This window comes from Amphiura filiformis, chromosome 1 (genome assembly GCF_039555335.1).
Source record: "Amphiura filiformis chromosome 1, Afil_fr2py, whole genome shotgun sequence".
In the NCBI taxonomy this organism is placed as follows: domain Eukaryota; kingdom Metazoa; phylum Echinodermata; class Ophiuroidea; order Amphilepidida; family Amphiuridae; genus Amphiura; species Amphiura filiformis.
Window position 1 is genome coordinate 11,866,902 of NC_092628.1, and position 72,089 is coordinate 11,938,990.

General features: G+C 38.5%; 2 protein-coding genes and 1 pseudogene across 2 annotated transcripts in view; all 3 read right to left on the reverse strand.

Annotated features, from left to right (window-relative positions):
- Positions 1 to 36,006: 36,006 nt before the first annotated feature.
- On the reverse strand, positions 36,007 to 50,169 carry LOC140154120 (prefoldin subunit 5-like). The gene is made up of 6 exons (XM_072176760.1): positions 50,038 to 50,169; positions 41,518 to 41,620; positions 39,263 to 39,294; positions 38,438 to 38,512; positions 37,162 to 37,267; positions 36,007 to 36,424 (listed from the first exon to the last, which is right to left on the reverse strand). The coding sequence occupies exons 1-6, from the start codon at positions 50,167 to 50,169 to the stop codon at positions 36,348 to 36,350; spliced, it is 525 nt and encodes a 174-aa protein (XP_072032861.1). The 3' UTR covers positions 36,007 to 36,347.
- A 14,518-nt stretch (positions 50,170 to 64,687) lies between these two features.
- LOC140154212 (uncharacterized) overlaps positions 64,688 to 72,089 on the reverse strand; it is a 17,425-nt gene continuing 10,023 nt past the window's right edge. Inside the window, exon 2 of the mRNA XM_072176840.1 lies at positions 64,688 to 66,708. Coding sequence (XP_072032941.1) covers positions 64,766 to 66,574 — 1,809 coding nt within the window. The 5' untranslated portion in view covers positions 66,575 to 66,708 and the 3' untranslated portion in view covers positions 64,688 to 64,765. The remainder of the gene's footprint in view (positions 66,709 to 72,089) is intronic.
- LOC140169927 (5S ribosomal RNA) lies at positions 69,402 to 69,525 on the reverse strand (annotated as a pseudogene).

Genomic DNA, 72,089 nt, shown 5'->3' on the forward strand with positions numbered 1-72,089 from the left:
ACCCATATACTGATATACCAGGCACTGAATAAAAATTCCCTTTAAAAGGGAAGGCCAGCCTCAATGCAGAAGAGGTCTTGTAAATAGTTTGGGTCACTGTGAAAGGCATTTTTAGGATCACGCTTACATCCATGTTACATGACAGTTCACCAAACCATCAATGGTGAGAACATGCACACTGAAACAACTAGAAAACATTAACTCCTATAACTCCTGTCAACTCTTTAATTCATTACTCCAAATTGTTCTGTATTTTTGTCTTTACTGCTTTTTACCCATGCTTATTATTATAATCAAGAAATACACTGCAGTTGTTAGTTAATTTGCTATGTTAACTCAACTTACATGCACATTTTATTTTAAAATAATTTTATATTATTTCGCAATGTATAGTTTACTATAAAGTAGATAGTGGCAAGCACATGATAAAGGACTGATCATTCACTACAATCTTCACTTTTAAACTGTATTTTTTGAATGTGTTGATTGTAATGTTAGTCCGAAACTCCTGCAAAGCTATGGACATGGCATCTAACCTACTCCATTCTGTAATAGTCTGCATTGTGTGTTTTCTCAGTCTTCAATCATTTTGTTGAATGTAATTTTATGAATCAAATAAAAAGATAGAAATTGGCCTCACTTTAGTTATGTGTCATTTTACAGTATTTATAATTTATAAAGTAAGACAATAATTTATTTATTTCTATAAGTGCATGTCAAAATATGGGATATATTGTTCAATATTATAGCTAGCCCCTAAAAACTTTATTTTCAATCGGATTTTTCCCGTTGAAAAGACAAAACACTAATGTTAAAGATAGCAATAATATCATCAATAACATTTTAAGTCAATTTTATCCATAAAACGCTACAGGATAGGATAGATAATTACTTTGACTTCAATGTGGTCCATATAATGAAGATTTTGATACTACAACATTATTAGATCTGTTATCAACATATCAATTATGCACTACCAAACATCATGCTATGCTCAGTAGTCCACTGATATGACCTCGTGATCATTCCCCCGCTTTGACCACAGATTATAGAAGGAGTGCTTTGACCATGTCATTTTTTTTTGATATGCTGATTGCTGAACAAGTTTATGTTTATATGTGTAGGCCTAACCTATGATAACTTTTTAAGTCATAATTAATTCAAACATAACTTTGGCAATACTCAATCGTTTTCGTTCGTTGAAACGGCAAAACATACTTTCTTTTCCTTGCAAATCGAATTAGCAGACATCAAAAACATTTCCACCACAGGTTAAAAAAATAATTCATACCAATAGAAGAAGGCTATAATCTTAGCTAATCTTTAGTGTACACAGACCCCATCTCAGAAACAGGTACCAGCCCTATGGGCTGGCGAAAAGTGCTACTCACCTTGAGTAAATGTTTACATAACTAATTGGGTTTAGTGACTGGGTAGATGTGTGATAAATGAGTGAGATGTTTGTTCATAATCAGGGTTGCCAACCAACAATTTGGTAGCCCAAATTGGGAGAATTTGAGACACTATTTGCTCATGGCTCGTGCACAAAAGTAAGGGCCTACAGCACAAGCCCAATTGGTGCTTTATCTATTGACTTGCAGAATGTAAGGCACAGCAACACTGAAAAGCAAACATTGTAGCCGCACTGAAACAGTAAAGTTCAACATCTCTTTTACAAATTCGCATACGATCAAGGAGTTTGTACAGTGTTTGTAATATGAAAAGCACCACAAACAGTCTGCATAGGAGACTATTCCATGAAATTTGGTAAAACTTTTCGTAAGAAAATGCTCCAAAAATGATACTTTCTGTCCGAATTTTCTTAGCTAAATAAGTAACAATCATGAACGATCATGCAAAGATCGCCGCCTCAAATTACCAGATCCATTGCTCAAACGATGTAGCAAGAGAAAGAAAAAAACATACAGAAATCTGGACATGCCTAGAGTTCATTGCGTTACGCAATGAGCTAAAAATAAATAATATTTTCAGCTTGTGATAATAATACAACATCATACGCACACGCACGCCAGGACAGTACATCGCTAAAATTACAGAGTTCTGTGACTTCCACATATCTCTATTTACAAAAGAACTTGAAACTTTGTATTCTGTCATTTTTGTGAATGCAACTGCTGAAGGAAATTTCCACTCCAAAACATTGCCCAAGGGGTATTTTTTATTTTGGAAGACGTTTTTGTGTTTTTATATTCAAATCTTGTAATATTTGAACGCGTACATTTTCAAGATTTTGTACGCGTTAGGGATCCGCAAAGTGTGTGAACGCGTAAATATGTGTGTTTTGTGCGTTAAAGAAAACCCTGGACGCAGTTAATCTGTCAGAGACCAGAATACGACGAGGTGCATGTATGCATGCACACTACTGCCACTAGGTATGCGATAAATTTGTGTGGAGACTTCACAAAGGTCATGGAATATCCAGGCGGCGAGTGGCATGATAGAGCCGGCAACTTGTGAAACCGCCCGGCCGTATGGCATTTTCCATACACTTGGTTAGTTTTGTGAGGTTCATTATCCAACCCCAACGGTTTTTTTTTTTTTTTTTTGTTTTTCCATTTTTATTCCCTGTACTTGGGACTGGTGGGTGGAGAAAAGTTACAGAAAACCACCAGCCCCCTTCTTCATGTCAGCCATACAATATTATAAACAAATATGCAATTATTCCTTTAAGCCCAAATTAAAGTTTGATATGCAGTTACACTTGTAATTATTGACACCCACCACTCACAAGTGCTGTGATGTATACACCACACAAGCTGAAGCCAGGACATAAGAAAAAGAATAGTAAAAAAGCAGAAGCTGAACCAGGCCTGACAAACACACAAAACGAAGACCATCCCAGCACTGTCATAAGCGGTGAGTGTCAATTGAAATATAAATGAGACATCACATTCAAGAGAGAATCAAATTCAAGGCATCATAATCATATGGTTGAACAAACACTCTATCAAATCTACATACCCAGGGTTTTTAACAAAAAACAACAACAACAGACCCATCCCCAGACAAGAACCCTCCCACAATCCCCACACCACACCACATTCACACAAAAACAGAACAAAACAGAGAGACAAACAAGAATGGTAACTGTTCCCTTTCAAAAAATAGACAAAGATTCTGTAGAAATATCTACGGCTGATGCAAAAAAACAACAAAAAAATAAAAAAATAAAAACATTTGAATACTTATGCAAAGAAAAGCAGGAGATTAAATTCCTCTTAAGAACTCGGATCAAAAGAAAATTTCTTAAAGTGTTTGGACAATTTGCCTCTGTTTTCAGCAATTTTTTCTCTGTATTAAATTTAATCTTAACCAAATTCTTATAGGCTTGAAAATTAGGAGCAACTTTCTGGAACTTACATCTATGAATATAAAATTTCATACAAAGGATAAGAAAATTAATAGTATTTTTATGATCAGAATCTTCAATGTAACCCCAACGGTTTTAGCTTGTACAGTGGCAACTCGTTAACACGAACCCTCTTAACATGAAATTCCTGATGACAAGAAGTATGTTTTACATAACATTCCCAAGCATATATTTCACATGTTATTAGAACTGGATAACATGAACTTCTGATAACAAGAAGTAAAATTTGAATTCCGCACAACTTTGTGTCAATGAGTTTCCACTGTATTTATATTATTTATTAACACTAGCGGGATACCCGCGCTTCGCGCGGGTCCCCGCTAGATGAGTAAATGGTAGCGTTCACTATAACAGGAATAATTACTGAACAGGAAGAATCATTAAAAAGGTACATTTTTATTTATCTAAATCTGTCTCCTCTTACATTTTCTTTTTTAGTTTCTTCTGCTTAGCTTGTGATTTTCCGTTTCCATGTTATTTTTTTTATTTAACCCCGTTCCGTTATTTTCTAAATCTGTTCTTTCTTACATTTCCCTTTTGGCTTCTTTTTATTTGCTGCTTGTGATTTGAGTTTCGATGTTTTTCTCATTTCCATGTGATTTCCCGTTTCCATCTATTTCCCGTATTTATTACGTGTTCACTCGTTATCATAATCCTGTGACCCGTACCTTTTTGACCTTTATTTTTCATTCTTTCCGTATCATGTCCTGGTCTCTGGCTCGCAAGTCGTGTGGCTCTGCGCCGTTTATGCGCGCATTGGCGTAATGCGCATGGCGCGACGCGCTGTCGGCCAGCTGCAGTGACGCGTAGGCTGGTAACCGATTTTCATAACAAAAACCCAATTTTTACCCATATTTTCACTGTTTTTGCAGCCAATTCTTGATCGTTTTCAACCAAATTTTCGTATTACCGTCTCGGTATATGCCTCGATGTCCCGTATGAATTTGGCGACATTTGGATCGAAACTGACGGAGCCTTTAACTTTCATACCCGCACACACCCCCACAACATTAGCCTATTTATAGTAAGATAGGCCTATTTGTTTGTGATATTTCAAGCATTTTAAAATGTCAAAATAATCCCATTCAATTACACGGTTGATGATGAAAATTTACTGAATTTAGTGAATGCACTGCGACCATCACCTGGCAATATCAGCTGGGGTTTCCCCATCAACATCATGTCGCAATGCATACGAAACTACAAGTTTTCGGGGCTGTGATTGCTTGCATAAAACAATAATATAAACAAGAGCACCAATGGTGCTGTAGCTCATTTTCCCTAATTAAATATGCAAATTAGTTAATTAATATGCTTAACATTTGAGTATTTTTGTTTATATCAATTACTTTGTACCAAGTTTTAAATTTCTATGATCTTCACACAAAAACCGATTACACCTGTCTCACCTTAATATAAAGCAGGGCCAAATTTTTACGAGCTGCATAGTCAATAAGATAACAATAATGTTAATTGGACCACTATTAAAGTACTTATCTTGGAGACAAACAACTGGGTGAGAAGAAAAACAAGAAACAATTATATTGAGGGTTTAGGACCATACACTGCAAACCCAAAGTGCCTATATTTCAGCAGATCCTCTAAAATTGGTTTGGCAGTAACAATGAGGGATTAATTACTAAATATAGGCACAAATTTAGACCACTATTTGGGGAGTATACAATCCAGAAGATCAGACCTCAAATGTAGTCTGATAAATAGACTCAAAATTAGACACTATAAGCCCAAAACAGCATAGGGTGCATTTTACATATGGGTGGTTCTGGAATAAGAAGCAAACATGGGTAACATTATGGGCTCTTATAAATCATTGCAAAGGAGCAATTTCCAGTTCAGTGAATTGCTAGCAAACAATAAGCATGGATTTCAATGGTGATGTTATTAATAGTATTATTTGAGCAGTAATTTTACATATAGTTGTACAACAATCAGGGTTCCCGTTAAGGTTTTAAAAATGTGCGTCCGTAATGACGCAAGTTTGCTGACGAGGTTGCAAAAACTTGCGTCCAGACAGATTTTTGTGCGTCCATCTTAAATTCACGATTATGACGATACACACGTACCCCGGGTCTACACCTCATCAAATGTTGATTGTTAAAAAAAAAAAAGTGCATTTTCGACGTGATATTCCATCTCCATTCGCTATGATAATTTTTCTCATTTCTGTGTCAGTTTTGGTCCGAAACATGGTCAAAAACAGGTGCAAAAACATGAGCAAAGTCTGTCAATCTTGAGCAATTTTCGTTCGTACTTTCACTTCCGCATTTGTATTTTTAAATTAATGTGTTGTTGATGCTACAAAAACTAAAACACGCGCTGCCACAAATAATACGAAAAAGGGTTATCATTTAGATTTTGTCTTTAAAATTGCTTTTATTCATCGTAACAATAATACTAATAAAGGAAACCTAGATTATTTATGAGAAAATAAACTTACAATAATTAAAATTGAATATTGTCAAGTTATGATAAATAATTAAATAAACATTAACCGCATCAAATCAATCGGGACTTCCCCAGGCCATCAAACAGCTGTACAGCGATCGTTCGGAAAGCATGCAAAAAGTGCACGATTTCCTGACGTTGCATTTACAAATATTGCAGAATTTACTTCAATTCTCAGCAGGTGGGTCAAAATTTTGGGGCTTTTATTATCTTAATTCTTAAAAATATAAAAGAATAAAAATTTCTTATTTTTATCATCAATTAATGATAAAATTTCGAAGTTTTGTCTGCGTCCACACTCCACATGCATGTGACATGGACGCAAAATACTTGATTAGCCATGTGAACTTGCGTCCAAATTTGTAAAATACGCGTCTGGACGCAATGACGCACACTAATGGCAAGCCTGACTACAATCAACATTGAATAATAGTTAGTGATCTTCAGAAAAAGTGTATAACAAAGCAATTGGGAGGGAGCTAGCAGACCATGAATGTGTCTATAATAATTGTTTCCATAAGTAATTTTGTCCAGTATCAGTTTAACAAAGGCTAATACTCTAGATTCATATCTAATCTCCAATACTAGAAGTTTTGCTGAATTTAGACGTTCTGGGTTTGCAGTGATAGCTGCTCCATAGACATTTGGGTAATTTCTGCATTCTATATTGTACACATTTTACACCTGACAGCTATTACAGATAGGGTTTTCTTGCCCTAAACCCCTAATGTGTACTTTATCTCTTATATACAAAATTGTAAAAACACATCTAGGTAGGGTTTATGCAATAGCTGTCAAGTGCTTTATTTTTAAGATTATGTATAGGGTAGCTATTGCAGATACGACCTTCTCGATATAATTACTTTCACAACATGTTTGCCTGATCTAATTAAGTGTATTTAATTAGCTCTCAGTTTATTTGCTCAGTATTTTACGACTGCTAAGCCTTTATAGTTGTTTACTGGTCCCCCCAAAACCTCCCAATTGGAAAAATTACACATTATTAGCACATAGCAACACCATTGAGTTATTAGTTAGCCTTGGTGCAATATCTATGGACTTCCAAAATGTATGGCAAGCAACACTGAAAAGCAAACATTGAACCCGCACTGAAGCAATTAAAATTCAACATCTCAACAAAATCGCCAGATCAAGGAGTTTGAACAGTGTTTGTAATATGATCAGCACCACAAACAGTCTGTAAAGGAGACTATTCTATGAAATTTGGTAAAAATTTTCGTAAGAAAATGCAAAAAAAATCACACTTTCCGTCCGAATTTTCCTAGCTAATTAAGTAACAATCATGTACGATCATGCAAAGATTGCTCCCTCAAATTAGCAGCTCCATTGGTCAAACGATGTAGCAAGAGAAAGTAAAAAACATACAGAAATATGGACTACACCTATAGCTACATTTGCGAGCAAATGAGCTAATGAGAAATTGATCATCATATAGCCACCATCTTTTGTCGCCTGTGTAAAGATTATGTAATGTAATTAAAATATAGAAATTGTGTGTAGATTTTTGGTTGTCAACCGGACAACCGGCGACCTCATTTAGGTTGTCCGACGCTTGTTTTGGTTAATTTGGACAACCGGATAACCACTATTTCGAACGCTGCCAGCGTTCGAATTAAGAAAAAAAAGTGGTTGTCCGCCGGACAACCAGGTAACAGTTTTATGTTGTCCGCCAAATATTTCAGTTGTCTGTGATCTTTCAAACAAATTACGGGGTTACTTTCACTTTACCGTACCTTCGCTAAAAATGGACGTCATATAAAACCTTTTCTGACAGTTACTTCTAATATTATTTCAGCATTATCTCCTTTTAAGGGCATTTCGTGATCCACAGCCTCATCCCCCCACTTTTCTCAAAAAAAGTTGAGATTTGTATACCACTGCAAACCTCTGGCTACATAATGTTTATGTACCAAAAATTTCTTGCAGATTAAATTGTTTAGCAAAATTACAACAGTGGCCTAAGGAGCAGTGCAATACACATAATGTAATCGTGCATAACTCGCAAACGCAAAATCGTAAATTTTGGGAATAAGCTTTTTGCGTGGATACCTTCTGAAAAATGTCATAAAAAGAGGATGCTACTAAGGCCAAGGAAAGTCGATTTGAGTTTCCCGTCACCCTCCCTCACTTCATTTTCTGACCCTCACTTAAATTCATTATTGTGATTTTCCCAAAAATACCGATAAAAACTGGTTATATTTGCAAAAAAAATTATGAATTTCCCTTTATTTTTTGTGGAAAATCAAAATCAAAACATATATTTTGTTGTCAACCTTGCAGACTCTTTTTAATATACTTTTGAATCTCATTTTGGGCTAAACATCCATCTTCAAGTGAGTGAGCGCTCGGCAAATAATAACACATTTTACATGCGTGTTGGTCAGATAATGAAAGGCAGAAAAATAATGAATAATGAAAAAGTTGTTTTCAGAAATTATGTGACAGGAAACTCAAAATTGACTGTTAGGGGCCTAATGCTAGGATAACAAAATCCTCCTTTAAGAATAAGAGTGAAAAGCTAACACAAGCCACGAACAAAAAGCACAAGAACACCATCAATATTGTCAAAATGGTTCACTTTTAATAGACACTTCAGACCTTTGTAATATAAGAGCCCAATCAAATCATACACACATATTATGCTTTTTACGCATTATTATTCACAATATACACAATCTAGGATCATAGGATGTCTTAGGTAACACAGCAAAATACTGAAAATCCAGGGGGACCACTCAAGTATGATAGTGTAGGCATGTGTGACCAAATTTTTTTAAACACCCCTTAGCTAAACGAGTTTAGGCCCTTTTAAGGTACCGGGTACCTGTAATTTAATATAAAATTTACCCCCTAGTGAGTTTTTTTGGCTAGTAAAAATGAAAAAAATGTACCCTTTTTGGACTCGTAATTGACCAAAAATTTGAAAAGGTACCATAAACAAGTTGTTCAGTTTCAGAAAACCACCCTTATTCTTGAAAATCAGTGTTTTATAGTGGTGGTTTTTTTAATTTCCGAAATTTTTCGAAAATTTGGGGGTGGGACTTTACTCGAAGGTGGGACTATACTCGCGTCATTATCTCTAATTCTTGTCAAAATGGGAGCATTTTTATATTTTTGATTCCCATAGAGCCAAGATTTGACCATCGACCTTTGGAAAGAAAGATAGCCTTGACATATCAAATGTTAACATCTGGAAATGTAGCATGTTTTAAGTCCATTTAATCCAATAACATTATTTTTATGAGGGCAGATTAGTGACATACAAGACAGGGATTTTATTGCACCATATCCCACAATGCAAATTAATTCAGGTGACCTTCAGCAGGTGGTGTAAACTTAAAAGTGTAAAGTCCTACTGTACAGTTTGTCTACTTTGAAGTACGAGGTAACGTACGCAGTAAATTACGCAGTTTCGGGGCGCCGTAATGTCAAAAGGAATTAACATGCTGGTAGCCGCGCACAAATGCATGAGCGTCTTAATACGCGACGCACAATACGCTTACACAAAATGTGTGTACCTTACTTCATACTTCAAACTCAAAGTGGACAAACTGTTACAGTAGTGCATGTATGATGGGATAATATCTGAGATTGAGCCTTCTTGCTATGTAGCAGCTCCAACTCCAAAACATACAGGGTGTCCCAGAATGATTTGTACCGTGTTTGCAAAAATAACTAAAAATAGAAGACGGGCAGTGTATCTATTTTTGATACCAGCATTATAATGTTGGATATGTCTCCTACTTATTCTGTTAATTTCAGCACGCTACCTTTATTTGTTTTGGCGTGGCATGCAATAATGTAAAATCGATGAAAAACGACTCGGATACCTTTGAAAAATGGCACGATACGATTAAATGAAGAACGTGGGATGTTTGGCACAGCATTTCGACGACAACTACTGTTGGGGTTGCGCCTTAAAGCCCGCCTTAAAGCTTGCCGGACAGCTGCAATGTTCGCTCTAGTTCTTGCAGTCTTACGAGCACCTGAAGCTTCACTCTGCCGATTCCTGACAGTTCCGTGCTCGTCAAACTTCTTTACGTTATACACTATCGTCTAATGAATCTTCTTTGCGTCTCAACATAGCTGCCGGTTTGCCAGTAAGTTTTTGAAAGAAATCCACGCTGCTGTACAGTAAATTAGTCCCAAACAAAAATGTTTGGTAGACTCATAACCGGTGCGATCTTACCTTTCCGATGTTGATTAAGATACTTCTTGCATCGATCCGGAAAAAACCAATAGTCATTTTGTCCCACATAAATGAATAAATAACAAAAACCCCCCGATCCCCCGAGTGGACTCACCCATTCGGTGACGCCACACACGATAATCATCCCTTATCCGACTTGGGCAGCCCCTACTCGGCCAAACTTGTAGGGGCGGCCGGGTCCGGATAATCAACATCGGAAAGGTAAGATCGCGACCGGTTATGAGTCTACCAAACATTTTTGTTTGGGACTAGACTCAGTACACCGGTCGATCTTACCGCTTCGATGTTGATTAAGATACTTCTTGCATCAACATCTGAAAGATCGATCTAGCAAGTAACCGACGGATGGAGGTACAAGATTGGCCAGCATCTGATAAGGATCGGGAGAGTGGGTAGCATGGTAATCGCGAGGTCAAACTATTTCCCCCCTCACGGCCGGAAACAGAAAGACTACGTGAACAGACAAAAACCCCTGAACTGAAAGTGCAGTGGTTAAGAATCGAACCACTGGTTCTTACCATGTTGGAATTCTGATTGTCCATAAAACACCTGATACCCAACCACCATGTTATCTCCCCAGAACAGCCCTGGTGAACTTATCGCCTGGTCGTTGGTTTACGCTTTTGTAGTAAACCGTGGAAAAGGACGACGGGTTCTTCCAGGACACAGCCTGACAAATCTCTTCAATGGGGACCCCCTATGGTAGGCCCACGAAGATGAGATAGATCTGGTTGAGTGGGCCTTGGGGCGAAGCGTCTTTTGTCGCCTCGAGTCCACCAACACCTGGACCAGCCACCGTGCCAGAGTCTGTTTAGCGGCTGGACCGTGCGGTTCTCGTGGGTGATAAATAAGCGGTCATGAGCCCTCTTAAGGTTTGTGTTCGGCCAAGGTAGTGCTGTAAGCGCCTCACCGGGCACCACAACCTGTCTTCGGCTATTGATTTAACCCTGCCCAATACTGGGTAGGAAGAGGGCGAGTGTCGGAATGTACTTCGCTCATTTTTGCAAGGAAATCCGGGCGAAGAAACAGCGTCGCTCCGTTGTTAGTAAACACGGAGGCTGACTTCGAGACTGCGTGCAACTCCGAGCAGCGCCGTCCGAAGCCAACGCCAGAAGAAAGGCCGCTTAAGAGTGACGTATTTAAGGGTCGCTTTGACAGGGGCTCAAAAGGGGACCCTTAATATACTCCAAGACTGTGTTGAGGTCCCATGGAGGGACCACCTTCCTTTCGGCGGGCGCCGTTGAACATACCGTCGAGAAGAAGACTTAGGGACCCATCTGAATTGATAGTCGACCCGTCTTCGAATCCTCGATGAATCGAGAGAATGGCTGACTTGTAGTTGGCTATCGTTGCCTGCTGAAGTCCTGACCTGAACTTTTCTGTCAGAAAATCTGCCACTAGAGGCACAGGGGCTCTAGTGGGAGATGTATTTCTCTCATCGCACCATGCGTAGTAGGGAGCCAAACGCTGACTATACGTGACGGAGGGTAGACTCGCTCTACCCCTGGCGATGAGAGAAGCAGCTTCTGATGAAAAGCCTCCCTCCGCCGACGCTCCCTGATAAGGGCCATGCAGCTAACTGCAGGTGCTCTAGTGGTAGACTTGGTACCTCTCCTCCGGCATCCGGAGTAGATCTGGTAACTCGGGGGAGTACTCGCGGCTGTGCCGCTAGTAGATCCACCATCGGTCGAAACCACAGGTGTTTCGCCAGAACGGTGCTATCAGAATGACGTTGCAATCCTCCCTCCCGATCTTGGTCACCACCCTTGCGAGCAGTGAGATCGGGGAAAGCGTAAGCAGTCATTCCTCCCAGTCTACGGACAGAGCGCCCACGGCGAATGCCTGTGGGTCTGCGACCCTCGAGCAGTACACCGGCAGCTGATGATTTCGATGAGATGCGAACAAATCTATCGAGGGTGGTACATCACCTCGAAGATCGCTCTGGGCGACCTGCGGAGCAAGGGACCATTCTGTAGGTCCCGACACCTTTCCTCGTGACAGATCGTCCGCGAGGATGTTGGTGACTCCCGCTATGTGCATCGCTCTCAACGTAATCTGCCTGGCCTTGCACCACCCTATCAGGCGTAGTGCGTGCAGGCACAACCGTGGTGACCTGGTGCCCCCTTGTCTGTTGAGGTAGGCCACCACGGTTGTGTTGTCCGCTTGGACAACGATATGAGATCCACGATCACCTTCTCGAAGTGCTGGAGAGTTCTCTCCACTGCCCAAAGTTCGAGAAGGTTGATATGGAACTCCGCCTCCGTGGCCGACCATAGGCCCGAGACTGAGTCCTCGTGGATGTGCCCCCCAGCCCAGCTTTGACGCGTCGGTCGTCACTGCGTGACGCACCGCTGGTGCAGGGAGCCTGGCACCTTGAGTCAAATTGGGCTGATGGGTCCACCACCAGAGTTCCTCTCGCGCGATCTCCGACATCGGAACCGCGAGGGATATTGGGTGACGACTGGGCCTGTAAAAGGCTAGAAGGTGTAGTTGTATAGGCCTCATGTGAAAGCGGCAGCACGGCACGAGGTCTACCATACTGGCCATAAGGCCCAAAACCTTCATCCATGCCACAGCGGGTGCCCCTCTGACTCGCCAAGAGTCGGGCACACCTCGCCATGTTAAATCACCCTCTCGGGTGAGGGCGCCGCGATCCCTCCTTGAGGTTGATCTGGGCCCCTAAGAATAGTGGGGTCTGCGTCGGGACCAAGTTGGATTGCTTGTCGTTGATCAGAAATCCCAGGTCCCGCACCGCACGGACTACTAACTCCACGAGACACTGTGTCTCCAGTGCGGTGCATCCGTAAATGAACCAATCGTCCAGGTAGCAACACATGTTGACTCCCCTGCGCTTCAGGTACGCTGCCACCGCCCTGACCAGGAGTGTAAACACTCTGGGGGAGGTGGACATTGGACAAGCCGAATGGCAGGCATCGAAACTGGTAAGTTTGACCCTGTACCTTGAAGCGTAGAAACCTCTGATCTTGAGGTGCGATCGGAACATGCAGATATGCGTCCGAGAGATCTAGCGATGCCGCCCACATACCCTTGATGGGGCAGGCTAGCACCGGCGAGAGTCTCCATTCTGAACCTCTTGGGCCTGATGAACTCGCTCAACGGCTTGAGGTTCAGAATGGCCTCCAGTCGCCGGTCTTCTTTGGAGCCAGAAAAAGTGCTCCAAAACCCCTTGGTGAAAGGGGGTAGACCAGGACAATCGCTTGCTTCGTGAGAAGCTGAGTGACCTCTGACAGTAGTGCCCGACGCTGGGGGCCGTCTGGCGGCACTACCGTGGACCTCTGAATCGTGCAGGCGCATCAGGGGCGGCCGGTAAATTCCAGCCTGTAACCCCCACTGACCACTGACAATACCCAGGCGCCCGGTGAGATGGCATGCCATCTCTGGGCGTGTAATGCACAGCGCCCACAGGGGAATCCCTGTGGAAGTCCAAGGCCTGCCGGCATGGACTGTCGACCGCCGTGCCCTCAGGACCGATCTGGTTTGCCACCCTTAGAAGAACGGCTCTTCTTAGGGGCTTGCCATACGATCCAGCACTACTCTTGCGCTTCCCAGATTTTTTGGGAGGTGCTGGAGTAGCCTCGGCTCGGGTGTAGTCTGTGGTGCTGGCCCTGCTGAAGCCGGAGCTGGCGCTGAAAGAACGCTTAGAAGACTTCTTCTTCTTGTGCTTCTTCTTTCGCCTTTACTGCCCTTCCCTTGGTCAGGGCAGCCTCTGACTTCTTCAGAGTGCTCTCATTGGTGGCCTCCTTTGCCCGGTCCTCCACCGTAGCGCTAAAGGCCTTTCCAAAGAGTAGCCCCTGTCCCACCGAGTCTGACTTCTTCATTGCTTCAGCAAAGTCGGAGCCGTAAGTTGACTGGAGGGACAGACAGGCATTCTCCGGCGGCGAGATGACATCCTATGGGCTAGGCCCATAGAACTCTCGTTGAGGTTAGCTGTTAGCACCGCTAACAGATTAACCTCATGGAAGAGTTCGACGTTGCCCGTGGTCGTTCGCTACCTTCCTACCGAGGTGCTCGGCAAGCGTGGTAGCGACGCTAGAGACTCTGATAAGCGAAGCGTGCTCGCTTATCGATGAGCTTTAGCTCCTCCTCCCACTGGGGAGAACGACCCGTGCGCCTTGGCCGCCAGCGGTAGGCGCTGGCAACGCTCTGGATCCATGTCAGGGACCCTGAGGTAGGTTTCAGTAGTCCTCCTGCGAAACACGCAGTGGAAGCGTGCAAGCACGCGGGCGTCGAAGCTCCAGCGAGCCTGACAGCCCTACTGAAACCTACCCTTGAGGTCCGCCGGGAATGCAAGTGCAGGCGACCCTTGTGTGGACGCGCTAGCTGGGCATCCTACTGAAAAGATGCCCTGGTCCTCCTGAACGGACTCCTCCTGAGAGAAAGCCAGGCCCAAACCTTGGGCCACACGGCTCATCACCTCAGCGGTGTCCGCAGGCAGACCATTGCTAGCGAAGTTCCTCACGGGAAGCGGGGAAGGATACCTGAAGCTAGCTGCACAGCCTCATCAGACTGTGAGTCGCTACTGGTTTCATCTTCCGACTCCTTTCCCTCGCCTTCAGACTCTGACTCACTCTCTGATGAGGAAGAGATCTGACGACGGGCATCTGAAGGTGGACAGGGAGGTGTCGCCACCGTGTGGCTAGCCAACTGAACACCAGCAGAAGAGGGAGTACTCCCGCTAGACCCCGAGATGCTAGCTATAGCACCCGGGATCCGTGACGCTCTCGCTGTTGTCGCCTAGCCATAGCAGCGTGCGGCCTACCCTGAGCTGTATCAGGGTTAGCCACTCGCCGCCCAGGCTGGGTAACAACTGGTGGTACTGCTTGCCCAAAGCTAGGCGGCACTTGCCACGGTGCTAGACCGTGGAAGAAACCACCCTGCGGCGGATACCACGGGGCATACCCTGTCGGTAGCTGACCCTGAAAGGATCCGCCACCAGGGAAACCCCATGGAACAGCAGTACCAGTACCGCTTCCCCCTGTTGCCACAGAGACTGTGGTAACCAGGACGCAGTACTGCGGTACCTGCGTGGTTGTAGCGTAGGTGCCCGGTAGGGCTCCGCCGCGCACCACTGTACCCATGCCTCACAGCGTTCCCGCTAGAGGATCAAGTTGCGTGTGTATGGGTACCCGCTATACTGGCTGTCCCTTGGCTAAAAGGAGCTTGCCTAGTATCACGGGTAGCTGGCGTGTATACCCTCGATCAGTCACCTCGCTACCTGAATAGGCAGTATCAATCAATGGAGCCATGCTCCGCTGAATAGATAGTGATCGATCATAAGAGGGTAATTGACCCATTGACTGTAATGGATCACCCACGCTCTGCTGGCTCTCGAGGACATAAGTGGGTTGTTGATCAGCCAGGCTGTTCAAACTACCTACCCTAACCTCTTGAGCCTCGCCAAAGGTCGCTGTGTGTGGCGGACCACCACGGCAGCTATGGGCGTGTGCATAGTGGCTACCACTGAAGTCGAGCCGTAGCTCGTCTCGGTAGCTGCCACCGTTTGCACTTGGGTCGCTGTCCCGTGAGAGACTGCGAGCCCAACCCCGGTATAACCGCTAGCCAGTCCCGGAGGACAGCCGGCAGCCATTCCAAGGCCCAGGGCATCACTCGGCGGTCCCGCCATGGAACGCTGCCGTGTGACAACCCCAGTTGGTTCTGCTAAGACTACACCCAAGCGTTAGCCCCGGTATCGTCTCTGCTAAACCCATGCACGTTTTCATTCGACCCTTGCGGGAACGAAAGGCGTGCTGCGTGCGTGGATCAACCCAGGCAAGCCCGGGTTCCACTGGCACGCTGCGTTACAGACCGGCCGAGGCAAGCCCGAGGTCCGTTTGCACGCTGTATGCTAGGATTCAACCCAGGCAAGCCCGGGTACCCTTTGGCATACTGTCCGTCGCCGGCTACTTCAGCGGGTGCTAGACCCGCCGTTCGCCAGCAATAGACGGGTGTCCACCTGCAAGAAACTCGCTAGAGATCTCACTGGTAGACTGGTACTCGCCTGTTAGGGCAAGTACCGCCCTGCTGCCTGCTACTAGCTTAGACGTTAAGTCAGTGCTTTCGCTGGCTGCTAGGCCTTCGGGCTCGCTAGCAGTCCCCGGAGGGTCCGCCTGCTTGCCCGGGACCGGAGCCCCAGAGGTTACCTTAGCGTGGCCCTTGCCGGCCGCGCTCGTACCTACCATATCAATCTTACCTGTAGGCTTCTGTTTCTTAGTCTTCGTCTTCTGTCTGTGTCGAAGACCCAAACGAGCGCTACTTTCTAATCCTCGAAGTGGATGTCCGATAAGCCTATGCAAAAGGAAGCACACTTATTTGATTTAGAGCAATCCCTGTGGGTGTAGCAGAGTGGATGCGGGTCCCACTCTGCCACAAGGGAAGGGCATGATTGACAAGGCCTGGACATTGTAGTAATCGGGAGCGTACAGCACTACCCCCAACACAAGCTCAAGCCCAATAAACAGACCCACACGCACAGTGGCTGTCGCTGATGTAGTGGTATGATATAAAAATATATGTACAAAGGGATGAAAAACTGAAAACCTTTTGGTATAGATTTGTCAGGCTGGTCCCTTCGGAAACCCACCGAACTCTTAGCAGTAACTCGTCATCAGACGCGTACTGAAAGATATAACGATAGAGCACACCATAAACATAGCGATAATCACTCACCATACATGTATACACAGTACTGTACAAACATCTATTGTAACTTACTAGTCTGCTATAGTTGTTTTACGTGAGAACAAAAATAAAATGGCGCCCTAAGGGCGGCCATTTTGAAAACGTGTGTCCCGTATACTGAACGGAAACACTCATACAAGCTAAGTTTTTGGATCGCTTTTTGTCACTTTTCTAGTCGAAAAATGTCGTCAAAACTATCTCCCTAGCGTACTATACTGGTTGGTTTTTACCTCAGGTGTAACAAACAAACTGTATATCTAAATCCTTTGGTTCGTAATGATACTTAGCGTTGGAAAAAAAAAATCCACACGTCTATCTCATCTAGAAACCAAGGAGGATAAGGGATGATTATCGTGTGTGACGTCACCGAATGGGTGAGTCCACTCGGGGATCGGGGTTTTGTTATTTATTCATTTATGTGGGACAAAATGACTATTGGTTTTTTCGCATCTCGGGATCGATGCAAGAAGTATCTTAATCAACATCGGAAGCGGTAAGATCGACCGGTGTACTGAGTCTGAGGAGCCGACTTTTCTGTACCACAACCAGTTCGATCTCTGCAAGCATTTCAAATGACATGGACCTCACACCACAATAACTATATTTAAAACTACCGCCAAAGAGAGAATGGGATTAGGCCACAAATCCTTAATTCCATTATAATGATTGCTTCGTAACGTCATAAATAATAGATAGATATCGGCTATTTAGTGGAAATATGAACAGGGCACAACTAAAATACCTGCATAACTTTTTCCAAATAACTTTGTGCTGAACGGTTAGTAATGTTACGGATTTTCAAAATAGGTTGCGTTGTCAAAACTTAGAATTCACCATTTTTACGCAATCTTCTATAACTTCTAATAGAAACGTCCAATTTTTAAAAACTAAAAAATCTGAGAAAGCTAACTATATGTAGAACTTAAAATGCAAAACAATATGACCATTCAACATGCCCTTCATACCTAAAAAATTCCATCTTTCTCGGTACAGATCATTCTGGGACACCCTGTATAAAACACAGTTTCTTCACTAGGACCATACAAGAATGGGATGCGCTCCCCCAAGCCATCAACAAACTGCCCACCATAGAGCAGTTCAAGGGAGCCATCAGCAGAGAGTAGACATGTGAATGAGAGTTTTACTTGCACCAAAACAGCACCTGTAAATTTGGAGAGCACTTTTGCACAGACAGAGTCCACTGTTAATAATGTTGGAGGCACAGCACCGAAGTCCTCATCCAGATGCTGAACAGGCTTTGATATGATGAGTAAAATACTACAACTTTACCACCTGTCCAAAGTTGGACTGGCTAATGTTAGACCTTAGACCACAGTGGTTAGGGATGCATCATTAGATTCTCAGGGGGGGTAGGAAGTTGGGGTCGGGAAGTTTTTTTTTTATTTCATGCATTTATATGTTTGGGGAATTTTTTTTTTAGTGTTGGTGGGGAATTTTTTTTTTGCTCATGTAGTGGGTGAAGGTTTTTTTTTTCAAAAACTTCCTACCCACCACCTGAGAATCTACTGGTACATCCATTAGACCTTTTAAGAAATCTACTCTCACATCCCTGGTTACAGTTAGGCCAAGTAAAAAAAGAAACAAGTTTCTCGTCCGGACTTTTTCAAAAAAGGAGGAGGCAGGGCATTACTATTTACTATTTTTCAATTTTTTGCTATTTTTTCCAAGATGGCTGCCATGCTAAATATGGCTGTTCAATGTAGGCCTATATTTATTTAATCACCGATAGTGCTATTTGAGTATACTGATGCAATGTATGACAAAACAAATGATTTGTATCATTTTTAGTCCACTTGCTAAGCATGTTTCAAAATTCAGAACCAGTGAAAATGTACATTTGTTCAGCTTGACAATAGGCATATATATATTCGATATACCGAATTTCCTGGTTTATATAATCGGTTTGAAATCAATACCGAAACCAATACCGAACTTTTTTTTTAATTAAAAATTTTTTAACAAAAATGCTTTTCCTACCCTCACACAAACTCTAACCCACCCACAAGCCCAACTAACCTTTAACCTAATCCAAAACCCTTGCCCTTACCCCCAAAAGGGAATTGGGGGAGAAATTGATTTCACCTGAAAATCGGACAGCTATATTTAATGTTTTAAAATCCATGAATGTGTTAACGTTTTAATTACTTTATTTTGCCTCATTTCATCAAAATTTTTATTTTTATCGCTAACAAAATAAAAGAGAAACCTTTGAAATAATTTTGTAAATTTAAAATTTGTTCTAAAATTCTAAAAATACCAAAAAAATACATTCGAGTGCAAAAGCTTTTTTCTTCTGGGTAAGAATTTTTTCTTACATGCAACAGCTTTTTTATTGCAGGTTAGAAATTTGATAAATAGGTCATCATAATACAAAATGCATGCATGGGCCTATTTTATTTTTTAATTTCCAAAAAGAAGTAAAAGATTTCTCCTTCCTATAATTAGCCATAAAAAGTGCCATTTTGATGAGGTGAGGCAAAATAAAGTAATTGAAACTTTATTAATATATTCATGCATTTACTTGAGTTTAAAAGCTAAATATAGGTCCGATTTTGGGGTGAAATCAATTTCACCCCTAATTCCCTTTTGGAGGTTGAGGCAAGGGTGTTTCAATGCTAGTTGGGCTTGGGTGGGTTTGTATACATGTAGTAAGGTTTGTGGGTGGGTTAGAGTTTGTGCAAGGGTAGGAAAAACAGTTAAAAACTTTTCAAAAAATTTTTTTCGTTTTTTTTTTTTTTTTTTTTAAATAGTAAATAGTAAATAAAAGGAGGCGGCGGCCAAAAAGGAGGCGGGCGGGGACAAGAAACTTGTATTTTATTTTACTTGGCCTTACACACTTTTCCATGGATATTGTTCATTATTACATAATAAAGATGGCTTTAATACTGGTCCTGGCAAACTTTATCAGTTTTCACAATACAAAATCTTTGTGGTTTTAACTCTGTATTGATTTACAGATTTATTGGCAACAATCAGCTGACAATGGGAAAGTACACTTTAATAGGATGACATAGTTTATTTATTCAATAAAATGACACCCTAATCTGTCATAAAGGCGCAGGATTGGTCATTGCACAAATAGCCTTCAATTGCAAGAAAGTGTGCAATTTGTATAAATAGCACAAATTGCACAAATAGCCAGTTGCTTAAGCAATTTTCACAAATTGCATAAATAGCCACAGGTGTTGCAATTTGTGGAATTTATGTCAGTAAATTGCACGAATAGCCTACAGTTGCAGGAAAGTGTGCAATTTGTACAAATAGCACAAATAGCAACGTATGTAAGCAATTTTTACAAATTGCATAAATAGCCACAGGTGTTGCAATTTGTGCCATTTATGTCAGTCAATTGCACAAATTGCCTACAGTTGCAAGAAAGTGTGCAATTTGTACAAATAGCCATGCACGTAAGCAATTTTTACAAATTGTAGAAATAGCCACAGGTGTTGCAATTTATGCAATTTATAAAAGCAATGAGGACAATATCTGAGTTGCTTCCAGTAAGTGCTATTTGTGCAATTTGTGCAATTGGTGGAAAGAAAATTTAAGACTCAACTTTTCCGGCTCATGGCGCCATTTCTTTCGAGAACCGCTTTCATATCCTCCTCCTCCTCCTCCTCCTCCTCCTCCTCCTCCTCCTCCTCCTCTTCATCATCATCATCATCATCATCATCATCATCCTCATCATCATCATCATCATCATCATCATCATCGGAGTCATCATCATCATCGGAGTCATCATCATCATCATCATCGGAGTCATCATCATCATCATCATCGGAGTCATCATCATCCTAGGTATCATATCGGAGTCATCATCATCCTAGGCATCATCATTATAGTCAAAAGCTGCGTCGGCAGTGTGATGATATTATATACGGTACAATTCATCATCCTGAATCTGAGGCATCGACGCAGCTCTGTCCCATTGCTTTCGAGAACCGCCTTTTTACAAACCGAGAAAATTTAAGGAAGAATGATACGCACGAGGATGTTTAGAAAGAAAAACAAGTCCGAAAACCGCCCTAACACTAACACTAAACTTTTCGGGGCTGCCTTAATCATCATCATCATCATCATCATCATCATTATCATCATCATCGTCGTCAACATCATCATCATCATCATCATATTCATCATATTCATCATTATCTGAGTCATCATCATCCTAGGCATCTTATCGGAGTCATCATCATTATAGTCAAAAGCTGCGTCGGCAATGTGATGATATTATAGTCAAAAGCTGCGTCGGCAGTGTGATGATATTATATACGGTACAATTCATCATCCTGAATCTGAGGCATCGACGCAGCTCTGTCCCATTGCTTTCGAGAACCGCCTTTTTACAAACCGAGAAAATTTAAGGAAGAATGATACGTACGAGGATGTTTAGAAAGAAAAAACAAGTCCGAAAACCGCCTAACACTAACACTAAACTTTTCGGGCTGCCTTAATCATCATCATCATCATCATCATCATCATCATCATCATCATCATTATCATCATCATCGTCAACATCATCATCATCATCATCATCATATTCATCATATTCATCATTATCGGAGTCATCATCATCCTAGGCATCTTATCGGAGTCATCATCATCCTAGGCATCATCATTATAGTCAAAAGCTGCGTCGGCAGTGTGATGATATTATGTACTGAATCTGAGGCATCGCCGTCTTATCATCATCATGGTCATCATGATAATCCAAGTCTATATCATGCGATGCATCGTCATCAACAAATTTCACGGTTGATTTAGCCCTTATTCCTGGGTAATTAGACTCCCAAAATAGCGCTGTCCCATTGCTTTCGAGAACCGCCTTATTACAAACCGAGAAAATTTATGGAAGAATGATACGGACGAGGATGTTTAGAAAGAAAAAACAAGTCCGAAAACCGCAGTAACTACGGTAACACTCAACTTTTGGGGCTCCCCTAATTTCAATATCGCTAATAAAATGACACCTTCATTCATTTTGTCATTATGCTTAGGCTTGGTTGGGGGAATGCTAATACACAAAATATCCCGGTTGATTTAGCCCTTATTCCAGCTAATAGCGTAATCATCGGAGTCATCATCATCTATGCATCATATCGGAGTCATCATCATCCTAGGCATCATCATTATATCCAATCATCCGAGTCATACTTAATTTGAGGCATCGGCATCTTGTCATCCTCATCATCATCATCCTAAGCATCATACGGCAAGTCCCGCCGGCGAGAAGTTCAAAATTGCATAAATCGCACAAATTGCTGACGGCTAGAAGGGACTTGGCGATCAATGTCATAATTGCTTATATAGTCGGCACGTTAAAGCCCTTTCCACCAATTGCACAAATTGCACAAATAGCGATCATTGGAAGCAACTAGGATATGAGAAAAATAATCTAAGTTCAAAATTGCATAAATTGCACAAATTGCTGACGGCTAGAAGGGACTTGGCGATCAATGTCATAATTGCTTATATAGTCGGCACGTTAAAGCCCTTTCCACCAATTGCACAAATTGCACAAATAGCGATCATTGGAAGCAACTAGGATATGAGAAAAATAATCTAAGTTCAAAATTGCATAAATTGCACAAATTGCTGGCGGCTAGAAGGGACTTGGCGATCAATGTCATAATTGCTTATATAGTCGGCACGTTAAAGCCCTTTCCACCAATTGCACAAATTGCACAAATAGCGATCATTGGAAGCAACTAGGATATGAGAAAAATAATCTAAGTTCAAAATTGCATAAATTGCACAAATTGCTGACGGCTAGAAGGGACTTGGCGATCAATGTCATAATTGCTTATATAGTCGGCACGTTAAAGCCCTTTCCACCAATTGCACAAATTGCACAAATAGCGATCATTGGAAGCAACTAGGATATGAGAAAAATAATCTAAGTTCAAAATTGCATAAATTGCACAAATTGCTGACGGCTAGAAGGGACTTGGCGATCAATGTCATAATTGCTTATATAGTCGGACGCGTTAAAGCCCTTTCCACCAATTGCACAAATTGCACAAATAGCGATCATTGGAAGCAACTAGGATATGAGAAAAATAATCTAAGTTCAAAATTGCATAAATTGCACAAATTGCTGACGGCTAGAAGGGACTTGGCGATCAATGTCATAATTGCTTATATAGTCGGCACGTTAAAGCCCTTTCCACCAATTGCACAAATTGCACAAATAGCGATCATTGGAAGCAACTAGGATATGAGAAAAATAATCTAAGTTCAAAATTGCATAAATTGCACAAATTGCTGACGGCTAGAAGGGACTTGGCGATCAATGTCATAATTGCTTATATAGTCGGCACGTTAAAGCCCTTTCCACCAATTGCACAAATTGCACAAATAGCGATCATTGGAAGCAACTAGGATATGAGAAAAATAATCTAAGTTCAAAATTGCATAAATTGCACAAATTGCTGACGGCTAGAAGGGACTTGGCGATCAATGTCATAATTGCTAAATATAGTCGGCACGTTAAAGCCCTTTCCACCAATTGCACAAATTGCACAAATAGCGATCATTGGAAGCAACTAGGATATGAGAAAAATAATCTAAGTTCAAAATTGCTTATATGGCCAGTACGTTAAAGCCCTTTGAACCCTTGTCTTTTGCATTTACTTCTAGCTATTTGTGCTATTTGTACAATTTATATATGTGGCGAAATGTAAAATTTCCCTATACCTTAAGTATAGGAAATTTACTAAAACAACCAATCCTGCGCCTTTCTCTAATCTGTTTGATTGCGAATTAAAAATACACACACTTCAGAGCTAACAATGGCATACTTTACACTCTGTGTAAGCACTAAGCAGTGAACTGTAAATTGCAAATGTGTAAGAAGGAAAATTACCAAATGAGTAAAGTTTTTCTTTAAGCTCACACCATGGAACTTGGAAGAATTTAGATTTCTTGCAAACTGATTATAATCTTTAATAATCTATAATAAATTACTGAGTTTGGCGAATTGGTAAGGCTAAAAACTTCTACGCTTTTACGTTATTTCGAAAACAGATTTTTTGCGTTATGTAGTGTAAAGTTGTCCGCACCCCAATAAAACGTCCAATTTTGTTTTTGTTTACGTTAAGGGTGTCAAATTATGTTAATTAATTTCAAAGGCACTACCAGAGCACCTGCATGCTAAACTTTTCACGCCAACACAATACACTAATATTGACATAGCCTGAATTAGGCCTTCTATCCTGTCATCGGTGTGAGGATATTATGCCTGTAGTCTCAACTATTACATGACACAGTAGAAGTATGCCTGTAGTCTCAACTATTACATGACACAGTAGAAACTCAATTAACATCTATTGTTTATTCAACTAATTTATCAACATTAGCATGTATTCTGTGTTTTTATGGAGAACCTATAGTCAACAGTAGAGTGTTTGTTTATTGAATTAGTTTGTAAGTGAAACTTTTGAAGGACAAATTAATCAGGGTTGCCAAACCTGTTGGTAACCCAAATGGGTGACTTTTGAACAATTTCACTGAGACTTCCCATATGAACAGATCATGGTTAAGAAAAACACAGATGCACAGTGGTGTAGCCAGGACTTTTTCAGAGAGAGAGAGAGAGAGAGAGAGAGGGGGGGCAAGGCAAATTTGTGGGATTGGCACAAATGGGCTAAAGAGTACGACAAATTTATCCAAAATGGGCTAACAAATAAAAAGTACAACAAATGCATAGAAATCTAAAATATCAGATCACCCAGCAGGCCACAGGGGCCAAGAGGGATGTGAATAAAATTGTGTTCATCTGCTCAGTGATGTAGCCAGGACTTTTGCAGGAGGCGGGGCAGCAAGGTACATTTCAAGGTGGGGGACAAACTTGGATGAAAATGATAAAAAATGAGCTAAAAGGTACAACAAATTTGTCCAAAATGGGCTCAAAAGTACTGTAGAAACAAATGCATAAAAATCTTAAATATCAGAGCCGCCAGCATCCCACAGGGCAAGACTTCTCACAGTGGATATGATATGGTGGCAAGAAGACTTGCTTCGATCATGATCTAATTGCAATTTCAAGCCATTGATTTATATGGAAAAGATACTAAATATTATACTTCTAAGTTCTAATAGATAATCTCCTCTCATACCTTTATGCAGGCGTCACTCTGCAGCCTGGACCCACCCTCCTCAGGTCATCACCTTTCTTCACCTGAGCCAATTATTTGCAACGTCAGGATTTCACCATCACTTCACATACTTTACAAAAAGCAAAGGCAGAGCATCACTCTTATCAGCAAATGTGTTAGTCCAGGCTTCACCCTTTGAAATATTTCCATAGGTGAGGCTTCACTTTTGTGAAACAACTATCATTGGGGATTTATAGGAAGCATGGCGACAGGTAGTGGATACGATGTCACATCACCAGAAAACACAAATTACTAGTCAAAGCTTCACACCTTTCATGATTTGTAATAGGTGAAGCTTCACCCAATGAAGAAAAAAAAAACGTCAGGACTTCACTACAACAACAAATAGGTCAGGGTCAGGCTTAGGCGTCTAATAGACGTCTATATTTGGTGACCTCTGAGGAGGGTGGGTCCAGGATGCAGAGTGATGCTTGCATTAGTCACATTAAATAAAACATTTACATGTACACAAAATATACAAAATTTACCAACCGCGAAAGACGGGTGACCGCTAGTAGCTTAGAAAGCAAAAAAAAACCTGAACTTTGATACCATAGCACTATAGTTTATTTGGCTCAACCAGATTTGCCAAACTGGAAACCTACTGTACAGGTGATCTTTCTACTTTTGTCCCTTTTCCCATCTTTTGGCCAGAATTTTTTTTTAGCCCATTTTCACAGAAATTCACAGAAAGTAATATAGGCCTAGTATAATTAGTAGTAGTACCATTGGATGAATTTGTCTCAACAATCAACATGCCTACCAAAATTGATGTTTGAAAAGTTAAATTTTGAGAATATAGGCTGAGAATTTTTGGCAACCCCATGAACTGCTCAAACTGTTTTGGTTTTAAAAGTGCTAAATATTTATTACTTTCTTTCTTTTCAGATTGATTCAGATTTCAAGCAACTATTTAAAGGAGTATTTCGTGATCCTAGCATCCTCTTTTTATGACATTTTTCAGTACATATCCACGGAAAAAGCATATTCCCAAAATTTCAGTTGATTCCGATATTGCGTTTATGAGTTATGCATGATTATGTGTATTACACTGCTCCATAGACAATACGTTGTAATTTCGTTCTGGTGCACCAGAAGCGAAATTCAAATTTCACGATATCTTGGCTAAACGAATTAATCTGCAAGAGATATTTTGTACATAAACATTATGTAGCCAGAGGTTTCCAGTGATATAAAAATCTCAACTTTTTTTGAGAAAAGTGGGGGGATGAGGCTGTGGATCACGAAATGCCCCTTTAAGCTCTGTGAGCAAGATAAATTCAACACAATAATTTTGTTCCAAAGTGACTTAACAATCCTGTTGGCCATTAGGTCATTGAACCAGAGATAAAAATCAGTATTTGACATGAATGCTTGTGGCGTTCTTTATAAATACACGTTCAGGTGTTTTTTGTACATGTTGTAAGTTTGCCTATAAACCTAAAGATAGAATCCAAAACACTGCAGCCTCACTCTAAAATCTACTGAAGTTTTGACATCTCCTTTCATACTTTACAACATACACTACAGTATGGTATGATCAATCATTTTATCAATGCAATGAAAATGGGAAACCAAAAACTCAATTGCCCATGGCCGGGCATGTCTTTTGGTATTTTTATAAAACAAACATTGACACCATTGAAATAAAATTAACAATCAAGCAAACACACACATGCACAGACTGGTCTTCTTACCTGATTTTCATCCTTGCCTAGCTAGCGCATAGTGTCACCACTTTTTTTACAGATTTGAAATGTGAACATAGTCATGTACTGATGTAGTTGAAGAGATCAATAATCCCAGCATATGAACAGTGAGGTGGGCTCACAAGGTCAAAAAGCATTCATGAAAGAAATTTAAAGCTCCAGGATGAAGAAGTTGGAACTCCCCACTGCATGCGTGCAGATCAACATCATGAACAAGAAATGTCTTTAAAAAAGACAATGCCTCAAGAGATTCCAGCGGGCACCATCTGTTATTTGCCATAAGAGATAGGCCTACTTGAAATGCTAGCTTTAAGCCTAGTACAAGGAACTTATACGATGTCCTCATATTCACAAACTGATACTATCTGTCCATCGTATAAGACTATTACCGTAAGGCAGCGTATTGAATGAATATTAAACAGTCAAGAATAAGCTCCGCCACCCGCTGTTTCGGATCCCTCACTGTCTCCCAAAACATCAAAAGCGTTGCGCGTATATACTTAAGACTGTCCTTTTTCACACAACGCAGACAAAGTAAGGCCAACTTGCCTACAAATGGTCAAATTTTGGCAAGAAATATCTCTGTGTAATCCTATGCAAGTCCCACATCACATCCATCACATCGATATCGGCGATCGTATTTTTTTTTACTGAAGTTAGGCTAGGCTGGTTACCACCAGCGTCATGCGCGTGACGTGACACAGCTAAAATAATCAACCGAAATCGGGGATCATTAAAACGTCAACAATTTCAAAATACGCAATGACAGTAAACTTAATGGCGAAAGCGGTCCCAATTTTGAGCCATACAAGTTTACGTGGTGAACTAGCTTTATTTAAGCCATCTTGCAATGGTAATAATTCTGATGTATTTAATGCAGGAATATACACACCCAGTTTTTGCCCACTTTGTACATAAATTTTAAATTTACACCCCAGTTTTTAAATTTACACACCCAAACCTTCTGATCCTGCCTAAGACCCTGCCTAGCATGGAGGACAGGCCTAGGCAAAATAAAAGCTTTTTTTCTAATAATTTCACCGCAAGCGTCATTTATGTCAACAAATTGTTCGCAAATCCACAGCAGGGTTGCAAATATACCATATGTCACTCGGAGTGCGACAATTTGTACAGATAAATTTATCACAGGTATTTTTCTATTAATTTGGCCATTCGTCTGCATATTACCAAAAATAATGCATTTTGGGCGACCGTTTCTCCACGACGTTATTTATGTCGACAAATTGTTCGCAAATCCACCACAGGGTTGCAAATATACCATATGTCACTCGGAGTGCGACAATGTGTACAGATAAATTTATCACAGGTATTTTCTATTAATTTGACCATTCGTGTGCATATTACCAAATAATTTTTTTATAACCCATTTTGGCCCACCGTTTCACATGAACGTCATTTATTTGCGACAAATTGTTCGCAAATCCACCGGTTAGTTTTAAGAATATAATACATGGCATAAAATGTGACAATTTATCAAAATAAATTGATAATGAACGCTTTTGTGGATATTTGCCAATACAATTATACATCTGACATGTATATGAATTATGATTATGTCTTCAGGCTGTCTTCAGTCAGTAGGAATTCAGATGAGTACATGCAGCTGAGACTAGTCAATGCTAGTCTCAGGTTGTAGTAAGCTACAAATTTCAAATGTAGGATTTGTTCTCATTGCTTACCTGTGTTTCACATCATATTTTGTGGTCAAAATGATTACAAATGTGTAATTTGCAGTCATTTCCGACGGCTAGTAAGGATTTGAATGCACACTAAACCCCGGGCCGTGACACTCGTATTCAATCCCTGTATAAAAGTGAACGGCAGTTGACACATCGTAAGTTTGAGTGACAGTTGCTAGGCATTTTAAATACAAGATGGCGGATGTCGATCGAGTACGTGCTATTTTATCAGCAAAAATACAGCTGATTTAGCCAAATTCAACATGGGGTCATCGGTTATAATATTTTCCTAGCATATTGAGCTAACACCACAGCTACATGGTTTTTCACAATATACTAGTAATAAAATAAAGAAAATCAGTAAGCTTAAGACGAATATTACCAGGGAAGTGCAACCCTGATATTACCTAGGGAGATCGGGGAAAGTGGAACATATTTTTGTCCAGCCCAAACAGGATTACGAGCAAGCAAGGCAAAACGTAAGGTTTACAAGATACATATTTGGTGCATACGCACCAATATGAACCTCGCGCCAATCAACCTTTTTGTTCCTTATGACCGGAGGAAAAGTTCGACATATCGCACGACTCTTTAGGATATTTGATTAAAAAGATACAGAGTTAAGTGCACAAAGTACAATAAGTGACTATATCTCATTAACCAATGATCGTACAGATACGCGACCACTGAATTTTTTGTTCCTTATGACCAGACGAAAAGTTTGACATATCGCACGACTCTCTAGAATATTTGGTTAAAAAGATAGAGGGTTAAATGCACAAAATTGGAAAAGTGTAACAGCTCTATCTCATTAACCAATGATCCTACAGATATGCCACCGCTGACTTATTTGTTCCTTATGGCCAGAGGAAAAGTTTGACATATCGCACGACTCTGTGGGATATTTGGTTAAAAAGATAGAGGGTTAAGTACACAAAGTAGAAAAAAGTGACTATATCTCATTAACCAATGATCCTACAGAGATGTGACCACTGACTTTTTTGTTCCTTATGACCAGAGGAAAAGTTTGACATATCGCACGACTCTGTGGGATATTTGGTTAAAAAGATAGAGGGTTAAGTACACAAAGTACAAAAAAGTGACTATATCTCATTAACCAATGATCCTACAGAGATGTGACCACTGACTTTTTTGTTCCTTATGACCAGAGGAAAAGTTTGACATATCGCACCGACTCTGTGGGATCGCACGACTCTGTGGGATATTTGGTTAAAAGATAGAGGGCTAAATGCACAAAGTAGAAAAAAGTGACTATATCTCATAAACCAATGATCCTACAGAAATGCGACCACTGACTTTTTTGTTCCTTATGACCAGAGGAAAAGTTTGACATATCGCTCGACTCTGTGGTATATTTGGTTAAAAAGATAGAGGGTTAAATGCACAAAGTAGAAAAAGTGACTATATCTCGTTAACCAATGATCCTACAGATATGCGACCACTGACTTTTTTGTTCCTTATGACCAGAGGAAAAGTATGACATATCGCACGACTCTGTGGTATATTTGGTTAAAAAGATAGAGGGCTAAATGCACAAAGTAGAAAAAAGTGACTATATCTCATAAACCAATGATCCTACAGAAATGCGACCACTGACTTTTTGTTCCTTATGACCAGAGGAAAAGTTTGACATATCGCATGACTCTGTGGTATATTTGGTTAAAAAGATAGAGGGTTAAATGCACAAAGTAGAAAAAGTGACTATATCTCGTTAACCAATGATCCTACAGATATGCGACCACTGACTTTTTTGTTCCTTATGACCAGAGGAAAAGTATGACATATCGCACGACTCTGTGGTATATTTGGTTAAAAAGATAGAGGGCTAAATGCACAAAGTAGAAAAAAGTGACTATATCTCATAAACCAATGATCCTACAGAAATGCGACCACTGACTTTTTTGTTCCTTATGACCAGAGGAAAAGTTTGACATATCGCACGACTCTGTGGTATATTTGGTTAAAAAGATAGAGGGTTAAATGCACAAAGTAGAAAAAGTGACTATATCTCGTTAACCAATGATCCTACAGATATGCGACCACTGACTTTTTTGTTCCTTATGACCAGAGGAAAAGTATGACATATCGCACGACTCTGTGGTATATTTGGTTAACAAGATAGAGGGTTAAATGCACAAAGTAGAAAAAAGTAACTATATCTCATCAACCAATGATCCTACAGAGATGTGACCACTGACTTTTTTGTTCTTTATGACCAGAGGAAAAGTTTGACATATCGCACGACTCTGTGGGATATTTGGTTAAAAAGATAGAGGGTTAAGTACACAAAGTACAAAAAGGATGCAGCCAAAGATAGAGCTTGTAGTCACCTGCTCCGCAGCCGACTGATGATTCCGCTTTGCCCCGTGTTCCACTTTGCCCCGATCTCCCTAAATATTCGTCTCAGGCTGAACTATTTAGCTACCGTTCACAAAAAAATTCGACATTTTTGTAAGCCGGGGGTGCAGGCCCTTTAAATATCCCTAAAATCCTTCACAGATACCTTATTTCAGATTAACTTCTTTAAAACAATAAAAACTTTACACATTCAAAGCTTTATATTCTTTTCAAAGTCCAGAATCAAGTCAAACATTTTTATAATCACTCTTCAAGGCAAACATTTTACTACAACCCCGTATAAAGAATTTATGACCGTCCCTTTCTTTTTATTTTCTAATGCATAATTCATTAGCCCGAAATGCAGACTCATTGAGCATTTTGTACTGTAAGAACTTCGTGGCAACATGGAAAACGTAGCCCAAATGTACTTGACAGAATGATTTGTCATGGCAATCCGGCCATTATTTCGCCCAATAGTCGTGTTTCATGTTCCAATTCGAATACATACTGCTTTCGGCAGAAAAAATTATGTATCACTATCATCAATGTCGTTCTATCATGGATTGTATCTCTGCTCTGATTGTAGGTGGTCAGTCCATGCAGACAGGTGGTCTCCGATTTATGCAAGGAACTGGGATGGTTTGTTGTTTACAATGGAAAGTGCAGTAATTGCAAAAGCAATCGAGCAGTGCACAGCGCTACTAGCTGAGACTATTCTCAGCTACTAGTCTTCTGTTCTTTGACTTTTCCGAAGCAGTCACTGTTGCCTGGATAAAACCGGAACACAAAATTCCAACAGGGCAAACCAGCCCTGTAATTTCGAGTCCCAAAGTCAATTATTCCAGTAAATTTTAATCAAGTTTATCTGCTCCCATTTTATCACAAACTCAACAATCCCGGCAGATCGATCCACATGTCAAAAGGTGGGCGAGATGCGATACCAGCTATCGAATGACGATTGTTGAAACTTCGTCGTGCTGCGCGGTATAGCTTAAGTACTGGATTACTGGCGGCGCTCACATCAAAAATTTGTGGTGGGGAAATTTAAAGGGGCATTTCGTGATCCACAGCCTCATCCCCACAATTTTCTCAAAAAGTTGAGATTTTTATATCACTGGAAACCTCTGGCTACATAATGTTTATGTACAAAAAATTTCTTGCAGATTAATTCGTTTAGCAAAGATATCGTGAAATTTGAATTTCGTTCTGGTGCACCAGAAAGAAATTACCACGCCTCATGGAGCAGTGTAATACACATAATCATGCATAACTCGCGAACGCAAAATCGGAATCAACTGAAATTTTGGGAATAGGTTTTTTTTCGTGGATAGTCTAATGAAAAATGACATAGATAGAGGATGCTAGGATCACGAAATACTCCTTTAAGGTGGTAGGTCTTTGGGAGCTAAAATATACCGGTAAAATAAATAAGGGTCTTTTGGAGCTACAAACAAGTATAAACAAGTCAAAATCAAGGTCTAAATCTCCAGAAATGTGAGTGAGCAATTTTACAGGCCAGTTTGGGGAAATGGGAGGTGTGGTTACCCCACAGAGGTCCACTATACACCTTTGGGTTACCCCCAGGGGCGTAGCAAGAGCATCAGGGGCCCATGGACAAGGAGCAGTATGGGCCCTTTTAAAGTCATAATGTACAATCTTATACTATGAATTTGGTTAATTTTTTTCAAACCTGATTTTTTGGCATATTTGTAATGTTTACACATGTCACAACTTGCACCTAAATGGAATCAGCCAAATTTGTTGTGTTTGTAGGTAAACAGAGCAAAGTTCGACATAAAGTCATGATTCAAAGAATTATGACTTTATGTCCTCCTATATATCATATAGTCTTCCTATAGCCATCATAGGCTTTAAAATGGTATATTTGACTTCAAACAATATCCAGATTCCAGAAGCGGGGTTATGGTCTCATATGTCCTCCTATAGCCATCATAGGCTTTAAAATGGTATATTATTTGACTTCAAACAATATCCAGATTCCAGAAGCGGGGTTATGTTTTTTTGAACTTTGCTCCTTCAACAAAATGGTAGCTTTTTTCGTTTCTACATGTGTCTCTTTTTCCACATTGCTGGCAATAAATATCAAACAGTCATAATTGGCGGTCCTTTCAATTTTCAAATCATCCCTAAGTCAACGAGGTACAAGAAAGTTCTCTCATTGTTAATTGTTGGTTGTATGATACCTATACAAAATACAATGTTTGGTAACCACCACTTGAACTTTAGCCAAAGCAAACGAAGACCAGAGCTATTAAAAATTCTATAGCCATCTAAGGTAGAAGCTTATAATCCTCTTCAACAACAGGATTATTGATTGGTGTTTGACTATCAAAATGAGATAGATGTCGTGCCAGCTAGAGGTACTGATGAATACGACCTTCATGCACATTTTACACTGTAACTCAGGATACAATTTAGGGAATTTACGGCTCATTCGTGCTATAAGGTCAAATATTGATTGATCCATATGAATAATTTGAGACACATTTTGGGGCATTTGGAAAATTTGACTGATATAGGGATATTCCACTTGATATCCATACACCCCCTATGAAAGACAACAAGACGTGACTTTAATCTTTCACACAGGGAGTGTAGATTTCAAATGGAGTCACCCATTCATGTAACCCAATTTGAAATTCACTCTCTTGTCATGTCTTCCATGGGGATATATGGATTTCAACTGGAATTGCCCATTAACTTTATATTGAAGTCCAAAACTAAATACTTCATTCAACACGTCATATTATAACGCATATTTATGTAAAAGTATCAAAAACAGGCTGAAATTAAATAAAGTTGCGGAAATTTTGAATTAAAAAAAATGAATTCAGTTTTAAAACTGAAAATTCCAATTACTATGTTATGAATGTATTTTTATACAAAAAAGGTCAAGTACTTATGGCTCCAAGAGCTGTAGACACATGGCTTGGTAATGGTGGACTGATCAAACCAAGTAAATAATAATGGAAATAGGTCCACCAGGTATCCCTTATCATAATACTAATCATGGCGTGTCCGTCCCTCTGTCCGGGCGCTATCGCGTGCGCGTGGCTCGCTAAACGCGGTGCGTATCGCGTAGTGCGCGGAGTATACCAACGGGCGCAATGCGAGCATCGGAAAGCATTACAGTGTGGTTAATTGTGCAGGTGCATCTCATCGGATTCCAAAACGGCCCACGTGCAGAGGCCTATTAGTAGTTTAGGTCAGGGCAAATAGGCCTATATGGGTAACGGGTGTTGGGTAATTAGAGATAGTCACAAGAACCACCCAACCCGAGAACTGCGAAATCTATAAGTTATAATAATGTAAGACAAACTACATCATGCAAATGAAACACTTATTATTACGCAAAATATGTCATTGATCCATTTTTTATTCCTTCCACACCAAATTGAGAGTAACAGTATTTCATGTCAACAATATGAACCGCACTAGTTTAGTTTCTGCTATCCACTATCATCTCATAACAGATAGCCAGGACCAATGGCCATGGCCCATAGCCAGGGGAGGGGGTGTATTCCAGCCCCAAAGTGACAAAAGAGTCCACTTTTCTGGTTGAAATACAAGGAGGGGAGGTCCACATTATAAAGAACAAACAACAAAGGAACCACTTATTCATGTTAAACAATTCAAATTAGCATGAATATTTTAGAGGGTTACGTTCACTTTTGGAAATTCCACCCCCCCCCCCCCCCAAAAAAAATCCAAAACATCCTAGCTATGGGCCTGCCAATGGCATACTTCATGATTAACATCAGACTTGCTTTGAGATAATTTGCTAGGATGGTGGTTAGCCAAACACATCTGTTTTCCTTATTCTTAATGATTTTTATATTTTAACCACTAGTTTTATTTAGGACATTTTCAGGACCTGACATGAAAGTCCACTTGCATTCATTTAATATGAACTTTTGCTACCAAGCCAATATATTTGTTCACTGCATTGTTTACTGCATGCCGATTACAAAAGATTCATTTTGAATTGCTCAATGGTTTGTTTACAAACTGATTTCTCGGGTAATAAATAATAATACCAGTAGCTTTTTAATAGAATGGAATTTGAGTAACGTAATAAGTTAAGAAATGTATCAAACTTGATTGACTCATTCAAGCTCATTCTGATACAATACACGCAGCAAGACAACAACAACAACTCAAGATCTGTACAGAGTGTACTTGCACAACAGCTGATATGTCTACCCCATCATGCTTTGCATTTACCACAATGAACGTACCATAGAAAATGTACATAAAATCCCTCACTTCAACTTTCAATTGCTTGCTCAAATTAGCGGTGCTTGGACTTTTGCTTTCAAAATAAGGTATTGTATAACCTGAGACCATATACTCGGGTAAAACTGTACATTTGCTTTCAATTTTTATGCGGATTTCTTATTTTTTGGATGTACTTGCTATGGACCAAGCAGATAGACTGTAATGCATGATGGGATACGCTCTTCAGCTGCTGTGGTGCACTTGTCAACAAGAGCTGTGTAAAGACAGCCCGGAACCATTCATATATAGTTATTACAATATGCCATGCCCGCTGGCAGAACAGAATGCATTTACATGTATTCTCCCTCTTCTACTTTTACATCTCAATCATAAGTGATTACTCCCAGAACAATAATTTTCCTTTAAATCAAAATACCTTTCACCTCAAACAGTAATTGGGCAATTCCAGTTGAAATCCATACACCCTCTATGGAATACATGACCTCACGGGGAGTGTGAATTTAAAAATGAATGAGTCCATTTGAAATCTACATTTCCTGTGTGGAAGATAACGGTCACATCTTCTATGTGGAGGGGTGTATGAATTTCATTTAGATTAGCCCATTTTGGCGACTTATCCACCTCCATTAAGATTATCTTAAATAAGGTTTTGGAAGTCCAATTCTGATTGAAACAACTTGGACCAATTTTACTTATTTTATGACACAACAAGTATTTCCCTTCAGGTGTCGAGAATAATTTACGATGGAGTATGTCCTATTTCAAATAGCGATCACAAGAGCATCACAGAGGCTTGTCACTTCGCCGCACTTGCTGTTAAGTGCTCTACTTGCTGTAACCGCCTGAAGACAGGTGAGGCACCATCAAGCTCTTCAGTGGCGTGCGCAGCACATTGAAAGTGGGGGGCAGGTTGTTCGGTTCCCCCAAATGGAGTCTGATTAGGAGTGTAAGGTGCGGCGAAATCAGTCATTTCGGGGAAATGACTGATTTTCCCCAAATGACCAACAAAAGTGCCCCCCCCCTTTGCGCACGCCACTGAAGCTCATGCAGAATTACCAAACCCGCACTTTGGTGGCCAATACTACTGATGACATTCATTGAGCCTTTTACCCAAGTTCCCGTCCCATAGAAACCAATGGTTAAGAACCAGATTGGGTGACTTTTCGGAGATTTGACCTGTCATTTAGGCTTAAAATTGCAGCTACCAACCATGAGCTCATGATGTACACTTTGCCAATCACATTCAGGTATTGGCGTTGCCAAGGCTCACACTTTAATAACAGCAAAATAATAATATAATAAAGTTATAAGGTACAAAAAGCACTACTAGCTAGCTATGTGACTATAAAATGTTCATGATTTTGCTGCTTGTGCTTGTTGTCTTGAAGACATCTCGGCTTGAATTTTGATGTTCATAACTTCTCCAACAACTGTGAAAGAAATGAGAAAATAAATAAATGTGTTACTAAAAGCATTTAGCATGCAACACCCTCATATAAAGAGCAAAACTATGTTATCCTTGATGAGCTTTTTATTCTAAGATTTTCCCAAAATTTGATGAAAACCCATGCTCATGCTAGTCCACAAAATGCATTGTGTTCACATAATTATCTGTGACATACCGTATATCGTTGAATAGTCACCCCGGGGGTGTTGCATTTTCTAAAAGGGAGCAGTTTATTAGAGATCATTTTTAGAACGATAATTCCCCTTGAAATCATTAGGTAAGCTTATGAAATGACAAACTATGAACTTAGGAACGATGACTTCCAGTTCACTTCCGGGTTTCGTTCAGACTTCAGCAGTTGTGTGTGCACCTTGGTAAGCTTACACTACAAGTCTACACAAGATAACATGGAAATATCAGCATTTTTGAAACATCTTGGTTGAAAAAATGGTGGGGGCATTTAATTGAAGGGAGCGACTATTTGAGGATATACTGTAAGCACTGAAGTAAGATGATCATTTTTAGAATGACCTCTTTAGTTGATTCATTTCATGAGCTAAAATCTAAATGGATTGACACCTTTCATACAGCTTAAGAAATTATAATTTTAATCCCCAAAATGTCACACTGGGTCAGTTAGGACCTTAGAACACGGTTGTGTTTTTTATCACCTTGTATGGTGTTATTTCTACATGACAATGATGTTTAACAATGACTCACTTTGTCTCATCTTGGATTTCTCTATTAGGATAGGTTGCACTTTCTCCATCTGTTTTGTCACAAATTCTATTTTTCTCTTCATGTAATCTTTGGCCTGCGGTAAAGTCTGCAAAATGGTACATAGATCACAGTTAAGCATGATACATACTTGTGTATGGATAGTGATCTACATGTACTTTGTTATGGTTGGAACAAAGTAACATAAATTTGCTTCACATCCGGAGTTTCTGTTTGCATGTGGGTGAACTGGTTTACTTGTTTCTTTGTTAGATAGCATTGTGGAAGGGCACTCAGGTTTCAGGTTTACATTTGTTATAATTTAGAAATGGGCCGCAAGTTCATCCAGCCATGACATTTGGAGAGAATTTTTTTTAAATATGATATACATTTAGAGCAATGTGTGGTATGGTGATTTTGCCTAACTTTACACACTGTTTTCTGCTGCAGTGAGAAAGTTAGGCAAATCAAACAGGCTGAAAGTTAGGCAAATTAAACATGCAGAAAGCTATCCCAACAATGCTCTACTGTGAAGCTTCTTCATTAAAACCCACTCAAACTCTGAGGCAGCTACTTGTCTCGCCTCAAGATAAAACTGAGAAGAAAGATATTACCGGACCAATATATTATTATTACATCCTCTGTCAGGGGAAAACCCTGAAGGCCAGTGTTCAGAATCCTACATTGGTGAGACTGATAGATCATTGAAAACCAGATTCTCAGAACACCGTTGTCCTAGTACTACCTTGTTGGAAGTCTCCCAGCACATCCACATTGAATCCCCCGGCCACCAAGTTGATCATGTTGATTTGGATGAGGTCAACATCCTTGACCGGGACGCTAGATACTTTGAAAGGGGTGTGAAGGAGTCAATTTACATCAGAGTCAACCAACCATCTCTCAACCGCAACAGGGGCTGATACAAGTTACCAAGAGTGTGCTTCCGGGTTTTGGGGTCAAGTGTCCAAAATGTCACTGATCCCAAACTTGCCAGTCTCCAGATGAAGGTCAAAGTTGTGACCGAAAATTTGAGGTACGTCTTAATTTTGTGTTGAGATCATAAGTTTAAATTTCTAATTATGAAGTTTACCAACACAGATGAACTTTCATGCAAGTTTTAAGGGGAAAAGGTATCTACTGTGAAGATTTTGAAATTTGATTCACACAAAATTCATAGATCCAAGCCAAAACATATTTGAATAGTCTACCTACAAGATTGATATTAATGTTTTTATATATTTTTACATATTTATTCTCTTCAAAAATGTTGTCATCATACCTTTTCTACATAGTAGCCAGTTCCAATGTCTATTAACACACTATTGACATCACTCAGGTTCCCTGGTACATAGAGCTAAAATATGTCAAAGTTAAGGAAATCTTAAAGTAACAAAAGTTAAAAGTTCTGATAAGATACTCTGTGCAATCAACTATTCAACAATCAAATTGGATCTTAGAGCACAGGTATCTCACCAATTCCAGGTTCCCAAGTTTTGGCTTGTCCTTGGCTCATCCATGTCAAAATTCCAGTTGCCGGTTACACAAATGTGCCAATTTCAAAAATAAATTCATGGTGGTGCATCTGACTAGCACAGATGCCCGACTATGATTCAGCTATCAGAATTGTAAACCCCATGAGAACCACCTGCCGATTGGCCAAAAAGAAGTTTTCATTATCAATTGGACCAATCAGCAACATGGTTAGAATAATTTCACAAGGCAAGAACAATTGGGGTGAATTATTTGCAAAGCACCATTCTGATTGGTGATTAAAGTAAAGATATCATGTAATTGACCAATCAGAGGCAATGTTAGATCGGCAGGTAGTACTCAGGGGGTTAACAGGAAATATTGATGTGCAAACAAGTCATTTCTTCATTTTCTTGACCACAGTAAGTTGGAAAAATCTTTGACAATGAGTATTATTTGATCCAAATTTTTACAAAACATGATAATGTAGACTAACGGTGCTGAATTCTACACCCGTACGTTTACTCGGATTCCCGCCCAGAAATTCAATTGGGAACCCGAGTACATAATTACCTATTTATGTGAGAGCCTTACTTATATTCAATTAACATTTTTTTTTTAATATAAAGGATACAGATGATGTCAGTGGCACCAGAATTTGTTTTCCTGAAAATAAACAACAAAACATGCAATTTCATAGTGTTAGACAAACAGAAACATGGAAACTGTTCTCTGAGACCAACAAAAAGCTTAAACTTTTGCACAGTCTTTAAATTGCTTAGATTAAAAATATTATATTTTTTATCTGTTACGGTACTAAAGAATGCTCAGCTCTAATATTCAGTGATCAATCAAAATATCTATCAAAATCTTCAAAGGTCCGAGGGCTTAAGTGGCTGTGCCACGGTATGGGGAGCATATCCCTAGTCAGAACTCTTGCCCCCCCCAAGTAAAAACCCAAAATTACAAAAATGTCAACTTTTTGCAACCACCTCTGAAATTCACCTTGCCCCCATGCCCCACCAAATATATTCCTGGTGCCACCACTAGTGGGTTTGCAATCTACTAATGTCACATGCCCAAACACCATTGTCAAAATTTCAATGTCACACTGGTCCACATTTTGTGACACTTTTTGTAAGACTTCAAAGTTGCAATCAACATCAGGTAATGAGATGAATTGATGTTAATTACACCACCTGATCAATTTTGTGACTAATTTTGCATTTTTCTCAAAAAATAACTACACACTGGTAACAAAAGTTGTGTATATTATAGGGGCAAGGAATCCAATTGATTCAAGACAAGTGGTTCATTGTGACATGTACATTCTAGCGGTACCTCTTTTCTTATCATAAATAACGTACCGCTTGTCTTGAGTCACTGAAATTCCAGTGTAGTAACTGGATTCCTTGTCCCTATAATACACATGACTTTTGTTACTAGTGTGTTATTATTTTTTTAGAAAAATGCAAAAATAGTCACAAATTTATCAAGGGGTGTAGTACCACCTTAAAGTCAGCATTGAGTTCATCTTGCTGTCTTTGAGACAACGTTTCATGGGTCCATAGCATATCAGCAGCCCTGTAGAGGTTTTTCCAAGCTTTTTGGTGGGCCCGCAACAGTTTTACAGGCTTGCGATCAGAGGGTCCATCTTATTTTAAAACATGCATGATTAATACAGAGATGCCACTCACTCAAAAAACCTGAAACTAGTGAGAAAAACCTGAAATTTAGCATGTTGACAGAATACAGGCCAAAAAGCCTCTAAAAGAACTGAAAATAAATAAATAATAAACTAGAAACGTCGCGGTTTTCGACGCAAGGCGTCGAATGGGATGCCTCCACCCTGGGGCGATTTAAATTTAAATGTGTACAAATCCAGTTTTAGTAATTTGACCTCCAATGACCCCTGGGTGTACTCCAAAATGACATGCCAAAAATTTGGCTCTAAATGTTGACTGTACCCACCAAGTTTCATGCCCATACGACCAATTTTATTAATTTGACCTTATATGACCCCCGGGTGACACTAAAATGACCTTCTAAAAATTGGCTCTAAATGTTGACTGTATCTACCAAGTTTCAGGCCCATGCGACCAATTTTATTAATTTGACCTTAGATGACCGCTGGTGACCCCGGATGATCCCAAAATGACCTTCCAAAAAATTGACTCTAAATTAATGTTGACTGTACCCACCAGGTTTCATGCCCATAAGACAATATTTAGTAATTTGACCTTAGATGACCCCTGGGTGACCCCGGATGACCCGGAAATGACCTTCCAAAAATTTGGCTCTAAATGTTGACTGTACCCACCAAGTTTCATGCCCATACGACCAATTTTATTAATTTGACCTTAGATGACCCCTGGGTGACCTCGGATGACCCCAAAATGACCAAAAAATTGACTCTAAATGTTGACTGTATCCACTAAGTTTCATGCCCATAAGACAATATTTAGTAATTTGACCTTAGATGGCCCCTGGGTGACCCTGGATGACCCCGAAATGACCTTCCAAAAATTTGGCTCTAAATGTTGACTGTACCCACTAAGTTTCATGCATATACAACAGTTTTTAGTAATTTGACCTTAAATGACCTTTGACCTCAGTATATGACCTTGAACCCCACCCAAAAAAAAGTAGCCAGAGTTTTTGACCATGACCCACCTATCCTGAAAATTTGAAGTCAATCCGCCCATCCATGCCCGAGATACAGCCTCCGGACGGACGGAAGCTCGGACGCTCGGACATTGTAAAAACAGTATGCCTCGCGGTGGAGGCATAAAAATGCAGGAATTTGAACTCACAAAAAACCTCAATTCAGACTAAAACCTGAAAAGTGGCATCTCTGTTAATGTTATATTCTCTGTCACTACATCTTACCATCATCTTCCGGTTTCAATTTGCCAATACTGTCTGATGACTCCAAGAATCTGCTTTGAGCCATTTTCAGCTGCTGAAGCGATGTCTGCAACATTTCTATCTCCTGAAAATGACACATTTATAAATTTAGGTTTTAAGAAAGATGCATGTACAAACAGGCTATTCCATTTTAAATCCACACTACCGGACTACCCCTGTGGATGATTTAGCTAAGTGGTCATGTGTTATATGGTGGGACCCCAAAATAGTGGGAGGCGTTACATTTTTCTCTCCTCTTTCAGATTTAACTTGTTGGTACAGAGCTATTCTTTGTCCAATTGCATAAAGTTTGGGCTCATTATACAGCTTGATTATTCTACTTTTCAAGTATGTTTCACAATTTGAAATTATCATTTGTTTAATTAGTGAAAAATATTAAAATGTTAACGAGGATAAACCTGGAGGATAAGTGGTGGAGGATAAGCGGTGGAGGAGTATGTGTAATCTCTATGAGAAATGTTGTGGAAACATGATATCTTAATGAATTTTAGATTTTATCATTGCCAAATTCTGTGCTATACATGCAAATCATATCTCAAATCAAAGCTTGTTCATTCATTATTCATATTCAACTATTAATTTGATCTATTTCATGTTTACAAGTACTCACTGAGAACCGTAAGTCACAAGACCCACAATTTTTCCCTATTCTCTACACACAAGTGCCTACATTTTCAGTCACAACACACGTTTTGGCTTTAAATTGTTGTATCTTGAGAATTATTCACCCTAAGATAGGAAAATTATACATTTTTGGAAAGCATTTTACCCCAGGAATCCAAATATGCAGTTAAAATAAATGTAGGATACACTCTAAAGAAAATATTTTCAAAAATGTAATAAATATTTGGTGCGTAAAGTTACGTACATTTTCACACCCTGTATCACCACTTTGGTCAATCATAACATAGCAAAAGTATACATTTTATTAAAGCTCATAGTTTTGCCTGCCACAAAATTAGATTATATTAGAGGTATTCCATATCAGTAGCAAATGCAATAAATTATCAATTTTCTAGTAAAATTAATTTTTTTCATGATATCACCCTATATATTTCTTTACACACCCTGTATACCAACATCAATTTTGCATTGTTGGATTCCTTGGAACATAAGCTTTCCAAAAATGTATATAGTTTTGTTGGTGTGAGATGTATAGTTTTAGACATGTATCAATTTAAGTGAAAATGAAGGCAAATGATCAAAATCAGTGCTTGTAACGCAAATGTGCCCCACCATAGGACACATGACCAAATGTCTTCCACAAAGGGAGTAGGGGTTTTGAATAGTTCTCAGACAATTGGGAAATTCCATTTGAAATACTCACTCCAGTTGTGGAAGAAATAGGTAAAGCCATAATACATGGGGAGTATGGGTTTCAAAATGATTAACTCTGACCAATTACATTTGAAAAACATACTCCCCCTGTGGAAGATATTTCCAAAATCTTCCACAGGGGTAGTGTGGATTTTAAATGGAACAGCCCAATGTAAGTGCGAGACAAATCACTAAATGTTTGATAAGGAAAAAAAAAAGGTTTGTCTCGAAAAGCATTTGAAAAAAAAAAAGAAACGTGGAAATTTCTTATTTCAAAAAAACAAAAACAATTTTCATTTTTCCGGAAAAATTTGGCGAAAATCTGATTTTTTTCTCAAAACACCATAAAAATACCAAGTCGGGAATAAAAAAACAAAAAATTCGCATTTGTTTTCAAACCACTCGTGAGCTTTGAGACAAACCTTTATTTTTTTTGGCCTAAAAATGAATAACAAAGTGGATATTCTCAAACCATGAGTCGCGTAAACCTGCTATTGCTTTAGCGATTACCTTGGGCAAATGAATTTCCCAACTTACACCGCCCACCTCCTAACCAACAGGAATGTGTTTACTCAATTTAAATTTATCTTAGAGTCCGAAGTTCTCCGTTTTATAAATGTTAAATTTCGTGTTGTTTTCCGTTTTAAGGCGTGTGAAAGTCGATTCGAGTTTATCGTCCCCCGGGCCCCCGCTCGCCTCACTTTTTGGAAACCAAAAATACCCACGTCAAATTTTCAATAATGCCAAAATAATTCATTATTTTCAAAGTATCCGTGTTATTGTTAGGTCAATATTAAATGAAATCTGATGAAATAATGAAAAATGAAAAAGTCACCTCACCAACCTGGAAAAAAAAAGTGACGATAAACTCGGAATTGACTTTTCATTTTTTTCATATTAAAAACAGTGAAGAAAAACGTAAACAGTATATTTCTATCTAGAACACTAACTAATCCAAAAGAAAAAGGTCATGAAACTGCAAATATATGACCCCTAAAGCAAGTACCGTAATGATCAATTTGAAGTAAATTTCAGTGAAATATTTAATCGGTTTGTGTATTTTGTTGAATGTACATTGGAAATTAGATCTGAATAAGCTTAAATTTTGCCTGTTGTTTGCAAAATGGCATTTTCCGTTTTCCATAAAACGGAAAACTTCGGGCTCTAATTTATCTTCTCTTTTGCTCCTTTCTTTTTCAACCCATCCTTTTGCTTTTTTTTTAACCCAACCAAAGTTAAAGGGGCACTGCGTGATCCACAGCCTCATCCCCCCACTTTTCCCAAAAAAAGTTGAGATTTTTACACCACTGGATACCTCTGGCTACATAATGTTTATGTACCAAATATTTCTTGCAGATTAATTCGTTTAGCAAAAATATCGCCAAATTTGAATTTCGTTCTGGTGCACCAGAGCGAAATTACAACACATTGTCTATGGAGCAGTGTAATACACATCATCATGCATAACTCGCAAACGCAAAATCGGAATCAACTGAAATTTTGGAAATAAGCTTTTTTCGTGGATATCTACTGAAAAATGTCATAAAAAGAGGATGCTAGGATCACGAAATCCTCCTTTAACTTGATACAAAATTATTGGACAAATATAATGTATGATTTCGGTCAAATTCTAGCTGCTTGTCGATCAACTGAATACTGCTTACTATACGGCTCTGTTCACAATCAATGGTAGAAATATGGTAACTGAGGGTCAAAATTTAAAACCTATTTTTTTGCAATATTTTTACTTATTACCTATAGAAATATGACTAAATTTTAATATTTCAAACATTTCAGAGCTTAATCTTTGGATTAAATGAGTTAAATTTTGGCAAACTTGTGAGATATTCCATAATTTTGTAAAAAAACATTAATTTTGTCAAGAAATCCAAATTTAGAAAAAGAATTGGATATTTTTAAAGAGGTAATCATTATTCAGTGGAGAAATATATAAAATCAAATTAAAATGAGTTTTTGTTTTATCATTTGGTTTATTCTACAAAATTTTGGCCATAAGTATAAAATTAAGAGACAAAATGCCAATTTGCTTAGGAAAGTTTTATTTTCTAAATATATTCTACAAGGACAATCTACATCAAATACCCTGCACAAATCCCTTCAGTAGGGGCTACTTTCCAATCCAACTCCCAGAAAAAATACAACTTTTTAGCGAAGTTAAAATTTTCACATACTTGTGTTTCGGAGGTGACAGTTAACAAAGTTGAGTGTTTCGGAGGTGACACAAATGTTAACATCATTTTTAATGACCCTGGATGTTCATACATTCATTAGCTCACCTTTATAATATAATTCACATCTTTTTCAATCATTCTAAATTACAAAATGATGAACAAACTTGTTCTGCTACCACATTTTTGTATCAATGCAATCATACGGTAAAGAACAATTAAAATAAGTCTGTACCAAACAGATCACAAGTTATAAAGTGTTCAGGTCTTCACCAAAGTTCAAGAATCAAAATTTATGACTTTTTTTGTAATGTATAAATTATTTTCCAGTTACAATTATTTACAAAATGATTACAATGCTTTCATACAAGTAAATTGAGTGTTTCGGAGGTGACATTATAGATGTTAACACAATATAAATGCAGAAATCAGTGCTGATTTGGTATGAAATAGGATCATAATTCCCATTAACTGACTTTTTTGTAAATGTATTTAATGATTTTTCAATTAAAAATTTTACTCTACAAAATGAATTGAAGGCTTTCATACAAGTAAATTAAGTGTTTCGGAGGTGACATAGATGTTAACACAATATATGCAGAAATGATATTGCCCATTTAAAGAGTTACATTACACATTAATTTTTGATCTAAATTAGTTAAATTGTGTAGTTAATTTGTAATGAATTGTGCAATGTGACATGTCTTCAGAATTAAACCAATTTCCAATTCCCCTTCCAGGCAGTAGAATAGGTTTTGACAACTGACTGATGAAATACAAATTGCAACTGAGCAACATCGAAGTTGTGAAAATTACTGGTCCCGAGATGTTGTGAGTTGTACCTATTACAATGTATATATGAAGTGCAATAAATAATATATCTTTTTAATTGTTTGTATATTTAGAACTACATGTATTACCAAAGGAGTAAGCTTAGTACTAATTGGTTGAAAAGCAATCTCTTGCGAATACTAAGCAGCTTTGATGCATTAGTATTTTATTGGACGTGATGGGGAGTCGTAAGTGCCAAACGCCTCATTTGGTTTGTAGGTTTTGAGGTTTTGGGGTTTTTGAAGGTCAAGTGGTCTACTTTGTGACTAAAAGTTGACCAAAATAGGGTTATTTCTAGGGAATAAGGTCCAAAAACTTTTTTGTTTCAGCAGTCAGCACCACCCCCCCCCCCCCATTCAATCCTGGCTACGGACCTGGTTATTTGAGTTTTCATCATAAAACAACCTTATTATAGATCAATGATACAACTAACATTTAGGCCTATAAATTAAGCCAGCCATTTTAAAGTTTGTACCGTATAAACTGCGGGCTGTGACACCCGGCCGGCACTTGGGGTCATGTCGCGGACTTCGAGTGTTTGGGTTCCGTGGTGGGCTCTGGTGTTGGAGACCTGGGGGGAAGGGGGGCACTGGCCTGGGCGCCTTTGGGGGGGCCGTCCTTGCCGGTCGAGGCAGGAGTCAGGCTGTTTCGGACGACGTGTGTTGCTGTCTTTCTGTGCGGGTGCGAGTCGTAGGTGATTGCCGGGGACGTGGAGGGCGGGGTCGATGCATTTGCGGCATCTTGCTGCGGGGTCGTGTTGAACGTCGGGCGTGTGGATCGGGTTCCGGATGGGGCCACCTGCGGCCTGGCCGGCACCGCTCCGCTGGTTGCCGGAGTCGGGGTTCATCGGCTCAAATTTCTCGGTCATGTACTGCGTCTTGATGATGGCGAGCCTGTGAAAGAATATGCGCTTTATATTCCACCACATGGGAAGAGGAAACTGGGACGGCCGCGCACACTGTACTTACAGTATGTCCAGCACCTCAAAATTGTTTCGCTTGCCCAAGATCGCATTAGTTGGAGAAAGCTAGTCGACTGATGATGATGATGATACTTAGTACCGTATGCATTGTTGTATGCCAACGCAAGGTTCTAATGTATACAATTCTATTAAATTATGCAAAAAGACAATGAAAATTGATTTCTTGGAGCTAAACGACCATAGGTGTTAAATGTAACCTTAATTTTATATTGTGTTATTTTTTTTAATTAATTTACGTTCTCTGTGGATGTGTGGGGTGTGGTTTCATGTAGATTTAAATACATTGAAAAAGAATATCTTGTTTTATAAATTATAATGTTTTCTCTCAGGTTTTTTCACTTTTCAGATTTCATATTTTCTTGGGCAGTTGCGTAACCTTAGGCCTTATAATAAGAATTGTCGATTTTTTTTCAATTTTGTTTTCTTTCCAACCACTAGCACCCTAGAAACCAACCAAACTAGTTCAGCACAATGCTTAAGAGTTGCCCATTTCAATTATGCAATTAAAAAAAAACCAAATGCATTAAAATGAAACAAAAATGTAAAAGGTAAAATCTTGAATAAATTAAATGTAGAAATTGGGAAGTAAATCGAGTACTTTCACATGATAAAATCCAAATCAGGTATTTGACCTACATTTACCCAGGCTTGGGCATTCTAAGTGCTTGAAAATTACAAAGAACTTTGAAATAGGATGTAAGAAAATGACCAATTAACCAAAACAGCTTTAATTTGTTCATAATTTTTACAAATAATAAAAGATTTAAATTACGAATTTCTATAAAACGATTAAAAGTGATTTAAATCACGATTTAAATCAGTAATTTAAATCAAACAGCCCTGGGCCTTTCAGCTAAGTTATAGCCTTTCTTTAATGTTTCTTAATAAAAATTGCTACAATTATCACTTTCTGTAATGAATTTGCAGTTGCAGTTGTAAAATGTATTAAAAAAGTAAATTATGTAAACACACATTTGAAACAAAATAACAGCGGAAGTGTCTCGGGCTTTTTGATCTCATTGTGAAGCTAATGTTAACATTAGTATGTCACCTCCGAAACATAGGAAAGTTAACTCAGAAACATGTGTATTTTAAAATTTATTCCAAAGTTCATTTGCCCAGAGTTGTTCTGAGAGTATTAACTTTTTGCAAGCTCTTGTCTGGAGGAGAATAATGTAAAAAACCACAACAAATATGGTGTAAATGTATGTTAAATGTTAAATCAGATCTGGTAACGGAGGTAGAAAACTAGTATATGTATCCAATATTTTAATTTATTAACATCAAACATGTACCAGTTTACATTCAAAGTGCAATATTCAGGTTACACTATTCATTTAATGATAAAACTACCATTAAACCTACAAATCTAGGGTTATTTACTCTGGAATTGCACAAAAGTGTTGTAAACATCGGGATGTCACCTCCGAAACACTATTTTTTAGTTCCATGTAACTTTTATAGATATTATGTTTACAATGAAAACAGGTTTGGTTCCACTAGAATGTACAAAGGGTGAGTAAGTACTACATTCACATTCAGTTGAAATGGGCTTCTCTAAAGCAAGGATAACCTGGATAATGTAACTGGGCGGTTTCGGACGTGACAACTTGTTTCGGAAGTGACAGGTGCTAACGGAAACTTTAGAATGCCTCGGAAATTTAAGCGATATGGTATTTTTTCATACCTGTCATTTATATGTGATATAAGTACAAAAGTAAAATTTTAGTGTGTTAAAAATAGAACTGTTACTGCCTATATTAATGTTATGATAAAAAATTAGTTGTTTCGGATGTGACCAAAAAGCTAACGGAAAAGTTAACACTCAATTTGAAACTTTCACAATTTTTTTTTAGGTCACAGATGAAATCTTTTTTTACAATGTAGTTGAAGCAGCATTAGTACAGGATACAGTTTGTGGGTAACTACAAAATTTAATCTTGTTTGTAGGAAACAATAGGTTTTCAAAAATAGGCATCAATTGTTAACGGAAAATGTCACCTCCGAAACACAGATTTACATCAACATGTCTTCAGAAATTAGATGGATAAAAACTGGGAAACCACGCTAGCATTTAAGTTTTGACACTTGCCTCTTACAGCAACTAAACAACAACTATGAATTCAATCCCTATAAAAAGTGGAGGCCCTGAAGAAAATGAACATGAAAACAGTAGGTATCCTAGGTGAATTCAAATTTGCCATCAAATTGCATCGTTTTATATATCAAATTAAAGCCCTTGAGTAAACTAAGCCAAAACTGAAAACCTTTTTTTCATAGCACTTTCCGTAGCAAAGTTACATCTTGTCAAATATTGACTTTCATCAAAAAGATTCAGCTAGCAAAATTCCCCAAAACGGCATTTCGGGGGTGTTTCTAGATCTTAGTCTCATGGCGATGGCAGCTTTTTTAATGGAACTGCTATCAAAATCCTCTAAAATTCCATGTGCGACTTGATTATCACCATAAAAATCATATATTTGGGTCAAGTGAAGTAGATAGAAAACATATTTATGTAGGTTTCCTTCACCCACCTATTCTCGAAAAAAATTCAAATTTCTATGTAAATATGCATTGTGTTGGGGCCCCGGTATCGGCGAATTCGCTGACTAGTAAATGTGTTAACTAAGGTTTGCCTAGGTTACCTAAAAACAGTTACCCTTCAAGTGGTAAGATAATCACCATGTTATTGGCTCCCAAATCTGAAAGGAGAAAGCTAGCAAGTTGGTTATGCTACCTGAGGTAGCCCCTGGTGGATAAAGTCTCCTTGCAAAAAAACAGCCAAATCAATCATGTTATTACAAAATTACATACCATTAACTGTCAATATTAAAGTTACAACACTGATTGTGAACAGAGCCACACTGTGTAATAACAATAGGTTACCTGGCGTCCCGTAGCCACTTTTATAAAACATCATCGTCTAAATCCAAAAAAATAAAATACACCATCATGCATGGCTCATAGAGCTAGATCTACTCCAAAAACATGAATACATTGTCATGATTGATTGAACCTACGAATTCGACAACCTTGTCCTTGTCTTGACAACAAGTCTCGTAATTTTTAATCGTGTTTTATTCACATCTACAGCTATGAACACGATCAATCTGTGTCCACATCTTCTCCAATACTTAAATAAAACATAATATATCGTTTTACCTGTTCTACTTCTTCTTTAAGCATGTTTAATTGAGGTAATTGAAGTGTCATCAGATCAACCTGCGCTCCTGGAGTCGACGCCATTTTGCCTTTTGTGAAGTTGAAGGGCGCCCTCAATAGTCTTGTCTTCATTTACAGGGTGTGCCAAACGAAAAAATCATAGCCATTTGGACTTCACACACTGCCCACGGAGGCTGGGGTAATAATCCAAAAAAAGGTACAAGTGTCCCTATAAGGCCAAAAAAAAAAAAAGGTTTGTCTCAAAGCTTGCGCGCGCGTTTGTAAAATCGCACGATTTGACAACAAAGAAATGCGGAAATTTTTTTATTTCAAAATTTTTTAGTTTTTGTTTTTCCAGAAAAAATCGGTGGAAAATCAAACTTTTTTCTCAAAATACCATGAAAAAAGTCAGGAATAAAAAAAAATAAAAAAAATCACATTTCGCATTTGTTTTTAAATTTCCCGTGAGCTTTGAGACAACCTTTTTTTTTTTTTTGGCCTAAGTGGGTGTCGATTCAGGTGCATGCAAGAGAATCATTCTGACCAAAATCAGATCTTTTCCCCCTTTACAAACCTATAGGCCTATTTTTGACAAATTTCACAGAAAGGTCTGCATGATTTGGGGTAGGCCTATATTAATCTAAAATTTTGACATTTTTGGGCTTTGGCCCAATTTTGCCATTTTTTACAAACACAGACCTTTTGCTGATTTATGAGGGGTGTCGGCCGAGCAGGGCTGTCAACTCTCACGCATTGGCCGTGAGTCTCACGCATTGGGTCACTTTCTCACGGTCTCACGCCAAGGTAGTATAATCTCACGGCAAGGTAGTAAAGCTCACGCAAAAAGCTGGTAAATGAGTAAAATCTCACGCATCGTCATGAATAATTTGTTGCTCCAAACCCCCCGCTTTTCACATTCTCGAGCGCCGTGGCTCAAATAATCATGGTACAAAATGAACATTAGAGTCGGCAAATCCCGGTACGTCTCTGTCTCACGCCAAGCAATTCCAAAAAGTTGACAGCCCTGCGGCCGAGTGTTGTAAACCCCCACCCCAGTTCGGCAGGTTTAACCTCCATTTTAATAGTCAAATGTAATAAAAAAAACCAGACCCATCCCGGGACCCATCAACATAATAGCAACACCATACTGAACCAAACTGTAGTAACGCGGTGAAAATGCGACATACCAGCATGGCGGCCTTTTCTATACAGTAGCCCCTGGGCATGGACCAACCTTGACAACCAGTCTCGTAAAGATGCAATTTTGTCTAAGTTGCCCTCATAAAACTTCATTTTTTAACAAAATCCTCACCTAACCAAATGGGTATAAAGGGGATGGTATTAAAGGGAGCAGACTTTTTCCCTCCAGCAAATTGAGGACAGAAAAAAGGAAATTTTGCTTCAATCAGCCCTTTTGATGCTCTTTCCCTATTATCTTGGGACCAAATTATGCGTATTCAACCAGCAGCTATTTACCCCTTCTTCGTCCCAGCCCATTGTAGCCTCCACCTAATGTAATGCACTTGCACTGGCACATTCTTCTTGAAATTATAACAAAATTTCTTTTGCCCATGGCACCACTAGATACAATCGGTGCACCCCCCCACCCCACACTCACTAGGCCATTCCCAGAAACCTCCGAGGGGCCTGATAACTTAATGTGGAACAAATGGGCTGATTTTTCACTTTTCTGGTGTAAACCCAAGGAGCTCAAGTCCCCAAAGCCACCCCTTGGCATGCACTTATACAACCCCACACCCGCATACTATGCATAGAGACACCCCGGGGGGATCACTCGCATACCAAAGTGGTATGCATGCTCGTCCCAGCACCTTAAAAATGGACCCTAAATAGCGTAATCTGTGTGGAAAAATTTTACCCCTTATTGGCGTAAGGCTCTGTAAATCTTACCCCTAAAATATGGCGTAATTCGGCGTAAGACACTAAAATGGACCCCTAAATGGCGTAAATTCTAAAACAAACCCACTGAAAATGAAAAAATATACCCTAAACGTCGAAACTTTACCTGAAAAGCACCCTTTTTTCTAAAAACGTCGACGCCGCCACAAGGCCAAATATCAACCCTTTTTCGACGTTTTTGGGGACGAGCATGCGTACCACTTTGGTATGCGAGTGACCCCCCCGGGAGAGACACTCATTATTACACCACACAAAAACAAATGTTTATCACTGTATCTTTCAGTTTTATTTTAAGATATTCTAAAAATGGCTACCGTGAACATAAAATAGGATATAAGGGTCCGATTCACCAACAACTGTAGTCTGAACAGTACAGTATGACCTGTTTTAGTCATTGTAAACCCTTGCAAGGGGACTAAAATGTATCTCCAAAAATGTTTGAATTTACTGAATACTGATACGTATTATGTACAGGGTGTCCCAAAAAAGAGGCCCCTCATTGCGCCCTCTTTTTCTCCTATTTCAGAAAAGTTGATCAAATATATGTTGGTATGTAAAGAAGCCTGTACCTGTTAGCTTTATAAACCGAAAAAATTATTTCAATCGGCTCATAACTTTTGAAGATACACCATTTAAAAGAAATGTATCCATTTTTCACTCTGTCCACGGAGGAGGTTTGGCTACTTCAAAGATTGAAAAGTGCATACCATGCATGAATATAAAACATTCCTCGATGATAACTTAATAAAATAACAACTTTATTTTAGGGAATGGTGGGCTTATGGGTTATGGATTTTGTTAAGTGTCATTAATTTGGGTGAAATTTATGTGGGATGGGACTTCTTTTGCTATACTTGCAATTACTTATGTTTTTCTCGGTTATTTTATGCATTTTTGTTTTATTATGTTTCTTACTTTCTTACTTTATTGTTTCTTGCTTTCTTTTTATTGACAACATAAGTCATTTCTCTTTTTGGAATATAAGGTAGCCCTGAAAAGGGTTGTTTAGTTTGTCATTGGTTCTTTTGAAGTGAGTTTACTGTGCTGCTCTGCCCTCTACCTGGTTGCCTCCTTGACGAATACAGGTTTCAGCCCTAGTCCTCATTGCATCAATTGCGTCAACCTTGTGCGCCGGATATAGCAGTAAATACGTTTGCACAGATCTTGAATTTTGCCACAAATGAAGAAATCAAATGGTGTGAGGTCTGTTGATCTTGCAGGCCACTCCACAGCATGACCCATCCCAACCACTTTGTTTGCTATCCGTGGACAGAGTGAAAAACGGGTACTTGTCTTTAAAAGGGCATATCTTCAAAAGTTGTGAGCCGATTGAAATAATTGTTTTGGTTTATTAAAGCTAACAATTAAAGGTTTCTTAACATACCAAAATATATTTGATCAACTTTTCAGAAATAGGTGAAAAAGAGGGCGCAATGAGGGGCCTCTTTTTTTGGGACACCCTGTAGCAGCTACATGTAGATAGACATATGGATTGCAAAGCGTAATGAATTGTGCAGTAAGTTTTAGTTAAGGAGTGAAGCAGATGCACTAAGGCGACATAATAAAACATCAGAGTTTTGGAAATACATGTAAATCTAATACTGGAACTTACTTTTTGCAATTATTGCTACGTTGCGTCTGGAACCACCAGACTTCATCAGGTAACTGACCCGTTGGGCTGGTGAAGTCTGGTGGTTCCAGATGCAACATAGCAATAGTTGCAAAAAGTAAGTTCCAGTATTAGATTTATAAACTCTGTTCGAAACTACTGGATGACTAAGAACATTCACTCCTAATAAAACATCCTTTTCTACAGGCGGACAGAAGTAGAGTCGGTCAGTCGGTCAGGCACTTTTCTTATCAATTTGCAAATGGCTGATGACCCTAAAAATGACCAAAATCAGTAAAATTTATGCATTTGCTCATATTTTTTCAGTCCAAATCAATCCACTTCAAAAGTGGCTGATTTTACATGCATACAACAAAAAATAGATATCCTCAAAATGCAACATTTGGGTCAAATGGGCCCATAGTATGGTGTTAAGGTTTTGTTGTGTTTTTTGTCGCCATGAAAACGTATGTCATACAATATAGTGCATCAACTCGGTACCTTTTACTGAAACTTGTTACAGAGTATAAATCCATTATCCATGTCCCAGACACTAATCCCTATTCCAGAAAAATGCGGCACTTTTAGAAAAAAAATATTCTTCTGTTTTGCCAAATGAAACATAACTAAATCCCAATCCGTTCATTAGTTATTCCTAACTGTGAAAGTCAAATTTTAATTTTTAGTCAAGTTTTGGAAAAATGGCCACAAACAAGCCCAAAGACATGTTTGTATGAAGACTAATTTGGATTTATTTTACTCAGGGATCATGGATCTTCTAAGGTACTGCGAGGGCTCTGATCAAGAGCTAAGTTTCAGTCACAAAATTCAAAGACTTGTGCCAAGTCTTTGAATTTTGTGACTGACATTGTCAGAAATCATGCAAAATTGCATGTTTTTTACTTTTATTGCCAGTTAGAACTAACTAAAGGATTAAGATTTAGCTATGTTTCATTTGGCAAAACAGATTTTTTTTTACCAAAGATATTACTGCTGTATTTTTCTGGGATAGGTAGTAAGCTTCAAGACATGGCCTACAATGTAAACAATCCAGTGGTACAAAATTTTTCTTACTACATTTTAAAATAGGTGACTGTGAAATGCAAACATTCTCTGTTTAGTTCATTAATTCACACACAATTCATAATTTAATTGTCCCCATCTTTCAGCTTCGACCATTTTGAATCAACATTATCCTAAATTATTGTCATATTTGATGAGTACAAAATAAAGCCATTGGATAATTAAGAGATAGTCTATAATCTCATGTTTACAAAATACAGGGTTTCTCAGAATGTTAAGTACCCAATGCTACCAGTACATTTACCATAACCTTTATTAGCCATCCGTATATCAATATAAAAGTGAGTTGTTGTTGTTTTATTCCATAATGGATCTTGTTGTGCACACAAAGAAACGTAACCATGCAGATGGTCAAGTGGTTTAAACTACCGCAGTAACTGTTATATGGATGGGTACTTATCATTCTGGGACACCCTGTATATGCCATAATGTATACTATTACAGTATGATAAAAAAAATAGTAAATAAAAACAACACAACAGTAAAGCCTAAAGGAGCAACTGGACCTTATTAACTTGTATTATCACAGGTCCTGTAGTCGGTTACAGAACAGAGTGAACACAAAGAAATTGACCCCTTAGCTCCCCTGGTTTGGTTATAAACACAATGCTTAACCCTAACATGACCAGGCAAGTGGGCTAATGCGCCTCTAACTGCAACACAATCAGCACTGTACATGCATCGGATAACCAAACTGTGTTCATTTTGTAGCAAAATTTCTTAGGGTTATAACAATTTCTCCTATAAAAATGTGCAGTACTTATAGGTTAATGAACGCGTATTACTTGTTGGGAGAGAAATTATAGAAAATAATATACACACGCTGATGGTGATGGTGACGCATCAACATCAGTGCAAGTGCATTATTTTGTCTAATTTCTCGAGCAATAAGTAATACAAGTTTATTAATCTATTTCATACACGAGAAGAAAAAAACATGTGATTTTTACTTTTTTTATATAACAAATTATCACTAAAAATGTTGGCAAACAGAACCAAATATAAATTCATCAACCCGCCCGAAAAATGAATCAATCCCTGCGCGACGTGAACATGCAAAAAACACTGCGCGTAGTAACTGGAGTGCACAATATACACAATCAATGCATGTTTCGTACTTTTCTAACAGCTTTTCTGATTGGCTGCTTTGATATAGGAGTGTATGAATTTACAACCAACTACTGCACCAAACTGTTTTGCATAAACTTGCCAAATGGGAAAAGAAAATCAGTGGTGGTACCAGTAATTTTTTCTGTGGGCGCCGGGAAATTAAAAAAATTGCAGCAAAAAGTGGACATTTTGGGATTTTAGTGGGGGGGTTATGACCCCGGTCCCGGCACTCCGTGCATCCGCGGGTATTCATGCTCGTCGAAAATTTCGCGAAATAAGGGGTGTTTTCAGATGAAGAAACGCGATTCGCAAAACACACACAAAAAAGGCGTGTTTTTTCAAACCACGTGTTCGCGAAATTGAAAAAAAGGGTATTTTCTTCGAGCAGCCTACGCGTTTTTGCCAGAAAAGAGCATATTAGAAATATCGTTCAGTATTTTAGCAAAAATAGGGTATTTTGAAGGGCAAATAATTCGCTAAATCGCTAAAAAAGGGGTGATTTTCCCTAAAAACTTGAAATGAGATACAAAAGGGGCGTTTTAAAGTTCACCGACAAGCATGAATACCTGCGGATGCACGGAGTGCGGGGACCGGGGTTATGACTGGGGAAATTCCCCCATCACCCCTGGTGCCACCACTGAGGAAAATATTAAAAACAGTCACAATCCCTTTAATACTGATCACTGCAGGTGTTTTTCTAAAATACAAATAAAACATGTAAACTAAAACAAACTGATTGTACAGCATTTGTATTTCATTATAAATATTATACAATGTAATAACAATATTGGAATGATTAATTATCTCTACATCAATTATTAATTTCATATTTAAATATTATACAATATAATCCAATTTGGTTTTATGAGTTGTTTTCAACAACATATGGTCATGTTTTTTGAGGTGGGACCCAATTGTGTCACATCTTGCAATTTGTCAAAAATCAACTCCTTTTTGTATTTCTGATTATATTTCAAAAGTTTTCACCCAAACTAGTAAAAGTATACATTTTAGAAAGCATATATTGTCATGATTGCAAATCTGTAAAGTTTGAATGGATATACAGGGTGTACCAAAAAATATACAGGGTGATTCCATTGAAAAATACCGAAAAAGTTAAATTTCTTTACCGCTCCAATATTTCTACATAGTATATTAAATTGGAAAATGAACTTGATATTTGGAATGTACACAGTTAGTCCTTTCATTAAATGTATAGTTTGCACTATATTTGTTAAGCCCATTGTGTTATACAGGGTGTGAAAAAAGTTGTAAATTAATTTTTTTAATTTATGTAAAATTTCCCTAAGTGCCATTAAATTTGGAAGATATATTCAAAATAGTTTACAGAATTGCTATAATATCAAATTTAAATATCCAATTCCTATATAGAGTGTTCCAAAAATCAATATTCAGTGAATAATTAGTAACAAAGGTACATGTACAATACATGTACAATTAGCCTACATCAATAAACTATTTAACAATAACCAGAGATCAATATGTCATCAGATTAAATCCTTTGACTGTAATAATCTCCTTTTAGAAGATTTATTTCATATTTCAAAGATAAAACAATATTGAAATTTATTTCATATGCATGCATGCAAAATTAAAGCCCATTGTATTGTATGACCCACATTCCACTGCATTAATTAAAAGCTTGTTAAATCCTTAATTACTAAGTTCATTAAGATTAACTGGGCAATTATAGTTATAGAAAGTTAAAAAATAAGATTAATTAACATTATGCAAAATGCATTTTTACTTCTACTAGGCAACAAAGTGCATACATTTTATTAATGAACATCAACTTCCCATTGTAATTACACAGAGCTCCTCCGCTCCGGCTCCTCCACTTCCGCACCACCCCTGACTAATTAACTTAATTAAGCTGTTGTAATTAATTAATACATTTGTTTAATTGTATTTGTTATTAATTCATTAGATTAATAATTTATCTTCAAAATAAGACCAAAACCATTTGTTCATGATGAATTTTAGCAAAAATATAGGAATAAGTAGACAAAATGATTTAGCAAAATGTGACAGCACCACCTTTTTTAGGGTCCCAGTATAAAAAACATGACCATATCAACAATTAATTAAGGCCATATCATACTCAGCAATCGCAAGGAGCATATCGTTTTGTTGCGTCACAACTTCAATCGCTTAAATCTAAAGCATCAGATCGCAAGCACATGACATGAAAGCAACTTTGTCGCTTTGTTGCTAGCCACGGATGAACGCTGGTAACGATTGTGAAAACACTAGTACTAACGATTTTTAAACTGCACGCTGCGACTGCAAGTATGATATGGACATAACATTTTTACGAGTGATTGCCAAATAGGGTGCAACTCTACTAGTCTTATTACAAGACTGCCCTACCCCAACCCTAAACCCTAAACTCCGTAAACGAGGACTGGACTCAAGTCTAGCAAGTTGCACCCTATTCGGTAATTGTACCCATTTTTATTTACACAAATTGATATGAAAGACTATAAATAGGTTACTAATAATGGCACTGGCAGGCAGAGTCCCTCCCTTCCCCTCCTCTCCTCACTTCTCCCTCCCATCCCACCCCACCCCAGTAGCTAGATTTTTTAAAACAATCTCTTCATCTCCATCAACATCACATTTTTCTCAGCAATTAAGAATAATATTTGCCATTCAAAGCGCACGGCTGTTTGATGTGATCATTTATTAATTTTTCAAACAAAACATCGTGTACAACCCAACTTTAGGCTTAAACAGCTAAAAGCGATATCATACCAATGTATACAGATGCTTTTGAGTCATTTTCAACTTTAAATTTTTCCTCTTTTACAAAATTATTCACTTTTACAGCATTAAAGCTTAAACAACCCTGACCCTGGATAACCTAAGAAAGCTTCTTGTGAAGCCCGTTTCCATTCGGGTCCATTAGAACACCGGCCTGGTTAGGACAGCCAGGGATGAACACCCTACTCTTTTCAAAACTGACTGCGAACTATATGTATTAGGTATGGCTCTTCAGTAAATGGGATCAACAGCTTTTAAAACATCCCCTTCAAAGGACGGAATTCTATTATGGTTTAGCCCTCTGACCCCCCCTGGCTATGACACTGGGTCAACGTCCAGTTGTTTAACATGTTACATGTACGCAATGTTTGTCCATAATTCAGCATCAAAGTGGTTACGTAATTCTCTTGGTTACCGGATCACGCTATTTTGGTATGCCTTCGAGTGCCATACTTTTTGCGGTGATCATTTCAATTGTGGTTCATTAATCAAGCGGGTGTGATACCGTTAACATAGTAGCATTACGGTTACAACTTCCGATACTGAATACTAATCAACATCTGAAATAGTTAAGCTTAAATCAGCATCTTGCATGTCAAAATTCATGATCTGGAACTTTCCACAACACATTTCAATTATTACATAAGCTTACCGCGACACTCACAATACCCCACAATACATGTCTCTTTCATATATTCAGTATTACCCATTTTGTCTATAAATTACTGCTTGCTAAGTGCTTTGAGTATTCAATCCATCATAGTATGGCGATAATGTCTCATTTGATTTTTTACGAAATCTCTCAAAGTCGGAGCCCCTTTAAAATGAAAAATAAATCAAAAGCAGCATTTAAAATAAAAAATATGGGTCTGCATATCCCTTTTTCAGCAAACCATTGTTTTATGTCTTAAGTGGCAAGAATACAATAATTACATTTTACACACTTGCAAACACTTTATAGCCTTTGTATTTCTCAGTCAAAGCAGCCCCAAGTTATTTGCACAGAGTAGTAGGCAATGTTTTATTGTCTAGGGAAGTAATAAAGTATATTGTCTTTATTATCTTTACGGGGTCGGTCACCCACTTTAGCACATTTGTGGGACTCCAGAGCACACCAGACTCCTCACCAAATTGCATTCTGAATCACAATACCAGCAATGTCCTCCTGATATCAAATAATTTTATGACAAATTATTATTCAAAAATTATATTTTTGATATTTAACAGTCCTCAAAGTAAACTTTATAAATCTAATGGTTTGTACTTTAAGTGTCTGTAGCTGGGAGGAAAAGCTATACATCATAAGAAAATTTTGACATTTCGTATTGAAGATATACATTTTTCCCCAAAAAACCTAAAATTTTATGTGCAAATATGCATTTTCATTTACTGGTAGGAGACAATCATACTAGTATTTATAAAGGACTGTTGAATGTCAAAAAGTCATTTTTTAAGAATTTGTCATAAAATTTGATTTATATTGAATCAATACAAATTTCAAAAAAACAAAATTTGATATTAGAAGGACATTGCTCATATTCAGAATGCAATTTAGCGTGTCTGATACCCCTCTCAGGTCCCACAAAAATACCGTCTGTGCAAACATCGCTACAGGAGCCCTTCAATATGGGTTTCCAACATCAGCTGTTCATCAATGTGATGGCTCACAAGTGTTAATACTAAAATTCTAAAAATAATTACTTCTGTGCCATGTCAACAAAGCTAATATCACACATGGCAAGCATACGTGCATTTCCAGTATAATCAATAAAGTTAGAAAATGGTAGACTCCCAATAAAACACAATGATAAAATTCGCAATCCATTAGCGCAATGGATACAAATTCTCACACTACATGTTCTGAGTACCAAGCCCAAAAAGTATTTGCAAAAGGCATTTTCGACCACTTACATGTACAGATATTTTTATATCTTTATTCTAGCAGATAATTTTATATCTTTCTAGAGCTATTAAAAATTGAAATTGATTTTTTTTCCTTTTTTTCTCAAGTCTGAAAATGGTCTACTTTGCAAAATTTAGTGGTGTAGCGTCATAGGGGCACGGGAGGATGCAAACTTTAAAAAATCCCACAGAAAAATGGTTGAAAAATGGCTTGTGCCCCCCCCTCCCCATTAAGATGACGCACGCTCCAACGGGCAAAATTTATGCATTTTCATACATGAGACAATTTATACAAGGTCAAATTCAATCAGTGAGACTCGCTCAAGTTAACATAGACAATTTGCCCACGTCAAGGTAACTCAAACCCAAAATAATACACTTAATAATAGTCACTATTCATAGTCACAAAGATTCAATGCCAAGCAAAGAATAAACTATCACTGACCTTCCAATGACTTGGTCTATGGCTTTGTGAAGGTGTTTATACAGTCAAACACAATCTAACAAATATATTCATACATGTACGTGGCAATGAAGGTGCATTACAGTGTAATATTATTAGAAATATTTAATCACAAGAAATAAAAATATTGGAGTGTCTCGTGTTAAAATGAAAGTTGCACAGTCAGTATTTGCACAACGATTTGTGACAATTTTTAGACAAAAAAGGGGCTCCAAAAAGATCCCATATCGGACACCAGTGTGTACATGGTATGCTGTTATCCACATCACTAGTGACTGTTTCGTGCCACCAACTGCTTCAATGAATTCAAAAATGAATAAAAAAATTGGAACGCCACCAAAATTCATATCTGCAGGAGCATTGTACATATATCAATGCGTAGACATGATACATAGGCTACATGTATAATTACAACATACATTGTACATGTGTATATCATGTATATGTATCGACTCACATATTTATGCTCGAACTAGATGCATGTTACGCAGCGCTGTAGCTGCAGGTTTTTTTTTTAATATAGTAAATTATGAAATCCCACCTTCATTGCACAGATAGAACTTGATTGTCCTTTTTTGGCACAATTCCCTGTATTTGATAAAATACAAGATTTGCATGTTCTCGACCATGTACTCATTACAATGTACATCAGAGTATGTGACGTCCAATTATCAACTGAATTGCATAATTTTGCACAAATAAAAAAGTCTTCCCATACTATTTTGTAATATAAATTTCAGTTGAGCAGGTTAATAAATGTATAATTTCACCTAAAATTTAAAAAGCTTGCTTCCTATTATGATAAAAACATATCTTCAATATAATTATGTGAAAATTAAAATTAACACAAAATAAATAACAGTATCCATACTACATGTACCTAATACATTGTACCTTTCCAAGGGCCAGTCACATGCGCATGGCATCCCTATTCAAAAAGCAGAACAGTCTTTTCCCTTTTTTTCTTTTTTAATTCAAAACAGTTGAAAGGTATTTTAAGTTGGGTGGGTCCCAATGTAACACATTGTGCTTTCTACCTCACATTAACCTAAACCAAACTCAAAAAAGCTTAATTCACAAAGCATCTGCATTCTGCAAGCACAGGAATCCCATGTGATGCAATTGCATTATGCAGAAAAATTCCTGAAAAATGTACTTTGCCAATATACATTTATACAGGATCATCCGAGTAAAATTTCCTGAAGACTGGCAACACTGGTCATCAAGTGAACAGTCATGGTCAAGCAGAGGGGTGTCTACGTTTACACGTTTCACGTTTAACCGACCATAAATGCACTGACCGTTTATAAACATAAAAAAAAAATTTAAGTGATTTTTTTTTTTTTTCGCTTTTGGAGTGTCCCTGAACATTACAAAACAATGTAATATTGCAAGTCAATCTCAATCTTTTGCCGATACAGCACTCAGCAGGGCACATGATATGCTTGATACAAGAACACCTGTCAGTGATATCTTGTTTTTTGTCGGTACATTCATAAGTTTGTGCCTCCCCCCCCCCTTTTGAAAACCTGGCTACGCCATTATAGATGAGGTTGTCAATTTATAGTTACACCTTTTTAAACATGTTAAAAGATGTAATTCATGGTACAGAAATGCTCACAAACCTTGAACCTGTAGGTAACTACAGATTTTTCTTTGGCATCAAATTATACACAAATGTGCTGGCTTTGGACAGGTTACAGGCATTTGTACAATCCTTTATACCTGTGTTATAGTTTGTTCGGCTTAAAATTGGCACAAAAAAATCCAGTAACATTGTGTATTGATATTGAATGACGTTAAGTGCGTAGTTGGGCGCAGCACATCCGCTAGTTGAGTGTTGTGTAATATGTGACCGGCGCATGCTCATGTGAATTTACACTAGCGAAAGTTCTAACTTTATTGACTTGCGCAGTAACAGGAACTGAATAATTTTCACCAATTATAAGCCAAACAAACTTTAGAAGTGCTCAGCAACACAAATGAATAATAATGTAGAACTCCTATGTGTACCTCAGGTACAAGTAAATTCATAAAGCTATGCTTCCTTTTACAACTATACACAAATAAAATGATTATAATACAACCACAATATATTTGACTGCTCACTAAAAAGGCATTTTTGTATTGCCGTCATGTGCTAGCCTTTTTTTCAAACAATATACTGTACTCTTAGGCTAAAAAAAGAAAAAGGCAAGTCTCTCAACCATTTGGGAAAAAACTATGCACATTGCTTTAAAAAAAAAAAAAAAAAACATTTTTGTGCACAGAATATTACATAAATTGTTAATTACCAGTTAATCGGGATCTGGTTAACCTTTACCAAAACACTTCATATACTTTGTATTAAAAAATACAGGCTTTTGTTATTTAGAAATTATCCTCTCTTTTTTCAGTAATTATAACACTTTTAAAATGTACAATGTAATGTACCCGGACACAGTCAGAATTCAGCTGTTACAGTGAATGCAATGATTGTTAAATCCAAATAATAGGCCATCAACACATGTTGCTCAAAAACATTTTCATGTGCACACATATGCTGTAATGTTGTGAATTTAATGATCCGTTGGATCAATTAATGTTGCATATTTTGAAATTTAAAAGGTGAACTCATTTTCCAAAATTGAATTCCATTGTAATTAATTAATCAGTTTGTCCTTAATATTAAATTTCAAATAGTGAAAAAAAACCATGAGGTTAGCACTAACAATGATTTGGCTTTTTGGCATTGATCATGATTGCGCAATAAAGGAAATAATTAAAATCAATATATTCATAAATTACACAATTGATGAGTATATTTGAATTCAAAATATGTGCATGTACAGCCACTGTGAAATATTGACACAGAAAATTAAACTTGAAAATGATAATGTTGAAAACTACCAGCACAAATGAAAAAGTAACACTGAAATTATGCACAGCGATGTTTCCGTATATTTTTCATTGGCATAATAAGTGACTATTATATTGTCAGGTGCAATGAGTATTAATAGATAATTTCCATTCATAATTGAACTGAACAGCATGTGGGTCTACCAAATGCTTTTCCGAGGTAATGTGTTCAGTAGCTTAGCCATTTTAGTCTTAGTCTTTTTCGGGTGGGGGCCCGGGGGGTGTCAAGCAACTTTCAAGGAGGTGAGATTTGGTAAAAATTGTCAAAAATGGGTGAAAAAGTACAAAAAGGCCTTTTTCTTTTTTAAATTTTCAGGGTAACCAGCATTCCTAGAGGGGAAAGTGCAGGACAAGACTTCTCACAGCTCCCTCTTTACCCCTCACCCACCCCCCCCCCCTTGAACTATGCCACTGACTATGTTTTAATGTACCATTTTTCGGTGTGGTTCACTTGCTTCCCAAACTTGCATGATAACAAAAGAACATGTGGTTTAATCAAATACCCCCGAAAATACTGATAATTAAATGTTTCAATGATACAACATAATTATTATTTAAACAACCCTATGAAAGATATGACCTGAAATCTCCCATACAAGGGGTGTGGATTTCAAATGCAGTCACCCATTCAGGTAACTTCGTTTGAAATTCACACTCCCTGTGTAGAAGATTATGGTGGCGACGGTGTCTTCTATAGAGGTACATGGATTTTGAACTGGAATAGCCATTGGTATCATCATCAGTATGATTTTTAGTGTTTCTAAGTTTCATTTTAGCGCACCTATTGCATTTAGCTATTTGGCGACTCCTTAAAAAAACTGTTTTGAAGAGATTAGTATAGTCCAATGCATGTGCAAATATTCTCACCTGGTTCTTTTAAATATAAAATATGGGACGGGGGTGGGAAATTGCTATCTGTTATCTCCAGGCTGTATTTTATTCAAATGAATTTTACTCTGCTAGCAATGATACCCCTTATTTGAATGTTGATCCTTCCATATTCTGTTCATCTCTGTCGGTGTTACCATATGTGTTGATATAATCCTCTTAAAACGACAGTACGAGTACGCTGTCCTCCAATTGTTAAATTCTTTGTGCTTAACTGGAACTATATGAAGTTTCTCAAGGCATATTGCCACATAAACATCTTCTAGATATAAAAATGGTGTGTACTCCGAAATTGCATAAACTTTCAACGCCACGTCGCCAGACATGACGTACACTGTGCCCGAGCAGAACGGCGGGTATTTATTTCCTGGGTACAAATTGCGAGGCATGTACCATTTGCTCTTTGGGTCTCTAATCGGCGAGCCGTTGATGACAAACCCAGCCACGTGATTCTGATCGGGAGTCTTGGGGCTCTTCAAGTACTTAACTAGACTGTCATAATTTATATACATGTCATCATCGGTCTTCATGACGTAGTTTGCTTTTGGGCAGTACACAGCCGCCCATTTTAAACCCATTATGGTTTTGTAAGTTAAATTCTTGTAAGTGTCGATAAATTCCTCCAAAAGAAGATCATGATATTGCTCGCTTTCTTGTTGCACTAATTCATTCAGTTTCTTATCACTATTTTTGGCAAGCGTGAACAAAGTCACAACTTTTTTACCTTCCACGTCTGTGACGCTTCCCCAAGTGGCGCGTATTGCCCGTCTCTGCTCAAAGTTCTTGTGAATTGAATTAATGAGTACAACAAGAAACACATCTTTCGTAGATCCCTCCGGATTATCACACGTATTTGGTTCGTTCAACGTAAGCTGAAAATCGTGAGGAAAGACCCGTTCTGTATTAGGCGGATTGGCTTTTGAAATAATATTACGTATTATGGCTGAGTCTATGTTCTTCAGATGTGGATCAAGCTGGGGTCCAAACATTTGGTTGGCTACAGCTTGGTTGTTTTGATGTGCTACAGCTTGGTTGTTTTGGTTGGCTACAGCTTGGTTGTTTTGGTTGGCTACAGCTTGGTTGTTTTGGTGTGCCAAAGCCGGGTTAACATTTTGTTGGTCAGGACCAATTTGCATGTTTGGATCCTGTTGTTGCTGCACCACCTGCTGGTGTAGATCTGTCAACTCTTGCTGTAGCTGTTGCTGCTGCTGTTGACCAGGATTACCTTCAGGTATAACATTTTGCTGTAAACTTTTCTGAAGAGCAGCCACTTCAGCTTTCATTTGCTCCAACTTTTTTACAATACCATTGTCAAGGTTTAACTGCTGGTTAGCTTGATTTAGATTTACGTCCAGTAGAGGGTTAATTACATTACTTATCTCCACCTCCTGCTGTTGCTGCTTTCGCTGCTTCTCTGGCAGGCCTTGCTGTTGCTGGCCTTGCTGTTGCTGTTGCTGCCCTTGCTGTTGCTGGTCATGAGGCTGTTGAATTTTGACAACAACTTCATTTGCAGCCTGCTCTATTTGATGTCCAACTTGAGGATTAGCACCATGATTTTCACCCCCCGTGTTTAGATTTGTTTGAGCTACAGCTAGCCCACTTTGATTTGGATTAAACACATCGTTTCTAGAATTATTCACATCACCGAGCCCTTCTGAGTTTTTCCTTGGATCCTCTCCTGCAGGACGCCTCAATATATTAGCGAGATTATGATGCTGAACATTTAATCGATGTTCATCTCTATGATTGGCGTGGATGTGTTTCTGTTCCACTGGGGTGCCCCATATCATGAAGGAATATCCTGACACGTACATGAAACCAACTATGTTGAGAATGGCAACAACAGAGAGGATAAGAAACGTTTTTAACCACCGCGACATCTTGATCTGTCGGCATGGGAATATATAGTGCTTGGTGAGATACTACGCTGCAGGAATGCTGGAATTTGTATGTGTTCTGCCTTCTTTCACGGGTCATGAAGCACACAAACTAGTCACAGCCATTGTGAATGAATCTGAAATACACAAACATAATAAGCATGGTTAATAAAATTCTATTTAACATCCAATATTGAAAACTAATAATGTGTTCTTTCTGAAGGTAACTGCAATTAATCATAACAACCTTACCTGGGCCAATTTTCAATAATGGTAAAGCCCAGAAGATATTGTACCCTTCCCAGAATCCTTTGCATTATGGTGCATCACCTCATTACATCAAATGACACTATTAACTTTTTGTCGGTACAATTACCAAACTGGGTACAACTTGCTAGACTTAAGTCCAGTCTTTGTTTACGGAGTTTAGGTTTAGGGTTGGGGTAGGGCAGTCTTGTAATGAAAGAGACTAGTACTATAGTTGCACCCTATTCGGTATTACCATTCCTTTTTGTCACTATCGATTGACCCATGTTGCGCTACGATTTACGAAGCAAATCGGTACAGAAAATTGAAATGGAAGAAATACATTGTAGAAATTGTACAATATCTTCTCTGGACAAAGCCAGAGATTTAAGTGACAAAACAATTGGCATCCTGAAAAGGGTCTGAAAATAAGATTTACACATCTTTTCCACATATTTATTTCCTGAAACAAGATTCCATTCCCTGAAATCAGGATATTTTCTAAAAACTAAAAACTCCATAAATCAGGCAATTGCGTATGAAGAGCCTGGTATAACAACCACTTAAAAATATACAATACAAATTTTACATACATTTTACAGTATACGCCATTGATTGCAAATGCTATCGCAACCTGTGATCTTGCCAAAACGTCGCGGGAAATTTATGGTTGACCGAACCTCCCTCCCAGGAAATTTCCATTTTTTCTAGCCCTGCATGCGATTACCTGTTATGCTGCACAGTTGAAAGCAAACAAGTTTGAGCGCTCGTTTTGGTCTCAATTCAAAGACAATCTAGCAAAAAGCGGCTTGCTTGGCTTCATGAATATCATATGCAATTTGTACACAATGTACTCCGATCAGCTCTTAATAGGCGACTCATAACATCGTAGATTGATACAGAATGGCGTACATACAGCTAGGCGCAGTACCTACACGAACTGCACTTTGCATATGCGTGACAGACACATGTTTTTGTGATTTTACACGGGTGTCAGCTGGGACTTCATTAACTCGTGCAGTTACAACAAAAACCAAATAATTCTCGCCTATTACGAGCTGATCATAGTATACATGTAGTTAGCCACAGGTGGCTACAGGTACGACAGACAGTAATATTATCCAGCAGTGTTGCCACTATTTTCAGCCCAATTTTGGAGAGTATTTTGGGACAAAATAGGTCTAAAATTGTATATTTTCTGTGAATTTGATCCAAAAATCATCTTTAAAAGTTTGTGATTGATAAAATATCAAAATTCACTGTAAATGGACTAAATCATTGTTTTTTTGATGAAGCTCTGAATCAGTAGCCAAAAAGCCGGGCCAGAAATTTGCAAAATTGCGGGCCACATTTTCAAGTCGTTGGACTTGAGAAAGTTGCCTAATTGGGCTAACAAATCGCAGATGTGGCAACTCTGCTGTGAGTACAGACAGTATTTTATCATATTGATTAGTAAACTGTATCTATTACTTCACTCATGCAGGAAAATGAATAGATGCCAATTATATGCCAACCAGTTTAATGAAATGTGTCAAATATCTCACGCTGTATTTAATGAGCCTTCACATCACAGACCAGCTGGTTGTAAAAATAATAGACGGGGGGACTGGTGAATTCATATTGATTTTATTTCCCTGAGTCTATGCCTTTATGGTACATGTAGACCTACATTTTTACAATTACAAAATTGTATTATTTGCAGTGCAAATCACATATTTTGTTTACTGCCGGTGCGGGAGTGGTTTACCAGCCAGAGGAAGGGGGTAACCACCCCTGACAAAAATTTGGCATTTTGGGAAAGGGGTTTTGGGGGGCGGTTGGAGGCTGGTTTCAAAGTGGGAAACGAAAATGGTCAAAATGGGAAAAATCTTAAATATCAAGGCGGCCAGCATCCCATGAGGGGGGGGCAAAAGATGGGTAAGACCTCTCACAGAGTTGGGGGGCACCTGTCCCTTTTCCCCCCTTGGCTACACCACTGATGTTGGTGCTATGTGGTGGCGCTCTGGTAGCAAATAATTTCTAGTTGTTATGGCGGTGTGCTCCAGATGCTTAAATACCGTATTGTTTGTAATAAACGCTCCCCCTCTAATAAACGCCCCCCTCCAATTTTTCTGTGAAAAATTGACAAAAATGCGAACATTTCCATGACATATCGTGTAGGTAAGCTTAAAACTTGCATCAGTTATGTCAGTCACGATCGCTAAATTGAATGGACAAAACCTATTATGACTCAACTCCCATCCATTTCATTGCCTAATTATGGTAGAATTTCACTAATTCCATGCACTTACAGGTGTAATTTTGTTGTATTCCCACGAAAATATCATTTTCCGTGGCGCCGCCATCATGTATAGTGTAAATCCCTCCTTTTAATAGGAGCACCATCGGGAAATTGAACACGATTTTTAAGCTTTTTTCACTGACAATTCACTTCCAATAAACGCCCCCCTTTTGAAAAAATGCAACGCCCCCGGGGCGTTTATTACAAACAATACGGTGAGAAAAAAAGGATATTTTGAACAAAGCTGCTTACATCACAGGGAGATAGAGGAAACAAACTTCAACACAAGTAAAATGAAGGATTAGAATGTAAAAGTCTACTATTCCCAGGCGGTCTCCCATCTAAGTACTAACCGGACCCGACGTTGCATTCTTAACTTCGGTGATCGGACGAGAACCGGTGTTTTCAACGTGGTATGGCCGTAGACATCTGAAGGTGCGATTTAAGCTTACTTTTAGCTTAGCATTGTCTTGGTTGCTCACCTTTCCCCCCAATCGTTTCTATATTAATTGTGCAACAATTTATTGCTCCTCATGAAACTTACAACTATTAAACTCTAATCAAATTGTGCATTTTTTCTAATAACATCCCAGTCTTTTCATTTTTAGGAACTATAATAAATCACGGGTTGCACATCCGGTCAGCGTATGTTTACAAATTCAGTGCCACTTTTACAAGGTAAACTGGTCGTCTTTGGCAAGATGCAGCCGATTTACTACTGGTAGTACCACTAGCAATTGAACTCGCTGATAGATGTATAGGCTTATTCGGCACCTCTGTACCATTTGTCTCGAGCTATCTTCAGTAGATAGCAAAAATTAACATCAGATAACATCAAAAATCAGCCGGCTGGTCTCACACACCACAAGTGTAGGCCCGTACATGAACTACCATACCATTGAAATTAAAACAGACTTTTTAAAAACATACAGGTGCAATCTAATTGCAATTTATGCTCATCCAATGACTTAGCTATGTGCATGACGTATAGGCCTAGTGGTACATTACTTGCACGCATCTACTGTAGATGTGTATTGATCATTGATGAAGTAGTGCATTGCTCACAAGTTGTAGGTCTATCAATGTGTGAAATAATATGTTATTTGATATTTAAAATAAACTTGTGAATTAACCATTTGCTACTAATAATAGGGGGGCCACAATGCTAGCTATTGTGTGTACCCCTGCCTACATACACAAATGTATGGTAGAAATGTAACAGATTCTGCAGCAGTTGGAAAACTTTTGGGCATCTTGAATTCCATATAATTTGTCTCCTAGTAACTTCTGTGCAAACCCGACTACCTAATTAGTTAGAAAATATTCTGCTCGTAATGAAGGTGAATATAGCATTTTTGTACGGTCACGCATAAAAAAGTTACGCACGAAATAATTTTTTGTCATCAAATAAAACTATTTTCCCAAAGATGTACAATTATGCTATATTCAGTTTTACAATCTAGACCATCAGAGCAAAATCCTGTGCAAAAATTAGACAATTTGGTTGTGTAGTTTAGGAAATACAGGCATTTGAAGGTCATAATTGGCACAAATAGCGCCCTCAACGGGTGAAAATCACATATATTTACCGGCAAAAGAGTTATTTTTGTGATTTCAGCCATTTTAAAAATGTTGTAAAGAAGCAAATATAGCAATTATGACTCTGGATTTTTAATATTTGCATAAATGAACATTAAATAAACAAAAACTATACGTCTCGTGCCTTCTTCGGTTTTATTCCCACAATTATCGCTCCGTGAATATGCAAATTTATGACAAAATCAGGATTGTCCTAAAAATGGAGTAAAAATGGCCAATTTTGTGAATCTTTAAAAGGCTGTATCTTCGCAACGAATTGTCCGATTGAGTTGATTCAAAGAGTTTTTAAAATCATTTTGCAGGAAAGTAATTCCAGGGGTGGGTTTGAAAATTTTCATGTGACCACCCTACTAATAATAAAAACAGAAAAATGCAGTAGACAAAATATTATATTATAGAATGTCCCACCGTAACATTTGTAGCTGTTCCCCCTGGTAAGTTGTGTGTTTCTTGTCAGGGAGAGCTCATACATATACTTTTAGTACCTCTGCGAACTCAGTGCACACAAGAAATGTCTTTAATGCAGACAGGTGTTGTCAACATGCTTTATACTGTTCCACTTCTGCAGATAATAACCTATTTAGAGCACAAGCTGTCACTATAGTAGGATCAAAATATGACATAGCTACCACATGACCCCAAAAAAATTGCAACAGAAGGTTTTTTGGTATTTTCTTGCAGTATGAGGTCTAATAAATAACATATCAAAAGTTTAGAAAAATTGAACTTGGGCGAGGGGTCCAACTGTGACGAAATCAAAATGGCCGCCAAAAGCTGGAAAAATACCCATTAATCTACTGATTTCATCCATTTTTCACTCGATATTGTGGGTTCCACTGGTGTCAATCTTATTCAGATGTACATTACTGGATGTAGTAATAAATCTTTATATTGTGGTATTCAGATGGATCAATTTGACAGCCATTATGAATTTCAAAATGGCCGCCGTTTTGGTACTTTGACATTTAAAATCAAATCATGCACGTAATTGTAAAGCGAAACTTAAAGCGTTGGCTTTTCTAAAATAGCCAACATCCTTTGTACCCATATTCCATTAAAATTTATAGGCATACGAACCAACTTGATAGCAAGAGTGAATTTCAAAATGGCCGCCATTTTGGTATGTTGGCTTATTGACGTAAACTATGCACTTATTGCAACTTGAAACTTAAAGCGACAGAAATTCTAAAATAACCAACATCCTATGCACCCTTAGTACCACTTTTAAGGTTGGTCTGAACCCTGGAATTATGAAAACTTTCGGGCCTCATAACTGCTAAATTATTAGTCTAAAGAATATAAAAGTATACATTTTAGAATGGAAATGACTTGATGAATTCATCTGTGAGGTCAATTTGGGCCAAAATGCTCATTTTTGAGAAAATCCCAAAA

Coding starts and splice junctions, on each gene's coding strand:
- LOC140154120 (XM_072176760.1), bottom strand. CDS start 50,169: ATGAAGACAAGACTATTGAGGGCGCCCTTCAACTTCACAAAAGGCAAA. Junction 38,513..39,262: donor TGGTGCCACTGACATCATCT/GTATCCTTTATA, acceptor GACATATTTTAG/CTCTATGTACCAGGGAACCT. Junction 36,425..37,161: donor GAAATCCAAGATGAGACAAA/GTGAGTCATTGT, acceptor TTTCTTTCACAG/TTGTTGGAGAAGTTATGAAC.